This window comes from Loxodonta africana, chromosome 11 (genome assembly GCF_030014295.1).
Source record: "Loxodonta africana isolate mLoxAfr1 chromosome 11, mLoxAfr1.hap2, whole genome shotgun sequence".
NCBI classification, from domain to species: domain Eukaryota; kingdom Metazoa; phylum Chordata; class Mammalia; order Proboscidea; family Elephantidae; genus Loxodonta; species Loxodonta africana.
The window spans coordinates 22399422-22471510 of NC_087352.1; the positions used below are offsets into that span (position 1 = coordinate 22399422).

The following is a 72089-nucleotide window of genomic DNA, read 5'->3' on the forward strand; positions in this document are numbered from 1 at the left end:
AAAAAAAGAAAATCATAGACCTATATCCCTCATGAACATAGATGCAAAAATCCTCAACAAAATTCTAGCCAATAGAATCCAACAACACATCAAAAAAATAATTCACCCTGATCAAGTGGGATTTATACCAGGTATGCAAGGCTGGTTTAATATCAGAAAAACCATTAATGTAATCCATCACATAAATAAAACAAAAGACAAAAACCACATGATCTTATCAATTGATGCAGAAAAGGCATTTGACAAAGTTCAACACCCATTTATGATAAAAACTCTTACCAAAATAGGAATTGAAGGAAAATTCCTCAACAAAATAAAGGGCATCTATGCAAAGCCAACAGCCAATATCACTCTAAATGGAGAGAACCTGAAAGCATTTCCCTTGAGAACGGGAACCAGACAAGGATGCCCTTTATCACCAGTCTTATTCAACATCGTGCTGGAAGTCCTAGCCAGGGCAATTAGGCTAGACAAAGAAATAAAAGGTATCCGGATTGGCAAGGAAGAAGTAAAGTTATCACTATTTGCAGATGACATGATTATATACACAGAAAACCCTAAGGAATCCTCCAGAAAACTACTGAAACTAATAGAAGAGTTTGGCAGAGTCTCAGGTTATAAAATAAACATACAAAAATCACTTGGATTCCTCTACATCAACAAAAAGAACACCGAAGAGGAAATAACCAAATCAATACCATTCACAGTAGCCCCCAAGAAGATAAGATACTTAGGAATAAATCTTACCAAGGACGTAAAAGACCTATACAAAGAAACCTACAAAGCTCTACTACAAGAAATTCAAAAGGACATACTTAAGTGGAAAAACATACCTTGCTCATGGATAGGAAGACTTAACATAGTAAAAATGTCTATTCTACCAAAAGCCATCTATACATATAACGCACTTCCGATCCAAATTCCAATGTCATATTTTAAGGGGATAGAGAAACAAATCACTAATTTCATATGGAAGGGAAAGAAGCCCCAGATAAGCAAAGCACTGGGAGGCCTCACTTTACCTGACTTCAGAAGCTATTATACAGCCACAGTAGTCAAAACAGCCTGGTACTGGTACAACAACAGGCACATAGACCAATGGAACAGAATTGAGAACCCAGACATAGATCCGTCCACGTATGAGCAGCTGATATTTGACAAAGGACCAGTGTCAATTAATTGGGGAAAAGATAGCCTTTTTAACAAATGGTGCTGGCGTAACTGGATATCCATTTGCAAAAAAATGAAACAGGACCCATACCTCACACCATGCACAAAAATGAACTCCAAGTGGATCAAAGACCTAAACATAAAGACTAAAACGATAAAGATCATGGAAGAAAAAATTGGGAGAACCCTAGGAGCCCTGATACAAGGCATAAACAGAATACAAAACATTACCAAAAATGATGAAGAGAAACCCGATAACTGGGAGCTCCTAAAAATCAAACACCTATGCTCATCTAAAGACTTCTCCAAAAGAGTAAAAAGACCACCTACAGATTGGGAAAGAATTTTCAGCTATGACATCTCCGACCAGCGCCTGATCTCTAAAATCTACATGATTCTGTCAAAACTCAACCACAAAAAGACTAACGACCCAATCAAGAAGTGGGCAAAGGATATGAACACACATTTCACTAAAGAAGATATTCAGGCAGCCAACAGATACATGAGAAAATGCTCTCGATCATTAGCCATTAGAGAAATGCAAATTAAAACTACGATGAGATTCCATCTCACACCAGCAAGGCTGGCATTAATCCAAAAAACACAAAATAATAAATGTTGGAGAGGCTGCGGAGAGATTGGAACTCTCATACACTGCTGGTGGGAATGTAAAATGGTACAACCACTTTGGAAATCCATCTGGCGTTATCTTAAACAGTTAGAAATAGAACTACCATACAACTCAGAAATCCCACTCCTGGGAATATACCCTAGAGATACAAGAGCCTTCATACAAACAGATATATGCACACCCATGTTTATTGCAGGTCTGTATACAATACCAAAAAGTTGGAAGCAACCAAGGTGTCCATCAACGGATGAATGGGTAAATAAATTGTGGTATATTCACACAATGGAATACTACGCATCAATAAAGAACAGTGACGAATCTGTGAAACATTTCATAACATGGAGGAACCTGGAAGGCATTATGCTGAGCGAAATTAGTCAGAGGCAAAAGGACAAATATTGTATAAGACCACTATTATAAGATCTTGAGAAATAGTAAACCTGAGAAGAACACATACTTTTGTGGTTACGAGGGGGGGAGGGAGGGAGGGTGAGAGAGGGTTTTTTATTGATTAATCAGTAGATAAGAACTGCTTTAGGTGAAGGGAAAGACAACACTCAATACATGGAAGGTCAGCTCAATTGGACTGGACCAAAAGCAAAGAAGTTTCCGGGATAAAATGAATGCTTCAAAGGTCAGCGGAGCAAGGGCGGGGGTCTGGGGAACATGGTTTGCGGGGACTTCCAAGTCAATTGGCAAAATAATTCTATTATGAAATCATTCTGCATCCCACTTTGAAATGTGGCGTCTGGGGTCTTAAATGCTAACAAGCGGCCATCTAAGATGCCTCAGTTGGTCTCAACCCACCTGGATCAAAGGAGAATGAAGAACACCAAGGCCACACGACAACCAAGAGCCCAAGAGACAGAAAGGGCCACATGAACCAGAGACCTACATCATCCTGAGACCAGAAGAAGTAGTTGGTGCCCGGCCACAATCGATGACTGCCCTGACAGGGAGCACAGCAGAGGACCCCTGAGGGAGCAGGAGATCAGTGGGATACAGACCCCAAATTCTCATAAAAAGACCAAACTTAATGGTCTGACTGAGACTAGAGGAATCCCGGCGGCCATGGTCCCCAGACCTTCTGTTGGCACAGGACAGGAACCATCCCCGAAGACAACTCATCAGACATGAAAGGGACTGGTCAGCGAGTGGGAGAGAGACGCTGATGAAGAGTGAGCTAATTATATCAGGTGGACACTTGAGATTGTGTTGGCGACTCTTGTCTGGAGGGGGGATGGGAGGATAGAGAGAGAGGGAAGCCGGCAAAATTGTCAAGAAAGGAGAGACTGAAAGGGCTGACTCAAGAGGGGGAGAGCAAGTGGGAGTAGGGAGTGAGATGTATGTAAACTTATATGTGACAGACTGATTGGATTTGTAAACGTTCACTTGAAGCTTAATAAAAGTTATGAAAAAAAAAAGAATCATATCAGATTACTGCAAAAAAAATTGTACTCTAACAAATTGGAAAACCTAGAAGAAATGGATGAATTTCTAGAAACACACTACCTACCTAAACTAACACAAACAGAGGTAGAACAACTAAATAAGCCCATAACGAAAGAGGAGATTGAAAAGGTAATTTAAAAACTCCCAACAAAAAAAGCCCTGGCCCAGATGGCCTCACTGCAGAATTCTACCAAACTTTCAGACAAGAGTTAACACCACTACTACTAACGGTATCTCAAAGCATGGAAAAGGATGGAATATTCCCAAACTACTTATGAAGCCAGCACATCCCTGATACCAAAACCAGGTAAACACAGCAGAAAAAAAAGGAAAGTACAGACCTATATCCCTCATGAACTTAGATGCAAAAATCCTCAACAAAATCCTAGCCAATAGAATTCAACAACATATCAAAAAAATTATTCACCATGACCAAGTGGGATTCATACCAGGTATGCACGGATGGTTCAACATTAGAAAAACAATTAATGTAAAAACATCATATAAATAAAACAAGAAGGAAGAACCACATGATCTTATCAATGGATTTAGAAAAGGCATTTGACAAAGTTCATCACCCATTCATGATAAAAACTGAGCAAAAAAAGAAGGAAAAATCCTCAAAATAACAAAGGACATTTATATAAAGCCAACAGCCATCGTCCTAAATAGAGTCTAAAAGCATTCCACTTTAGATCAGAAACCAGACAAGGATGCCCTTTATCACCACTCTTATTCAACATTGTGCTGGAGGTCCTCGCCAGAGCAATAGGCTAGATAAAGAAATAAAGGGCACCCAGATTGGCAAGGAAGAAGTCAAAGTATCTCTGTTTACAGATGACATGGTCCTATACACAGAGAAGCCCAAGGAATCCTCAACTGAAACTGAGTGCAGCAGATTATCAGGACACAAGATAAACATACAAAAATCTGTTGGATCCCTCTACCCCAACAAAAAGAACACTGAAGAGGAAATCACCAAATCAATGCCATTTACAGTAGCCCCTAAGAAGATAAAATACTTAGGAATAAATCTTACAAGAGACGTAAAAGACCTATACAAAGAAAACTACAAGACACTACAGCAAGAAACCAAAAGAGACCTACATAAGTGGAAAAACATACCTTGCTCATGGAGAGGAAGACTTAACATTGTAAAAATGCCTGTTCTACCAAGAACAATCTATACATACAACGCAATTCCGATCCAAATTACGACTTTTCTTTAATGACATGGAGAGACAAATCATCAACTTCATATGAAAGAGAAAGAGGCCCAGATAAATAAAGCATTACTGAAAAAGAAGAACAAGTGGGAGGCCTTACTCTACCTGACTTTAGAACCTATTATACCGCCACAGTAGTCAAAACAACCTGGTACTGGTACAACAACAGATACACATACCAGTGGAACAGAATTGAGAATCCAGACATAAACTCATCCACATATGAGCAGCTGATATTTGACAAAGGCCCAAAGCCAGTTAAACGGAGAAAAAAGTGTCTCTTTAACAAATGGTGCTGGCATAACAGGATATCCATCTGCAAAAAAATGAAACAAAAACCATACCTCAGACTATGCACAAAAACTAACTTAAAATGTATCAAAGACCTAAATATAAAAATTAAAATGATAAAGAAAATGGAAGAAAAAAAGAGGGATAACTCTAGAAACCCTAATACGTGGCATAAACAGGATACAAAAGATTACAATGCAGAAAAGAAACTAGGTAACTGGGAGCTCCTAAAAATCAAACACCTATGCTCATCTGAAGACTTCACCAAAAGAGTAAAAAGATTACCTACAGACTGGGAAAAGTTTTCAGCTATGACATTTCTGATGAGCGCCTGATCTCTAAAATCTACATGATACTGCAAAAACTCTACAACAAAAAGACAAATAACCCAATTAAAAAATGGGCAAAGGATATGAACACGTACTTCGCTAAAAAAAGACATTCAGGTATCTAACAGATACATGAGGAAATGCTCACGATCATTAGCCATTGGAGAAATGCAAATCAAAACTACAATGAAATTCCATCCCACTCCAACAAGGCTGGCACTAATCCAAAAGACACAAAATAATACACGTTGGAGGGGTTGTGGAGAGACTGGAACACTTATACAGTGCTGGTGGGAATGTAAAATGGAACAACCGCTTTTGAAATTGATTTGCTCCTTCCTTCAAAACCTAGGAATAGAACTACCGTATGATCCAGCAATCCCACTCCTTGGAATATATCCTAGAGAAATAAGAGCCTTCACATGAACAGATATATGCACACCCATGTTCACTGCAGCATTGTTTACAGTAGCAAAAGGATGAAAGCAACCAAGGTGCCCATCAACGGATAAATGGATAAATTATGGTATATTCACTCGATGGACTATGGAATATTCACTCAATGGAATATGGAATACTACACATCAATAAAGAACAATGATGAGTCTGCAGAACATTTGATAACATGGAGGAATCTAGAAGACATTATGCTGAATGAAATTAGTTGCAAGAGGACAAATATTGTATAAGACGACTATTATAAAAACTCAAAAATAGTTTAAACAGAGAAGAAAATATTCTTTGATGGTTACGAGAGCAGGGAGGGAGAGAGAGGAGTTTTCACTAATTAGATAGTAGATAAGAACTATTTTAGATGAAGGGAAAGACAACACGCAATAAAGGAGCGATCAGCACTACTGGACTAAATCAAAAGCAAAGAAGTTTCCTGAATAGACAACACTTTGAAGGCCAGCATAGCACAGGCAGGGGTTTCAGGACCACAGTTTCATGGGACATCTAAGTCAATTGGCATAATAAAATCTATTAAGAAAACAGTCTGTATCCCACTTTGGAGAGAGCCGTCTGGGGTCCTAAATGTTAGCAAGCGGCCATCTTAGATGCATCAATTGTTCTCAACCCACCTGGAGCAAAGGAGAATGAAGAACACCAAAGACACAAGGTAATTATGAGCCCAAGACAGAGTCACAAAAACCAGAGACTACACCTGTCTGAGACTAGAAGAACTAGATGGTGCCTGGCTACAACCGATGACTCCCCTGACAGGGAACACAGCAGAGAACCTCTGAGGCAACAGCAGAGCAGTGGGATGCAGATCCCAAGTTCTCCCAAAAAGACCAGACTGATGGTCTGTCTGAGACTAGAAGGACCCCAGAGGTCATGGTCCCCAGACCTTCTGTTAGCCCAAGACTGGAACCATTCGCAAAGCCAACTCTTCAGGCAGGGATTGGACTAGACTATGGGATAAAAAATGATACTGGTGAGGAGTGGGCTTCTTGTATCAAGTAGACACATGAGGCTATGTAGGCAGCTCCTGTCTGGAGAAGAGATGAGAGGGCAGAGGGGGTCAGATGTTGGCCAAATGGACATGAAAATACAGAGTGGAGGGAAGGAGTGTGCTGTCTCATTAGAGGGAGAGCAACTAGGATTATATAGTAAGGTGTATATAAGTTTTTGTATGAGACTGACTTGGTTTGTAAACTTTCACTTAAAGCACAATAAAAATTATACATAGAAAGTTTCCTAAAAAAAAATCATTAAAGGCTTTGGGACAAATAAAACTTGTTAAGACTTCATTACAAAATTAGTATTCTGATGATCTCCCAAGGATTGAATTTTGCATGATAACGTTGGCACGCACATTCTCTTTTTAAGGTTTCAGGTATTTACTGAGACAGGGAGAGCACATGGAGAACAGAGATGAAGGAGAAAGAGGCAGAAATATATGGAGTTGAGGGACAATCAGAAAGATTGGGGAGGGAAAACGGTAAAACAAGAGAAGTGTTACAACAGAGAAAGTCTGCCAGCTGTTGGTATATCCTGGTGCTTTTAACTTGACCACTGGACCAGCCCACTGGGAGTTGCTTCAGCTAGGCCAGGCTGTTGCTAATCACGTGTATGTGGCCACCGCCATCTCCTGCCCGGGATGACAGAGCTTCCTCCGCTGTGTGGGGACACAGCACTGCTGTGAACCCCTGAGGGGATGTGCTAGCCAAAGCAGGCACTGAACAATCGTGTATTCAGACATAGATCTGAAGAAGTTGGCTGAAATACGCCAGCAAATCCCCATTTTTAGCCAGAAGCGATCAGACCTCTCTGCAGTGGAGGTGAAAAAGCTCTAAAGTTGAGTTTCCAACACATCACGCCACAAGAAGATATGACTCTGCAACATTATCAATTGCCTACTGAATTTTTTTAATGGAGATCCCCCTCCCTTTTTTATTTTCACCCTTTCCTTTTTGGGGAACTTTCTGTTGAGTTGATGGAGTATCAATCCCAAAGCCGATCGCTGTCGAGTCAGTTCTGGCTGATTGCCACCCTGTAGGAATGGCGTGGAGCTGCCCCATATGGTTTCCAAGGCTGTAATCTTTATGTGAGAATGCCACATTCTTCTCCTGCAGAATGGCTGCTGGGTTTGAACCAGTGACAATTTGGTTGGCAGCTAAGCGCTTAACCACTGTGTCACCAGGGCTTCTTTGATAGAGTATCTACACGTTATTTAAAATTATGTGGTTGACTTACAAAGAGTCAGACTGGATTTGAAGAGCCAAAGGAGGGGGGCTGCCCCTAAAGCTTCCACACTTGAGTTGCCTCAAAACACTTGGTAAAACTATCAGATCTTGGTATTCTGGTGGTTGTTTCACCTAATACAGATTAACTTTGTGTCATGAGTCTGTCACCCTAATTGCTGGGGTTGGAACCCATTTTCTGGAAAACTTGGTCTGGATGCTACTCTTTTCCAAGCAGTACCTTCAAAGCTACATTTCTGCCCAGGAGTTAACTGTGGGAACCAAGATGGCAGGTCCTTGGTGTTGGCCAGAGGAAGTGGCCGCCCTACCCTTCCTAGCAGCCCTTCCGGCTGGGTAGATTGAAGGAGCTGATTATTCAACCCCAAGCCACCTGGTCTTGAGGGAAAGACTGTCAACAATGAGCCCATGGGAGAATGCCAGTAGTGGCATTTGGGGATGGCAACTAAAGCATCAATCCCTGAAAAAGGTTTTCTGGATAGCACTGTCTGACAAAATCTTTTTCTTTTTGCTTTTCTCTCTAGTAACATTTTCTAGCTCCATAGAAAAAGGCATGTTCTTAGCCTTATTATCAATCCTCTACTTGAGCAGTTCTTAAAACTTTTTAGTTTAAGGATCCTTTTGTGCTGTTACAAGGACTTCAGTGAGCTTTTGTTTATGCAGGTTATAGCTAATGGTGGACTGGTAAATGTTTCACAGCCAGCTGTCCGAGAAAATATCCTGATTTGTAGAAGCATTTGCCAGTTTCCATGGTATAATTACATTCAGTATGGCCAAGTTCAAGTTATGGACATGCATCTCCAAACAAGGATAGGAACAGATGCACAGTCAACCCTTTTGTGCTGAGGCAACCCTGCTCTGCTGGCACACCACTGTTTATATTTGCCATATTGGAAAATAAAACAAAATTTTAAAAGAATATGAGCACGCATTCCATTAGCTTTAAGAGTGATGATGACATATGTCACTAATCTCTGGAAAACAGCACCGTGTGCTCTAAGAGAATTAGTAAAAAAGGCAAATGACTTTTTAAGTGTCGTTTGGTAAAGCTTCACATATGTATATACCAATGAAACCAGTCAAGGTAATGAACATATCTGCTACCCCCGAAAGGTGTCGTGTTTTTTTTAATAATCCCTCGGGACACTCCTTCACACCAAGCAACCACTGCTGTTTTGTCAATATAGTCTGTATTTTCTAGATTTATGTGTACACGGAATGAGACAGTATGTACACTTGTCTTGTTTCAGCATAATTACATGCAAATTCATCCGTGTGCATTGGAGCCCTGGTGGCATACTAGTTGGGCGTTCCGCTGACCAGGGGGTTGGCGGTTCCAATCCACCAGTAGCTCCTTGGAAGCCCTATGCAGCAGTTCTGCTCTGTGCTACAGGTCGCTATGAGTCAGAATCGACCCAACAGCAGTGGGTTTTTTTTTGTTTGTGTTTGTGTGCAGCAGTAATTCACGCCCTTTTTATTAGTAAGTAGTATTCCATTTTATGGAGATATCACACTTTGTTCGCCAGTTCACATTTGACTTGTTTCCACTTTTTGGCTATTACAAATAAATCTACTAGAAACAAACAAAAAAAAATTAGGCTCCCTAAAATGGTATCCTGTTCGATATCAACATGGAAAAAATGTTATAGATGCCATTCGATCCTGAAAGCCAAACAGTGTATTATTACTACTTGTTATGAACTTCCCCAGTGAGATGGGATATGCATGGGTTATAGAAGGAACATAATTCATCCAGGTTTATGAAAAACTGATTACATTTTATTAAGAGAACGATGATATTCTAATGGTACCAAAATGCAATTTCAATGGTTAAATGTAAATCCTACACACCCATATGCTGATTTATTATCTGTCCTCTGATGATTGCTCTTTCAGTTCCCAAAATGAGACTCATTAATCTGTGATACAAAACAGCTATTTCCTTTCAAAGGAGAGGGGGACCATCATTTCCCCTTGATTATTTCTATCGCATATGCAGTCTCCGGTGACCTATGATTCTGCTTCCATGAAAACGTTACACTTTAATGTCCTGGCCTGCTCTTTTTGTTTCCTGGTCAGCTGGTAGAGCAATCCTTCCGAATAATCATCAGTGGCCCTCTATCACACCAACAATCTGTAGAAGTGAGCCCTGGCTGTAGAAATGATGATTTAGGTCATACCTTGTGTTTTTTCTCCATCATTCCCCATGCTCAAAAATTTAAACAATATTCTGTCTTAAAATTAAGCATCTTTGTTTTTTTCCAGGTTGTTGTTACGTGCCATCGAGTCAATTTTGACTCACAGCAACCCTAAATACAACAGAATGAAACACAGTGCCCGGTCCTGCACCATCCCAATGATCATTCGTACGCTTCAGTCCATTGTTGCAGCCACTGTGTCAATACATCTCATTGACGGTCTTCCTCTTTTGCGCTAACCCTCTACCAAGCATGATGTCCTTCTCTAGGGACCAATTCCTTCTGATAACACGTCCAAAGTATGTGAAATGAAGTCTTACCATCCTTGCTTCTAAGGAGCATTCTGTCTGTACTTCTTCCAAGATAGATTTATTCATTCTTTTGGCAGTTCATAGTGTATTCAATATTATTCACCAACACCAGGTTACACATATATAAATGAACTACTTAATGAAGTAGGCCCTTTAATCCTACCACTCCCTTCCCTAATACCATCATGGTGACACATAAAAAGCTTGTGATAAAGCCACAACATCAACAGATTTCAAACTTTAGGTTGAAAGTCATCAAAAGTAATGTAGCTTTTTCAAAGACAACTGAAAACATTTTATAAAGTTAATTAGACCTTTCCACAGATGCCCTTGGATCCACTAACATACGAGTGTTTAATGGGTTTTTAATAATCTGTGAAATTTAACATGGGGTTAACCTTTGAAAAGGATAAGAATGAATTCTCAAATGTTCAGTCCATTGTAAGAACTAGTAGACAATTTACCACATTCATTACACTTGTTACGGTGTCTTTCCAATATGAATTCTTCAATGAACTCTGAGGTCACTGCCTTATTTAAAGGCCTTGCCCCATTCAACACATTTCTGACTCATACGAATTCTGTCATGATCACAAAGATGTGAATACCTGATCAAATATCATCATATTCATTACATTTGTTAACTTTCCCTTGAATGTGAACTCTGTGATGCACAGTAAGTTTTGAAGTTTAGATAAAAGCCTTGACACATTTTCTTTCGGGGCTTTCTCTCAAAACATACATATTCTGATGTCTAGCGAGGTTTAAGCCCTGGTTAAATACTTTGCCACAAATACTAGTTTTATATGGTTTCTCTCCATTGTGGATTTTCTGGTATCAAATAAGGTTTTAACACACTTAATCGATTAGCAGCATTCATTATATGTTTCTCTCCAGTATGAATTCTCTAATGATCCCCAAAGCTCGAGCTCTGAATAAAAGCACTCCCAAACATATTAGGTTTATGGTATTTCTTTTCAGTTATGTATTCTCTGATGTCTAGTAAGGTTTGAAAATTGGGCAAAAACTTTGCCACATTCATTACATTTGTAGGGTTTCTCCCCAGTATGGATTTTACGTTTAATAAGGTTTGAAAGCTCAGTAAAGCCTTTGCCACATTCATTACATTTGTAAAGTATGAATTCTCTCATTGTCCCAGAGATGAGAACGTTTGGTAAAAGCCTTACCACATTTAGCATATTTTTAGGATTTCTCCCTAGTATGGATTTTCTTATGTTGAGTAAGGTCTGAATTCTTGGTAAAGGCACATTCACATTCATTGCATTTGTAAGGCTTCTCTCCAGTATGAATTCTCTCATGGCACCGAAGGAGACAACGTCTCATAAATGCCTTACCACATTTGGCACATCTGTAAGGTCTTTCACCAGTATGAATTCTTTGATGTTCCACAAGACTTGCATTCTGAATAAATGCCTTGTCACATACATTGCACTTGTACGGTTTCTCTCCAGAATGTATATGCTGATGTTTGGTAAGGTTTCCCAATTGAGTAAAAGCTTTACCACATTCATTACATTTATAGGGTTTCTCTCCAGTGTGGATTTTCTTATGTTTAGTAAGGTTTGAACACTCAGTAAAGGCTTTGCCACATTCATTGCATTTGTAAGGTTTCTCTCCAGTATGAGTTCTCTCATGGTCCTGGAGATAACAACGTTTGATAAAAGCCTTACCACAGTTAGCACATTTGTAGGGTTTCTCTCCAGTATGGATTTTCTTATGTTGAGTAAGGTCTGAATTCTTGATAAAGGCTCTGCCACATTCATTGCATTTATAAGGTTTCTCTCCAGTATGAATTCTCTCATGGCGCTTGAGGTGATAATGTTCGAAAAAAGCCTTACCACATTCAGCACATCTGTAAGGTCTTTCGCCAGTATGAATTCTTTGATGTTCCACAAGACCTGAACTCTGGGTAAATGATTTGTCACATATATTACATTTGTGTGGCTTCTCTCCAGGATGTACATTCTGATGTCTAGTAAGGTTTGCAAATCGGGTAAAAGCTTTACCACATTCATCACATTTGTAGGGTTTCTCTCCAGTATGGATTCTCTTATGTTTACTAAGGTTTGAATGCTCAGTAAAGGCTTTGCCACATACATTGCATTTGTAAGGTTTCTCTCCAGTATGAATTCTCTCATGGTCCTGGAGGTAACAATGTTTGGTAAAAGCCTTACCACATTTAGCACATTTGTAAGGTTTTTCTCCAGTATCAATTTTTTGATGTTCCACAGGACTTAAACTCTGGGCAAATGCCTTGTTACATATATTACAGTTGTGTGGTTTCTCTCCAGGATGTATATTCTGATGTCTAGTGAGATTTGAGCATTGCTTAAAGGTTTTGCCATACTTATTACACTTGTAAGGCCTCTCTCTAGAATGAATTCTCTGATGATTAGTGAGGTTTGAGGATTTGCTAAAGACTTTTCCACACTCATTACATCTGTAAGGTTTTTCTCTAAGTTGTGTTCTCTGGTGTTGTGTAGGTAATGAAGGATACATAAAAATGTTTCCATATTTATTACAAATGTTGGTGACATTAGGAGGGATTCCCTGAAGTGGTAAAACTGAGGAACCACTGTTGACAGACTTCTCAGCTTCATTCCATTGATACATTTTCTCCTCAACTTGAAATCCCTGTGGTTCAGCCAAGTGTGATGGAAAGCTTAATCCAAGTCTATTTGCCAAACATTTCATATGCTTGTTATCTCCATAACCGATGTTATTTTTTACTTTTAATAAATTCCTCATAAATGGCTTCTCATTGTTGATATACTGATACATGTTTTTTCTTGCAGAAACACTCAGCTTTAGAGGAAAATTTTTCCAGGATTTGTTAGGTTGTTGGTCTTCCCTACTAGTGATATTTTTGTTCTGGGTTGTAGTTACTCCTTCATAATTTTTCTCATCATATCCCCACAGACTTACAAACTCATGCTTATTTTCCCACACTTCTCTGGAGTCAAAATCATCGATGCCGTAGCTTTCATGTCCTTTCATCATCACCATTTGGAAGAATTCTTTATTCACATCCTCTATTGGTGGTAATTCCTTGATCACACGTATAGCAGAGACACCTGAAAAATATAAAGAACCATGGGCTCCCTATTAACTACTGCTGGAAAATGGATATTTTATATTGAAATGGTAACATTATACCAAAAGTAGTATCTATAACGAATGGAGTTATGAATCGTCTCAACCACAGTCTTCAGGGGTTTAGAAAAATAAAGAGAATAGGATTTCGCAATAAAGAAAAGGTGATAACATTTAATTCAAATCATTTTCGGGGAAGCCTAATTTCAAACACCCATTATCGAGCCACTCACACTATATAAAAAAAATAAACTCACGTACATTCTGAAAGCAGTATTTCTTTTTTCCACTGCTATCAAAAAGCATACAGATGGCATAGATATACGGCTGTCTCATCTTCGAAGTCAAATATTATACTAATGTATAGTGATGCATAATTATTTTACACAAATAAGTGGTAAAGCACTAAACTCTATACTATAATAGCAAATAATCTGCAACACATTTACCTAATGAATAAGATAAATAAATGGTAATTAGCAATTCAGAACTATAAAATAAAAATGCACAGGTAAAAATCAGGATGAATTTAATAAAACACTAGATTAACAAAATATTCTTCTGAATGTCGTTCTTGTTAGTGGCTGTTGAGTCAATTCCAGCTCATGATGGCTCCACGGGATTTTCAAGGCTGTGACCTTTCAGACACAGATTACCAGGCCTGTCTGCCAAGGTGCCCCTGGATGGTTCAAACTGTCAATCTTTCAGCTAGTAATCAAGTGTTTAACTGTTTACACCATCCATGAACTCCTTCTTCCAAATAATTGTTATGAAGCCATTATATCTATATAAAATAAGCATTTTGCAACATTAACAATTGGTGTATAGCAGTTTAATCCAGAACAGACACTGAGAAACCAAAGCTGTAAATCATAATCAAAATTCATAAAGCAGTAACCTGGTATAAATCCAGCAGGTAAAGTAATTTTCCCTTAAGAACAAACGAAAAGACATATTCCAGAAGGAGCACACAACAGAAAAATTGGAAAATGTGTTGGTATCACTGGTGGCTGAAATATTAGGTCTAGATAAATACAAAATATTGTGAAGATTAAGAACTGCAGAAGGCAGTTTGAAAATCACAATTATGATTTCCTGTCTACACTTCTATCACATCAGCAACTAGCACAGCTCCCTAACTGTGGTGGAGGGGCACCCCATTGCCATGGAATCAATTCCTTTCCAACACATAGCAACACTATAGGACAGAGTGGAACTGCCCCATAGGCTTCTGAGGCTGTAATCTTTGTGGGAGTAGATCACCACATCTTTATCTCACAGAATAGCTGGGAGATTCCAACCACTGACCTTTCAGTTAGCTGCTGAGTGCTTAATCACTGCACCACCTGGGCTCATTCCCAACTATGGAGTGCCCTTGAATTATTAAGTTCTCTGGCCACAAAATATAAGTAATACAGATTATGTGTTTTGAAACTTTGTTATCTAACATAAGAGACACATTGATATGCAAGAAATTACAAAATGAAAATATTCGGCATATAAGCAAAGGACAATCTATTAATAAATATGACAGAAAGTTGACATATCTTATTAAATGAAGGAAACTACTAAGTCCTAACTACATGCCATGCCATATTCCTAGCCATCTAGTGGCATTTATTTGTTTAAATATCCCCGAGGTGAATTATTATAATGGACCCAAAGGATTTATATATCCATCCCTAATTCACAGAAAAAGGAGCCCTGGTGACTGCTCTGACAGGGATCACAATAGAAGTTCCCAGACACAGCTGGAGAAAAATGTAGAACAAAATTCTAACTCAAAAAGAAAGACCAGACTTGCTGGCCTGACAGAGACTGGAGAAACCCTGAGAGTATGGCCCCCAGACACCATTTCAACTCAGTAATGAGGCCACTCCTTAAGTTCACCCTTCAGCCAAAGATTAGTCAGGCCCATAAAACAAAATGAGAATAAGGGGGTGCACCAGCCCCGGTGCCAGGACTGGCAAGTAGAAGGGAGCAGGAAAGCTGTTGAAAGGTAACCCAGGGTTGAGAAGGTAAAGTACTGACATGTCGTGGGGTTGTTGACCAATATAATACAACAATGTGTGTATTAACTGTTTGATGCCAAACTAGTTTGTTCTCTAAACCTTGATCTACAGTTCAGTAACAAAAAAAAGAATAAAAATACAAATCTTTTCTTGAAAGGGGAAAAAAAAAATGAAAGAGCCCTGGTATCACAAATCATTAAGCACTGTGGTGAAAGGAGTTCTTTTATGTGGCCTTTTACCTTAGTTCTTTGAAAAAACCGCACGAGGTTTTCCCTCTGTGCTTTTCTACCCCAAAGAGTTTGATACTTTTGGCCAGGAGATTGGCATTTCCTAGGGTATCTGTAAACAGTTTGCGATTTGATACATTTTGTCTGATCCTGGGCTGTGTACCCTGCCCTGTGATTGCTATGCACCTTGCAGGAATTGGTCAATATACTATGCAAATGAAGTATCTGTTGCCTACCAAGATGGGATGGGATGGTCAGTTTGTGGCCCTGGCTGGAGGGCCATGGCTTGAAATTGACACAGAGTTTGTGTATGTATGCAGCCAACTCCACGTACGTTTTTCAGACAGCAAGAAGCAAAAGGAAGAAAGGAGAGAAGCACAGAGAGGCAGCAAGAAACCTAAAAAAGTTATAACACGAGTCAAGGGCTGTAATGCTGGTCAAGGGCAATAACAATGAAGACAGCAACAGGCCCAGAGCCAGTGATGACAGGCCCAAAAGAGGTCCTGTGGCAGTCATAGTTACAGGCAGCTGGGCCAAGAGAAACCTGTCTTGAGTTGGCCAAGACGAGGCCTCTCCTCTGGGGTCTGAGCGGAATCTGCATGGCCAAGAGGAGCTGAGAGAGATGTCCTGCACTGAAGAAGGGACACTTTGCCTACATGCTTTCTGATCCAGATCCCAAGCTGTACCGTTACCTCCTTAATAAACCATTTAATCGTAAATATCATCCTTTAAGTTTTGTGTGGCCACTGCAACAAATTATCAAAACCAGAAGAGAAGCAGAGAGTGTTGTGGGACGGATGACTGGTGTCAGAATTGGTAACAAGGTTGGTCAGACATACCTCCACCTCATGGGAAATAGCTTTGGGTTGATGGTAATTCTCATCAATCCCCCTTGTAAACTTAGGCAGGTTCTGAGGCTACGACTACTGACACTATTTTACAGTAGTCTGAAAGCTCCATTCAATCTGGTCAGCATCACAGCAACATGCAAGCCTCGGCTGGCATACCAGTGTTGGCTGTGCGTGAGGTACAGCAGCCAGGAATCTAATCCCAGGTCTCCTGCATGAAAGGCAAGAACCCTCCCACTGAACCACCGATGCCCTCTAGCAAGTGGCATAATACTGACGCATTCTGCGGGAACAATATTATGGGTAAAAATGGAAGAGATTAAATAGGGAGGGAGTGTGATGTAATGGGAAGAAAGCAGACTCATGTCTAAGCCAGTATCAGCTCTGAAATACTTCAAATTGCATATCCCACTGGTTCCATTTATAGACAGATACTGGAGGGAGTCCTACATATATATTCCTGGAGACAAATGCAACAATGTTATTTGTGCAACCCAAAAGCAAAACTCTGGATATGGCCATCAGGAAGAAGATGGATGAATTCATTCTGTACATCCACATGCAGATGTAATGAAACTCACCAACTGTGTAACAATGGAGGGTGACCATGGGTGGAGAATGAAGACCAGTGGGTGGGGGGAAAAGAGTTTATATAGAAATAAAAAGTTAAGAGGGGGTTTTTGCCTAGGTCTAAGCTTCTCGAGATTGGGATTACATTAGTTTAAGAAAAATTACATATGAACTAAATGATTACATCATTTTTTAAATAAAAATTACCAATTTTGGCATGTTAAACTTTTTGTGGTTGTGTCATGTTTTGTTATTATTTGTTTTTGTTTTATTTTTATAAAAATAATATTCTTTTGTTGACTCTTCTATTTGAAATCATATTTGAATTTTTTAACACAATCTTCTTCGCCATAGGAGAGACAAGGGGTATTACGGATCAAATTGAATCCCCCACAGATATGTGCTGTAAATCCTAACCCCTATAGGATTGTTATGAGTCAGAATCAAGTCAACAGCAACAGCTGTGGTTTTTCATTCAGATAGTAAGAGAGAACATTATAGATGGGCCTAGAAAAATATTTCACAAATCCATCTACTGACAGCCTCCTTCCAATTACTTAGGGAATATTTTACATACACAGATATCTAATTCTCTTCCAAAACCAGCTGAATAAGAAGCATAGGGAAACACCACGGAATAGGATATTTAGAAGTTTCTCATGAGGTTTTGTGTGTATTCACGTTCTAGAACCACCACTCATCTAGCATGTAACGTAGAGGACATCTGAAGAAATGGGAAGGTCAAAGTCCACGTGCCACATTACGAAGCTGCGCCTTTCTGAATCAACAGCTTCAATCACTGCCTTAAGAACAGGGATCGGAAACTCAGTTAAGCACAGCAGGAAATCCCAAGAGTCCATGCGATGCAAACATAATAATTCACGGAGTGAAGTTGTGCTCACCCAGGAAGACCAGGTTCCTGTAGTTCTCCAACATCACATCTCTGTACAAGGTCCTCTGAGCTGGGTTCAGACATTCCCACTCCTCCTGAGAGAATTCTATGGCCACATCCCTGAACGTCAACAGTCCCTGCAATGAAAAACACACTTTACTGAGGGGCAATGGGGAGTCCTTTCCACAAACAGTGAGAGGAGCGTCCGTTATTCTGAGGAGGACCCCTCAGACATCTGTCATGTCGAGTCGATCCCGTCTCATAGTGACCCCATGTGATGGACTAGAACTGCACCATAGGGTTTTCTGTGCTGCGATCTTCATGGGAAAAGAAGACCCAGTGGCTCAAGGGGTGAAGCGCTCAGCTGCTAACTCAAAAGTTTGGTGGTTCGAATGCACCAGCTGCTCTGCAGGAGAATGATGGGACAGTCTGTTTCTGTAAAGATTTGTAGCCTTAGAAACCCAATGGGGCATTCTACTGTGTCCTAGGAGATTGCTATCAGTCGGAATCCACTCGGCAATGGGTTCAGTGTTTTTGGTTTAATCTTTATGGGAGCAGAATGTCAGGTCTTTCTCCCTCGGGGCCACTGGGAGGGTTTGAACCATTAACCTTTTGGTTAGCAGCCAAGCACTTAAACATTGCACCACCAAGGCTCCCTGTGTGAATATTACCACAATAAAAAAAGAGAATGGATTTAAGATTGCCACATCTAAACACTTTTCTATACACACGATTTCAATTAAACACCTGCCTAACTGCAGCAAACAATCCCTGGAGAGAGATTCTTGTTATTCTTGTTGTGTGTGTGCTGTCCAGTTGATTCCGATTCATAATGACCCTATAAGACAGAGTGGAACTGCCCCGTAAGGTTTCCTAGGCTGTAATCTTCACAAAATCAGACTGCCACATCTTTCCCTCATGGAGCAGCTGGTGGGTTCGAACCGCCGACCTTCTGATTGGCAGCTGAGCACTTTAACCACTGTACCACCAGGCCTCCTGCCCCATTTTACTAACATGAAAACAAATCCAAGACACATAGGATGTAAACCTTCAAAAAAGCTGAAGAATAAAACATCACAGGAAAATATTCATTGAAGAATTTATTTTGTTAAATCATTAATAATGTATTTTAGCAAGACTTGCAGTAACTTTTGCCTTAGAACTGACCACAGTGCTTCTGGAGGGACACAGTGAGTGACAGTGGAGGATGTGACTGCCAAAAGGACATTTTATTTCTCAGTCTCTACAGTGCACTGTTTGGAGTTTTCCCACAAAACAAATACAGTGAAACCTGTGAGAACCAGAACTCGATGGGACTGCTTTGTGTTTCCAGGTCTCGAAAGTTTTCCACCTTTGACACGGTGCAGTCTTACCACTATTCTATTGCTGTCTATTAACAGAAAATATTTGAGTTTTTCCTCTCTAACAAGTTTGCCTCCCACAGCTTCTAGCTTTCGCAGGTTTTTACTGTACATCCACCATGTGATATTTAAAATAAAAGAAATATAATATGTAACAACTATCACAGCCAGAATTTGGCTCCAGCCTCTCTGATGACAAAGAGAATTCTGCCCCTACATCTTGGCTGAATTATAACCATTTTTACCTAAAACACTTGCTGCAGGACAGTCCCCAAGTGAGCATCGTGATCTCTGTGGCATGGACGTACTGTGAGGGATTTAGAGAGCCTCCTACTGTTAGACACAGGAGCCCTGGTGGCACAGTGGTTAAGGGCTCGACTGCTAACTAAAATGTCCGCAGTTCGAACCCACCAGCTGCTCCGCAGAAGAAAGATGTGGCAGTCTGCTTCTGTAAAGATTTCAGCCTTGGAAACCCTATGGGGCAGTTTGACTCTATCCTACAGGGTCGCTATGAGTCAGAAACCAACTGGATGTCAATGGTGGGGTTAAATCAAGGGAGTTGTACTGCACTGACTCAGCAGTCCCCTGATGTTGCAAACGGTCAAGTGCTGAACTACTAGCTGAAAGGCTGGTGGTTCAAACCCACCCAGAGGGGCCTCAGAGACAGGCCAGACAATCTGCTTCTGACTACCAAGATTGACTCTTTTTGTATTTGCATTATTTCATTCTATATTTTGTCGACTTATCTGTATCTGCATATTCTTGTAGATCATATATTACCATCACTATATAGGATTCCACTGTGTGAATAACAAAAAATTTCATCATTTCACTCAATAGGCATAACCTAAAAAAAAAAAAAAAGCACTTAACCACTACACCACCAGGGTTTCCTCAATAGGCATATGGGTGGTTTTTAGTTTGGAACTATTATGAATGATACTCATAGGCACATTCTAGAAACTTGTGTTTTTGTAACACCTGTATGAATTTCTGTGTATGGTGCGAGAAAGATGTGGTAGCCTGCTTTTGTAAAAATTAAAAAAAAAAAAATTACAGCCTTGGAAATCCTATAGGGCGGTTCAACTCTGTCCAACAGGGTCCCGATGACTCGGAATTGACTCAACAGCAACAGCTTTGGTTTGGGTTGCTTTTACTGTTACACAATTAGGTGGGCTCCATATTTTAAAACCAATAAATCCCAAATGTCTCTTTCTAAACTATTTCACTTCAAACCGTTAATACTGTGGAGCTAGAAACACAACAATTCGCTTACTTAGTTTCAAACGTCTTATAAAACCAGGCAGATTGGTCTCCTTTCTAGAGTACTCAGCGGTTCCATATATTCACGTGGCACAGAAGTGTGCAGCTGCTTTAATGTTGTCCCACATCTAGCTGACAGAGCATCCAGATGTGGCCCCAAACCCTCCCTGCTGCTCACCCTCACTGCCCCTGTGGGGCTCACTTCCTGTCTCCCACCCAGGCCTGATGTGAAGCCCTTCCCACCACACTCCCCAAATGCAGTCTCTTCACAAGTCCTATGTCACTGGGTCACCATGAGGTGGCATCTGTGTGGAGGTGAGAGGGGACTGGGCGAGGGCTAGAGAATGTGTCAGGGAGAACACATCAGGGTCAGACGAGATGAGCAAATTGTCACAACAGCATTTCAGGAAGGAGAGGACAGAGCCACCAACTGGGAATATGACTGTTACCCGGGAAAGAGCCATTCTGGACGCCTCCTTTTTTCTTCTTCCTCTCAGCTTCATTCTCAGGCAAGATCACTCTTAAGAAGTTAATCCTGAGTGGGGAAAACATGCTGGTAAATGCTTAGAATGAACACAGCCCCCTCCTGTGCCACAACCACATACACACAGAGGACCTCACTTGGGGAATGACGCTCCCTGCCGCCCACTGTCCCACGAGGGACTCAGAGATGATCATCTCCTACACAGAGAACAACAGGTGAGTTTACAGCCCACCACTCCTGGTGAAGCCCACTCTCCACTGCAGCAGGGGGATCTAGGCTGCACAGACCCTCCCTTCCAGGTCACAGACCAACCCTGACACCACACCTCATACAGACCAGAGCCCCCTAAGCTCCGCCTAGAAGTGGTCTGGTCTCATCCTCAGAAATGGATGACCCAGAGTCTTGGTGCTAAATGCTGGCTGGAGATTAGAAATACCACAAGTATTTTAACCACTCTGGAAGCCAGGCCCCACTTGACTATTTCAGAGAAACCTCTTGGGAAAACCTAAAAAAAAAAAAAACTAGTTACCATCAAGTCGATTCAGACACACAGAGACCCTATAGGACAGAGAAGAGCTGCCCCATATGGTAACCTCTTTGAAACCAGACTGCCACATCTTTCTCCCTTGAAGAAGCAGGTGGGGTTGAATAGCTGAGTGCTTAACCACTGTACCATCAAGGCTCCTTATCTCTTGGGGAGAGAGGGAGAATACGGATGCAGTTATAAAATGCCTCAGAAAGCCAGCGTGCAGCCAGGCCTGAGGCTGCTCAGAGGAGCCAGGCCCAGCACATCTCCCACCTGTGGCTCTGCTCTCCCCTGGGACCATACTGTCACCTGGATCAGGACAGTGGAAGGGGCAGGACCAAAGAGAAACATGCAGAGCAGGCATTATGGACCAGAGGTGGGGGTGATGGTGTGGCTGGAATGTTAAATGGGGGTCAGAGAAGGCTCAACTGAGAAGGTGGTATCAGAACAAAGATGGGAGGAAAGAAGGGTGTCTGCTGGATGTATCTGAGAGACCAGAGAGTTACTTCTCCCTTATGCTTCTTTTTTCCCTCAGTCTTTCTCCTCTTTCGGTGTTTCTGTCTCTGCCCCACATCCCTCCCAGCCCCCTCTGATCCAAGCTTGCTTGGCATGCCCCATACCATTACATTAGAATCCTGGTTCCTTTGCTTGACATACAGATGTCCTGTATACCAAATGAAGACGCCCTGGTGGTGCAGTGGTTAACCACTTGGCTGCTAACAGAAATGTTGGCGTTTCAAACCCACTAGCCACTCTGCAGGAGGAAAATGTGACAATCTGCTTCTGTACAGGTTACAGCCTTGGAAACCCTATGAGGCAGTTCTACTCTGCCATATAGGGTTGCTTTGAGTCAGAATAGACTGGATGGCAAGGGGTTTGGGTTTTTTTGTTTTGCATGCCAAGGAAGAAGGCCTGGTGGTGCAGTAGTTAAGCACTAGGCTGCTAAGGGCATAAGGTCAGCAGTTCAAACCCACCAGCAGCTCAGCTTCTGTAACGATTACAGCCTTGGCAACCCTATGGGGCAGTTCTACTCAGTCCTACAGGGTCGCTATGAGTCGGAACTGACTCACCGGGAAGGGGTTTGGTTTTTGGGTTTAGTATCCCAAGGATCATGAAGATGCCACAGGACCGGGAAATGTTATAGTCCGTTACTATACATAAGGTCACCAGGGTCCAGGGCTGACCCTAAGGCAACAACTGCCCAGAAAGAACACTTTCCAGTAGGGCATTAGCAATGTAGATGCACCAGGACAAGCACAGCCAGTGGAAAATTTGTGCAGAAGAAACAGGGAATGACTACAAATATGTGCAAGTCACCTTCCCCAGTCCAGGATGGGATGTGGGTGAAGGGTTTTAGGGCCTTCCCCAAGGTGGTCACCCTAAAGGGGAGGATTGTGGGAGAGTGGGGAGGGGAAGAACAGGGCAACTTGAGAGGACCTGTTGATGAAGGTGGGGTGCTGGAGAACCCCATGGCAGGGAGTGGTTGATGGAGCTAAGATGAAGTCCCCAGGATGCGGAAAATTCCACTGCCTCAAGAAATTTTTCTTGGCACGCCCAGTAGCATTAGTTTAATATCCTGGTTCCTTTGTTTGGCATTCCCCATAACTTCACCTTAAAATCCCAGTTCCCCTTTCCTTAACTGCTGCCCTAAAACTAGAGGAAACTGGCGAAAAGTTTAGGGGCCACGTTGATATTCAAGAGAACCTTCTACCTCATTCAGTACCGCATGCGTAGTAACCTCCCCCGCCTCTGCCTGGAGTTTAGCCGCCATTTTCTGAACATGAGGCCCAGGAAATTATAAAGTCCACTGCGCTTGCCCAGTATGATTAAGAAAGTTGCTGATGTAACTCTGAAAACTTCCAACTTGTAAATGCCTTAAAAGTAAACTTTCCCGCAGACTTCGCGGAGCAGCCTTGGTGGCGGTAGCCCCAACTGCTCCTTTCCTTTTCAAATGCAATAAAGGCGCCTTTCTACGCTCCCCCCCTAGGTCTCTCTTTTACTGGCTGAAAGGATTTGTGCCAAGCAGAATATGGAGTCTCTACCCGACAACAGGGCGAAACTGTGGCGGGGGCGCAAAGGAGTTGGACCCATCTCCTGGCGAGGTTGGGAGAGATGCGAGGATCAGTGAAGGGTTTTAAGCAGGAAAACGACCCAGCAGGCCGTGCCTACAAGGCCCGAAGGCAGAATGGCCAGGGACCGGCCTCATCGCGATTTTGACCAGGATGAGGCCCAGGGACGCGCGAGCTAAACAACTGGACTTGGGAACGTCTCCGGTAGACACGGGGATTCACCTTGAGACACGTGGATATAGGGGCTTTAACGACCGGAGCGGCCATGAGACCCCCAGTATACAGGACCGGGGCCTGAGGGAACGCGAGGCTCACAGCTGAGCCAAAAACAACGGAAAGTCACTCACCGAGTACGCCCCTCGCTTCCTTCGATTCGCTTCTGGGTGTGCGCCGAGGGCCCTGGCGGACGAGGGGTAGGACTTAGCGGGGCGAGGGGTGGAGCCTGGGCGGTCGAAGGTGGGGCTTGGGAGGGCGAGGGGTGGGGCTTGAGAGAAGGAGGAGTGGGGCCTGGGTAGGCGAGGGGCGGGCCTGGGACAGGACCAGGACTGCTCTCTTTCCCTTACGCAGACAACCTCCACTCTTGCTTCATTAAATAAATTCTAACTACTCGAGCTGAGACATTCCCTGATCCCACCCCCACCCCACAGCGACACCCCTCACCAAGGTTCCAGCCCCCAGTTTCTCGCGCCCACTCACTCGCTGGACCCACGTCTGCTCCCGCTGGCAAAACGGGCTTTGACTTGAACGATTTCACTTTAAGAGGAAAACATCTGAGCTTCCAACATGTGACCTTCACCACTCTAATCTTTTATCTTAAATTGTTTGAAACACTAACTTAAAATCGGAAGGAGACAGTCGAGCTGCATAGGACACCACAGAGGTTCAAAAGAATGCACAAGCAGAAAATCGCTGTCTTGACATACAGACGAGGAAACGCCGAGAGGCGGGGCGCCGGAAACTCGGCCCCCGCCCAGGGCCCGCCCCTTCACCAGCCCCGCCCCACCTCCTGACGTTCCCTGCCCATGAATGGCCAGTCTCCTCCCCCTGCATTGGCCATTCGCGCGCCCCACTCAGGCCCCGCCCCTTTACCATTCCCTTACCACCTTACTGCGGTTCCTACGGAGGCCTAGCCAAGCTACACGCGCTCCACTGTCGGTTGGCCTCGTCCAGGCCCCGCCCAACGCTGCCTCGTCTCTTTCCGCCGGGCGCCTGCGCAGTTTACTGAGCACGCGGTCGCGGATTGCGCGGGGCGAAGGTCCTACGTAGGTAGGTTGTCGTCTTTCTATTTTAAAACTTTCTCTTGGCGGTCCCGGTCCTCCACACCTGGGGCCAGGGGCTGCTCCTGATCTGAAAGTACCCGCCCCTGCCCTTCCCACCCCCGGAGATCACGGCGCGGCCGTGAGACGTTCCGAGCCCTGGTCGCTTCGCCGCCGGCAGGAGATTCCCCTCCATTGAGGTGTAAAGTCGGCCACAAGCGAGACCCCTCCCTGGCGTTTCTAATCCAGGGCAGTGCAGACGCTGCCTGCCTCGTCGTTTCGCCGCTTCACAGACCTCTCCGACCACCGCTCGCCCTGCGCGGATTAAGCCCTCACCAGGAGGTGGATTCGCAGCGTTCTTGCCCCCCCCCCCCGTCTCTTCCCTCGATGCCAGCCCAAGCCACCGCGTCCTCAACTTATGGGACTCTCCAGTCCCCACCTCTCCTGAGACCCCAGGCACCAACACCTTGCGTCCTCCTCAGACCGACTCCTGCTGCCCTCCCTTCTGCGACATCCCTTATCCCCATGTTGCGAGGGTGCATCCGGGCCTGTCTGTCGACAGGCTGCGTCTTCTCCCCGGTCTTGGGACTCTGAGACCCCACCTCTCCTGAGACCTAGTTCTCGTGTCTTCTTGCGGCTGGGTCCTGCCTCCCTTTCGCGGTCACTGCTTCCTCCCTGACTCACGTGTTGGAAAGGGGATCCAGTCCCACCCCCTGGAAGTTGTGCTCTTCCTCATCAGCGGGCATCACATTCCATCCCTGTGCATGTGTGGGATCCCCCAGAGGAAGAGAGAGAACAACTGCCAGAGAAAGTGAAATACTGAGAGAAAAGAAGACTGAGGGAGAGCCATAAACAGATGGTACAGTAGAGGGTGGGAGGGGATTTGCAAAAACAGTTTGAAAGATAATAAGCCGGGAAAGTTGCAAAGAGAAAAGAAAATATATCAATGTAGAGAAAAGGGAGATCGTCAGAGAGTGAGGGGGAACAATATACGGAGGGGGCCTTTAGTCGGCAGGTAGGAGTGGGGGCGACAGGGGGATGGGAAGCACTTCAAACAGTTGGGGGAGAGGATGAAAGAGTTGGAGTCATGGCAGACAGAGCAAATTGATGCAGGGACAGAAAGGGGTGCAAGGGATGATGGAGATCAGAGAAAGAAATGAGGGAGGGAACTCAGCAAGCTGGGGGTGCCAAAGAGTGAGAGTGGGGGGGAACAGAAGTGGGGGCAGAGAGGAGCATAAATATATAGCGATGGCATCAATGAAAGACTGGGGGAAAGAGCACAGAGAGGTGAAACGGGCAGGAGTGGAGCTGAACAGGCCTAGGAAAAGTAGAGAGAAGGGGAGAAACAGCAGGAGAGGAGGTAGTGTAGAACAAGAGGGAAAGAAACTGAGGGGGAAAGGAACAGGAGTAGAGGAAAAAAAAGAAATCTAAAAGACATACAGAGTGAGAGAAAGACACATAGACATGCAGAAAGAGGAGGACTTAGACCCAGAGGAGTGGGCAGTTGATGGGATATGGATGGTTAAGCTGTGATATATTGATTTATGAGTTTATATTCTAATCAACTGAAAATTTCTTTGAAATATACAGATGGGAATGAGAATTGCAAAACCCCCTATCTATAAGGCTTGTGCATTTTATGGTTGGTAGTCTCAGAAGATAACTTCCATCACAACCCCTATTCAGCCGGAGGGCAGTGACTTGTCAGTTTTGGGTCACCTTCTGCCCTTTTCCTGGGATAGGTGGGTGGGAGGAAGAAATGGGATAAGAAATTACTGACTCTTTTAGTCTCCTAGTGCTGCTGTAACAGAAATAGCAAGGGGGCTCTGCTCTGCATGGAGTATGATGTCAGGGCCGGGTCTGGGATCTGAAGGGGAGGGTCAGTCAGGCCCTGATACCCCTGCTACAGGGGAATGTGTGCTTCAGCAGGAGCGGAGGGTAATAAACTCACCTGTTGGTCTCCATGTAGGAGGTTATTGTCCCTGAGCCCTTCCTGGGACAGTGGACAGCAGGGACCATCTTTCCCCATGGCGAGTTCCTCCCTGTGGGTATGGTTGTGGCACAGGGAGGGGATGTGCTGACTGTAAGCTTTTACCAGCGTATTTTCCATACTCACCATTGACTTCTCAAGACTTATGTTGCCTGAGAATGAAGCCTGGAGGAAGAGGGGAAAAAAGAGGCATCCAGAATGGCTGTTTCCCAGGTAACTGTCATATTCTTGGTTGGTGGCTCTGTCCCTATCCTTCCTGAAATGCTGTCCTAAGAATTTGTCTCCTCTGACTCTGACGTATTCTGCCTGACACATTGGCTTGCACTCACCCTCTTACCTCTATGCAGATTCCATCTCACAGTCACCGAGGGACATGGAACTTGTAAAGAGGCTCTATTTGGAGGGCATCATGGGAAGGGCTTCACACCAGGCCAGGGTGGGAGACAAGGAGTGGGCCCCGTGGGGGCAGTGAGTGCACAACAGGGAAAGTTTAGGGGCTACATCTGGATGCCCTGTCAGTTCTTTGTGGACAATCATGGAAGAAGCTGCATGTGGAAAGGATGTGTTACTGTGCACAGATGCTGGAAAATTCTGGAAAGGGAGACTGATAAGGGGAACCTGTTCTGCCTGATTTTATAATGCATTCAAAGCTAAACAAGTAAATCAGTGTGTTTCTGGCTCCAAAATATTAATGATCTGGAATGGGATGAGCAGTTCAGAAACAGATTGTCAGTGGAAGAGGATACCTTATTCTATAAAGTAGTTGGTTTTTAAATATGAAATGAACCTAGATGTCTAAATGTAGGAGTGTCTTTAAATCACTCACAGCACATCCGTCCTATTGAGACTGTGTCGGTTTGTTTCAGGCATAAAACCAAAATCAAACCAAATGCATTGCCGTTGAATCGATTCGACTGACAGCAACCATATAGGACAGAATAGAACTGCCGCATAGAGTTTCCAAGGAGTGCCTGGTGGATTCAAACTGCTGACATTTTGGTTAGTAAACGGAGTTCTTAATCACTACAATACCATGGTTTCCAGCCAAAGCATAGGAGCAGAATTTTCTTTGTCATCAGAGAGGAAGGAGCCAAATTCTGGTTTTACCACTGTTAAATATTTTATTTTAAACGTCACATGATGGATATATTTGATTTGTGGCCACACCCCACATAGTAGGGCCTAAGAAATAAAACATCCCCTTCCCATCTTGTCGTTCACCGTCACTCACCCACTCCCACCTCCATCTGCAACCACAGTTGTAGTTCTATGTCAGGAGTCAGTGCGGATCTTGGTAAAATGCATTTAAGCATTGTTACGTAGTTTTAGAAAAATTTGTGCACGGAATGTTTTGCTGCAATATTTTATTTGTCACCTTTTGAAAATTTACACTATGTCTTGGAGTTGTTTTCATGCTAGTAAACAAAGAGCTAGCTTGGTCTCTTACATCCTCATTAGGCTCAGGCATCCTGTGCAGTGGTGAATGGCTTGAGCCCGGGCCAGTCCCCTTGTCTCAGCCTTTCCGTTAGTGGAAATGCTTCCAGTGTTTTCTGCTGATAATGATGTTTGTCTTAGTTTTCTTGCTGAATGGCAGTTTTGTCTTCCATATTTCCTATTCAGAATGACTTTATTATCCAATAATTTCTTCAAAGAGTTACTCCTTAAATCTTTTTTGTATTTTAATCTGTTAAATTAATGCATACAATTAATAAATTTTCTAATCTTGAATCACTGTTTTATTAGTGGAATAAATTCAGCTTGTCTTTTGTGAATGGCTAGCTATTTAAATGGGTAAAATTGTGTTTATATTTTTACATATATGTATTTCATGGAGATTAGAGTTAAAGTTTTTGATATTTTTTTCTTTTTTGTGTAGTTTTTTTTAACTAACTCAATATAGTATAGTGATGACCAGACTAAATAGTATAATTTAGACATTTTCATTATACCAGAAATGCTGAAATGCACATGAGCAAAAATAAAAGATAATGAAAACTTATTGCAAAAATACATCATTCAGAGATAACTAGGCATATTTCATTTAACTTAAATGTGTTAAATGTGTATGTATGTGGGTGTGCAAATATTTACAAGCCCGTGAATTTTATGAAATGTATATCAGCATTTCATAAATTCGTTTTATATTTTTTTAACTGTTGAAAATATATTATTTTCCATGGTCTTAATTTTTGTCTACACTATAATGCCAATGCGGTAGTAGAAGTAAGTAACGGATAGGAGTAGTAAGAATAGTGACAAATTACATGCATGTGTCTGTGCATACATAATGACATTTTATCCAGTTCCATGTTGTTGGGCTTGAACTTATTTTAAGTTTTCTCAGTTTGAAAATAATCTGCAACCTATTTTTAATGTTGCGTCTGTTATTTAACTGGTTTTTTAAGGTTCAGTTCTGAAACTTGACCACCTGGGTTCAAGTTCTAGTTCTGTGACTTATTAGCTGTTTGAGTGTCTTACAGTGTCTATGACACTGTCGTCTCCTGTGTACAGTGGAAACAGGTGTTTCTCTATTGAGCTATTATGTCACATGATTTAATATATACAAAGCATTTAAAGTTTAGAACCTTACTGCTCAAAAAATGTTAGTCGTTTCTGTTATTAGCATCAGCACCATTTTTTGATTCTGACATTTCTTTAAAGCCGTGGTGGACTTTGTCATCCCTGAAGACACCATTCTTGCTCTAGCTCATTTGAGAAACTCATTGTCACTTGTAGTACAGAACTAACATCTAACAGGTCTATACAGGTGACACAGTGTTGAGTGTTTTTTTGTATATTTGTTTTATTGTCAATAAATATGTGAAGTCCACAATGATTAGTGGGCTTCACACCCTCTCTTGGAAAAGTATAATAAAACAAAATCAGAGACACATAACTTGCTCAGAATTATCTTACGTGGCTCTGTCAGAATGCTTACATCTGGCGAGTTGATCCGTATGCCTCTGTCTTCTCATTTTGCATGAAAATTAGAACTCTCTATATTCACTTGATTAGATGTCTTTTTCATTACAGGGACTGTTGACATTCAAGGATGTGGCCATAGAATTCTCTCAGGAGGATTAGGAATCCCTGGTCCCTGCTCAGAAGGCTTTGTACGGGGACGTGATACTGGAAAACTACGGGAACCTGATCTCCCTGAGTGAGCATAACTTCCCTCCAGAAGTCGGGATCTGCCCTTGAGTATCTTTGCATCTTCCTTTGAGAGTCTCTTGGCAGCCCCTGCCTTGCTAGCTGGAGTTTCAAATCGCTGTTCTTAATAGAGAGACTGAAGTTCATTCAGAAATGAAAAGCTTTGTAATGAATCATCTGGACTTTGACCTTTCTCTTTATTCAGATGATCTGCCCTCTTCACACTACATCATCAGTGGTAGTTCCAAAGCTTGAGTATCACAAAACTTACAGCAAACATTTAAAATGTCTGATTTCCTGGTTTTACCCCTGTGCTTTTGATTCAGTAGGTCTTGGAAGAGAGCTAGGTATGTACACAGGCATTTAGAAGGATGCAGTCCATGGACAAATCTGTGAACTAGTTTTCTAGACTCATCTGTAATGTCCTGTTTTCTCAGCTGAACGGAGGGTTTGGATTCTACCTGGAAAAGTCACCGCACATCACATTTCTTTTTTCTTATAATCAAGAATCTCTCTTTCTGACCTGAATAATCTCCATTTTGGAGACAAAGGGAAGAGCCCTGGGCTGTGGAGAGGGGGAAAAAAAAACCCATATGGGTAGGAATGTATCAAAGGTATAAACACAGGCTAAAACACACATGGGCAGAGAGGAAACAGATCCATTAAATAATCTTTGGGAAACTCTCCAAATGGAAAAGATCTGCAGGAAAGCAAAAGTTTATTTCTTGTAAGCTCTCAAAGGAAATTTTTCTTCTGCTTATCACTCAGTTCTTCAGACATGTAACATTCAACTTTAGTAGTGTCCCAGCTCAAACACAGATAAAGGCAAAGTGTTTATTGTGTCTTACAGCACGCTATGATACGGTTCCTGTGACCTCACCTAATTCAACATGCGTAGGGAACGATGACACATCCAAGAAGAAATCACTGATTAATACTATTAGTGACATAAGGAGCCCTGTGGCACAATGGTTAAGTGCTTGCTGCTAACCAAAAGGTTGGTGGTTCAAACACACCCAGCAGTCAGCTGGAGAAAAGACCTGGCAATCTGCTTCTGTAAAGACTAGAGCCTAAAAAACCCTACGGGGCAGTTCCACTCTGTCACATGGGGCTGCTATGAGTTATAATCAACTCAACAGCAGTGGGTTTGGATTGATACAGCTCAAGTCTTGTATCTCCTTTGAAGTATTTCTTCCTGTGACCAAGGATTTACTGTGACCTGTTGGCATCTGCACCACCTGAGTAGGCAGTGGTGTCTATTGCTTCAGGATGGTTCAAACCCTGGCTGTAGAATTTACTTTCCTTGCTAATTAGCATTCTGTACATAATCTATGGGCCTATGCTTTTCATCTGAAAAATTATGCCTGCAACTTTATGGAAATGTGATTTTGGTAGGGTAGTTGTCTGAATTCTAGTCCTACTGTAACAGAAATATCAAAGTCTGTGGCTTCAACAAACAAATTTATTTTCTCACATTTTAGGAGGTAGAAGTCCAAATTCAGGGCACCAGCTCTAGGAGAAGGCTTTCTGTCTCTGTTGGCTCTGGGGAAGATCCTTGCTCATTGGTATGTTGGTGGTCTTCATGTGGCATGGTATCTTATTTTCCCCCATCTCTTCTGTACTTCCTTGTTTAATCTGCTCTTTTACATCTCAAAAGAGATTGGCTCAAGATATGCCTTAATCTAATACTGCCTCATTAACATAACTAAGAAAGCCCATTCCCAAATGTGATTATACAACACGAATTTTGGGGGGACACCGTTCAGTCCGTAACAGTAGTTAAAATCTTGGCATTGGAAGAAGAGAGAAACTGATAATTGACTTGTGCTTTGAAGTGGTAGTAAAAGACCCCTTCCTTCAGGACTTAACCTTTTATTGTGTGAGTGATTTAGTCATAGAGTATTTGAAACTAGGCTTCCTTGTAAGCAATTTGAATTACATGTAATCAGCCTTTCTTTACTGAGGAATCCTATTGCCTTTTTGCATTCCTAAACATTTGAGCACCATGACTGATAGGTTTCATAACTGTTCATGATAGGTATTACTTCTGATGTAATAATACTTTTCTCAATATCAGGTACTCATTTTCCAACTATAGTTAATAGTAAGCCTATGGTTCTCTGTATCTTACAGATATCTCTTCTAAATGTATGCTCCAGGAATTATCACCAGATGAGAGCATTATTAAAGGAGAATTATTCCAAACAGCAGTGTTGGAAGGATATGCAAGTCATAGTCTAGAGAATTTTGACCTCAGAGAAGCCCTGGAAAATATGCATGAATTTGAGAGTCATTGGGGATATAACGAAAGAAATAACAGAGGAGTAACTACCTTGCATAACAACAGTCCCACTGGTAGAGAAGACCAACAGCATGACATATCCTGGAATAATTTTCTACTAAAGCAGAGTGTTTCTGTAAGAAAAAGTGTGTGTCAGTATTATAAACATGAGAATCCATTTGTGAGGGATTTATTAAAACTCAAAAATAACAAGATATGGAGAAAACAAGAATATGAAATGTTTTGAAAATAAGATTAAGCTTTCAGTCAGATCTGGCTGAACTGCAGAGATTTCCAACTGAAAAGAAAATTTATGGATGCAATCAAGTTGAGAAGTCTATCAACAATGGTTGCCCAGCTTCATCACATCAAAGAATTCCTCCTGGTGTCAATTTCAACATATGTAATAAATGTGGGAAGGTGTTTAAGGATCCCTCATTGCTTACACGACACCAGAAAACACATATTACGGGAAAACTTTATGAATGTAATGAAGATGGGAAGACTTTCAACCAAAGCTCAACCCTCAGTAAACATCAGAAAGAGCTCACAAATGCAATGAGTGTGGCAAAGCCTTTAATTACTTCTCAAACTTCATTAAACATAAGAGAATCCATACTGGAGAGAAACCATATAAGTGTGAGGTATGTGGCAAGGCCTTTATTTAAAATTCAAACCTTAGGATTCACCAGAGAATTCATATTGGAGAAAGACCTTCTAAATGTAACGAGTGTGGTAAGGCTTTTATCAGACATTCACAAGTTCTGGGTCATCAGAGAATTCGTACTGGAGAGAAACCTTACAAATGTAGTGAATGTGACAAACCCTTTACTGTGCATTCATGCCTTACTCAACATCAGAGACTCCATAATGAAGAGAATCTTTATAAATGTAATGAATGTGGTAGGGCTTTTATCTGTTGTTCATACCTCTGGGATCATGAGAAAATTCACACTGGTGAGAAACCATACAAATGCAGTGAATGTGGCAAGGCTTTTAGGCAACAGTCTGACCTCAGGATTCACCAAAGAATTCACACTGGAGAGAAACCTTACAAATGCAATGAGTGTGACAGAGCCTTTTCTGTGTATTCACACCTTACTAATCATAGGAGAATTCATACTGGAGAGGAACCTCACAAATGTATTGAATGTGGCAAAGCCTTTACCCATTTTTCAAACCTTATTAGACATCGGAAAATACATACTAAAAAGGAGCTTCGTAAATCTAATATATCTCTGAATGCTTTCATCCAAAGTCCAAACCTCGGGGATCATCAGATAACTCATAGTAAAGAGAAAACTTACAAATGTAACGAGTGTGGCAAATCCTTCACCACGCACTCAAGCCTTTCTAATCATAAGAGAAGCCCCAGTGGAGAGAGACCTTACAAATGTAATGAGTGTGGCAAATCCTTTACCGTGCTTTCAAGCCTTACTAATCATAAGAGAAGCCATACTGGAGAAAAACCTTACAAATGTAATGAATGTAGCAAAACCTTTACACGTTTTGCAAATCTTACTAGACACCGGAAAATACATGCTGAAAATGAACGATATAAATCAAATACATGTGTCAATGCTTTTATCCAAAACTCAAGCCTTGGGCATCATAACAAAATTCATACTGGAGAGAAACGTTACAAATGAATGTGATTTTTTTTTTTTTAATCAAATGTTCACAGCATTAGATGCATGAGAGAATAAATACTGGAGAGGAAGTCTTCAAATGTAATGATGTCATAAATCATTTAGTCGGTTTTCACAATGGAATACATGTCAGATGTCATACTACAGGGAACTAAGCTTCTGGTCCTTATTAAAAATTAAAAACCTTTTTGTTGTCATTAAAAAAAAAAATTTGTTGTCATTAGGTGCTGTCAATTTCTAATGTGACAGAAGTAATGGAGGAGAAATGACGGTCTCCCTCTCCTTCATAAGGAATAATATTTATCCCCCTGCTTAGAGTCCTCACTGGAATCATTTGAAGAGATGAGTATATATTAATTTACCATAAGAATGAGCGTAGTCAACGTGGGGTAAACTAGGACCTTCATATGTTCACTCCTCCAAAACTTTTAATTTGCACTTGTGACCACTCCACAGAGACAGGATGGACCTCCATCCACAGTTTGCTTTGGATGTTAAGAATGGTGATGCCACATACTAAAGGGGTATGAGAATGCTTATTACATAACAAGAGCTGGGCAGGCTTTATAGGCTGCTATGAAATGGCTGGAGAGATCAGGGATAAGAGACTGGCTTATGTTTCCATGGTAGCTAGGAGGTAGGGCTGGGTAAGAGTACCTGTATGTGGTTTGAACTTCCCACTAGCACCAAAAGGGCAGGAGCACTTCCTCGCTTTTTTATCAGCTTATCACCTGTCAGTAGTTGTCTTAGTCACCTAATGCTATTAATAAATTCCACAGGTTGGTGGCTTTAACACAGAAGTTTATTTCCTCACAGTAAAGTAAGCTGAAAGTCCAAATTCAGGGCATCAGCTCCAGGGGAAGGCTTACTCTCTGTCAGCCTTCTCGTCAATCTTCCCCTGGACTAGGAGCTTCTCCACGCAGGGACCCCAGGTCCAAAGAACAAGCTCTGCTCCTGGCACTGCTTTCTTGGTGTCTGAGGTCCCCCAGCTCTCTGCTTGGTTCCCATTCCTTTTATCTCTTGTAAGATAAAAGGTGGTGCAGGCCACATCCCCTGGGAAACTCCCTTTACATTGGATCAGGGATGTCACCTGAGTAAGGGTGTTACAATCCCACCCTAATCCTCTTCAACATAAAATTACAATCACAGAATGGAGGACCACACAATACTGTGAATCATGGCCCGACCAAACTGATAGACACATTTTGGGGAGTACATAATTCAATCCATGACAGTAGTTAAACATGAAAAAGTGGAGTCAGATTCTCCAATACTGAATATTTGCTCTTGAAGCTGCACAGTTTCCTTCATGCTGGTACCTTGCTAGGAATCCCTGGGTGACAAATGTTTAAGCACTTGACTACTATCTGAAAGGTCAGTGTTTCGAATCCACCCAGAGGCACCTTGGAAGAGAGACCTGGTGATCTACTTTCAAAAGGTTACAGTCATCGTGGAGCACAGTTCTACTGTGAAACACATGGAGTCACCATGCTGGTTTGGTTTTTAGTATCTTCCTACCTGCCCTTTCATACTGGAAACATAGGACCCTTTACACAGTATGGTTTTTCAAAGTGCTTGTGAAATCTATTTAGATAACATGCCTAATATTTTTACATTAATTTCACGAAACTGTGGAAGTGCTTATCAGGCAATAAATATGATTTAATAATCTTGAGAAAATTTTCTAAGGCTTTAAAAATAGCAATTTGAGATTATGGTGTTAAGCAAAATGTTAACATGAGTCTTTTTCAATTATAGAAAAAAGTGTTCTTAAATTTGTCCCTACAGTTTTTTTCTTCCACACATTTTAACCCAATTTATGTTTAATTTGCATTTCTTCCACGTGTTACTCTGGTGAAAATATTGGTGGGTACATAAATCTAAACGCTTTTCTGAAGCTTTTGGGATGTGAAAATACACATAGGGCAATGACGGGTACAAAGTAGGTCCCGTATAGACATGAAGAATGGTGTCCCTTTAACTAATTCAGTGAAAGAACTGGCATGGTACAAGGTGATGCACTGAAATCCAATATGGAGGCAGGAGACCTGTTGCTACCCTCCGAATCTCATACTGGAATCTTGGGAACAAACCTGGGGGTGGGGAGGGTACAAGGCAATGGACTTGAACACGTGTGCCACGTGAGGACTTTACCTGGCATGGTTGGGATAGGGCAGCGGGAGGGTATGAGAATCCGTGAAGGGTTCTAAGCAGGCGGTGTCTGCAGGGATCCAAGGCAGAAAGGTTGGGGAAGGGAGGGCCTCAGCAATTTTAACTAGAATTGGATGCAGACCCAGCTTCTGAGCAATGATTGGAACATCTCAAGGTGACACCATGACAGACAAGCAGGTATTGGGACTTTGTCGACCAGAGTGGCCCTCAGATGCCTAGTGTGGAGGACAAGTGCCTGGGGGACCAGAAAGCTCAAGTTTGGATGAGACAAACAGAATCTCAGTCACTGAATGTACCCAGTCCTCTACGGGTGTTTGGGAAACTGCCAGTGCTGGGGGACAAGGTGGGACAAGGGGCTGGGGCTGCCAACGGACGAGGCTGGGTTAGAGGCCAGGATGGCACAGGGGGCTAGGTGGGGTACGCATGGAGTCAAGGTAGGAGTGGGCCCTGAAGGGTGCACGTCCTGGGACACCCCCAACCCTCCTCCCCTGGGCATTGTCAGGTTGGTCTGTCCTGACAGTATGTGATTCTTCGCTTTGGGATCTTTTTCCATCTCTGTGGTGTTCGGTTTAGCACAACTGATTCCTCTCTACTTTAAGTTAATTTTTCAAACAATTTAAGGTAAGAGCTTAGAGTGTGCTAAGGTTTGAAAGGATCCTGGTAGTAGAGAACACATTTCTCCTTTCTTAGTGCAGGACAGATTCTGACCAGGACAGCTCCCTCAGCTGCTCTCTGCCATCAGGCCTCTCTGCTCTTGGCCTCTCTGCAGCTATAGGCCCAGCTCATAGTCATTGTTGCAGCACACTCAGCCCTCTCAGCTGCTGCTCTCTTAGCAACAGCTCTCTGCCAGAGCCTCTCTGCTGTCGGGTTCTTCACCACTGGCTGCTCTGCTGCTAACTAGCCCAATTCATAGTGTAGTTTTGGGACCACTCTGCTCCCACAGGTCTCAGCTTCTCTGCCAGCCCACATCTTATCTGGCAGGTCTCTCAGCTGCAGCTTTGTGTTTTTTTTTTTTTTGCCAGCCTGGGAGGGGCCGCTGTTTCCCAAAGGACATACTCCCCTCCTAGCTTCCGTCAACCAGAAGGCCTTCAGAACCTCTGCATTTAAGCCGTTTATATACATATCCCAGTCCTCAACAGTTATGAGGCGGGACCTCCATCACCAGATCAGAGTTCAACCAATCAGCAATTAACCGTAAGATGTCAACTAAGGTCTTGTACAAAAGTATGTTTTCTGCTGGCACAGACTGGCTGCTACCCTGGCAAAAGTAACTGCCTATGGTAGAAAACACCCTAGGAGGTCCCCCAACTTGTCCAAAGGACTAGGGCAAAGGTAACAACTCAGCATTTAGGGAAAAATCTCCTAAGCTGTCTTTCTCAAGAACCAAGGCCAAAGGCCACATAAAGGAGCTCATTGCACCACAGTAATATTTCTTTGGTAAAATTCAGCAGTGAAAACATCTTGGTCTGGAGTTTCCTCTACTGGAAGGTTTGTAACTATGAGTTCTGCCTCCTTAATAGATAAAGGCCTGTTCAGGTTACGTTACTATTTCTTCATGAGTGACCATTGTTTTCGAGGAATTTGTCCCATTTCATCTAAGTTGTCCAATTTAAGAGCGTCAGGTTGTTCATAATATTCTCTTAGTATTCTTTTTATGTGTGTGGTGGGCGGGGGGAACTGGTGATGCTGCTGCTTTCTTTCCTGATAATGGTAATTTGTGTCATCTTTCTTGGTCACTCTGATGAGAGTTTACTTTTTCATGAAACCATTTTTGGTTTCATTGATTTTTCTTCTTTTTCCAATTTCAATAAGTTCTGCTCTTCAATATTTCCTTTCTTCAGTTGCCAGAGATTTAATTTGCTCCTTTTTTGTTTCATACAATGGAATCTTAGGTTACCTAGGTAACTTAGGTTACCTTTTGTCATGGATTGAATTGTGTCCCCGCAAAAATATGTGTCAACTTGGTTAGGCCATGATTACCAGTATTGTGTGGTTGTCCTCCATTTTGTGATTGTAATTTTATGTTAAGAGGATTAGGGTGGGATTGTAACACCATCTTTACTCAGGTCGCCTCCCTGATCCAGTGTAAAGGGAGTTTCCCTAGGGTGTGGCCCACATCACTTTTTATCTCATGAGATAAAAGGAAAGGGAAGCAAGCAGAGAGTTGAGGACCTCATACTACCAAGAAGGCAGCACCAGAAGCAGAGCGCATCCTTTGGACATGGGGTCCCTGTGCCTGAGAAGCTCCTTGACCAGGGAAGGCTTCCTCCAGAGCCCATAGAGAGAGAAAGCCTTTCCCTAGAGCCGACACCCTGATTTGGACTTACACCTTACTGGACTGTGAGGAAATATTTTCTCTTCATTAAAGCCATCCACTTGTGGTATTTCTGTTATGGCAGCACTAGATAACTTAGACACCTTTCTTCTTTTCTAATATATGCGTTTATTGCTACAAATTTCTCTCTGCACCACTTTGGCTACATCCCACAAGTTTTATGTTATATTTTCATTTAATTAAAAAAATTCTGTCATTTGCCTTGAGACTTCTTCTTTGATCTGTGGTTTACATAGAAGTAGATTGTTTGGTTTCCACATATTTGGGTATTTTCCAGATATCTGTTATTGATTTCTATTTTAATTTCTATATTGTCAGAAAACATACTCAAATAGATTTTTAGGATATTTTGTTACCATTACATCTGTGTGCTATTGTGTTTTCCTTGACTTTTTGATGCTCTTCTTGTTTTGTAAATCTAAATTGTTGCTTAGTTAGGTTATTCATTAGCTGTTTGTTGAGGAAGGTTTATTTGGAGTATAAAGTGCAATATTTTGGCAATCGTGTTTTTATACAGTAATTTTCCTGTAAATGTGTTAAGGTACGAATTTCGTCAAACATAAGACACATATATCACTACAAATTGGTGTTTTTTATGTACCTGTGAAAAATCCCTTCTCTGCCTTGGTTCATATTGTAAATATACATTACATGAATGATCTGGTGATAGGGAATTTGAAACTCTGTAGTTGGGTTACCGTGAAAATAGTTTCTATTGCATGTAATGCATAATCGCCCTCTCTTTGTTGAGGATCCCATTACCTTTGTTACTGCAATATATCTTTGGTTTGAAGGTAATGATTGAGAAGTTTCATAACTCTGTGCTCATGACATGTATAACATTTGGTATAACATGAGCTTTCCAATATGCAATATTTATTTTTCCAAGAATACCTACTATAAGGCCTAATTTTCTTTTTATGTATATATTTCAAATATCTCAAATACATTCAAGGCCAAGAAGTTATCCCCTTTTGAGGGCACAGATGAGAGAAGCATTTCAATCAATGAGCTTGTAAAGACACCAAGGTCTTACTTCAGTAATATTTATTTCAGGGAAGAATGAGGCAATAAAAGTCAGTTTGAGAAGCGGCAGGGCCATGTTGAAAGAGACTACCAATAGTGCCCTATAACAAAATTCTCACTAGGAGGAAAAATCCAGAACATAAAAAATTCTCAAATAATTTCCACCTGAGGTCAGTTTCTTTTACACAACAGTGTTCTGTAAGGGAAAGAGCAAATCAAGAGTACAAACAGATGACAATTCTTAGACCTTTGATAAAACTCAAAATCAGCATTATCTATGAAGGAAGAAATGTATGGAATTATTTGAAAATAGGACTGCACTAAGCTTTCAGTCACATCTGTCTGAACTGTAAAGATTTCAAGCTGAAGATGCAGTCTATTAAATGTAACCAAGTGAAGAAATCTATCAGGATGCTTCCTCGGTTTCACAATTTGAGACAAGCCCTTCTAGTATCAACAATTAACATTTGCAATAGATATGGGAGAATTTGGACCCATTTTTTATTGATTAAAAAAAAGAGAGAACCTATATTAGGGAACACATATTAGTGTGATGAATAGGGAAAGTCTTTAGACAGACTGAATCCACATTGATCTTTAGAAAGTTCTACTGGGGGAGAACTTAAAATTATATTGAGTGGGGCAATGTACTTGCAGAGTGATGCATCACTTTTATATGGCCTTTCTTGCCATGGTCTTATAACCCCATCAAATGGCTGGGTGGGACTATGCAAATGGGGTGTTTCTGGCCCAGGAAGGGGATTGGATAGCTTGCTAAAGATGTAAATAAGGTGCATGGCACCCTTGTGGTGGTGGGACCATGCAAATAAGGTGTACAGAACCCTAATGAGGGGATTCCTGAGCTTTGCCATCCTGCTAGGCATAAAGGGAGACAGACAGAGGGAGGAGCTATAACACCAGAGGCAGTGAGAACCGGTTAGAAGCAGCAGCACAGAAACAGCAGCAAAGGCAGCAGAACCAGCAGACTGGCAGGAGGCGGCACGGTGGGCTTCCCAGCTCACAGAGGGTGAGAGCTGAGCATCTTCAAGCAGGAGACTTGCTGGTTGAGTCAGATGCCTCCAGGCACTTGTCAGTGGAGCTGGGCTTGCCCACCCATGAGTGAGGCAGCTGAGCACCTTCAGGCTAAGGCTTATTGGCAGTGAGGTACCTCCACACAGTTATTGGTGGAGCTAAAGAGCTTTGTAATACTTGCCAGAGCAGGGCAGAGGCCAAACCGACGGCCAGAGAGAAGCCTACCTGCAGACATGGCTGAAAAGAGGCTGTCCTGATTGAAGAACTGTATACTGAGTCGTCCCTCATCCTGAATTATAAACTGTTACTTCCCTAATAAACCCCATAACTGTGAGTATGGTCTGTGAGTTCTGTGTGGCCACAGCAATGAATTATCAAACCCAGCAGAGTACAGCGCCGTGGGAGGAACAGCTGGTGTCAGAAATGGTAAAAAGTTTGAAGAGTGGAGAGGCATGTTTGATTTCCACCTCATAGAAATCGGTCTTGGGCTGATCTTGATTCTTCTTCCACCTTGTGAAGTTAGAGAAGGTCAGATGCTGCTGCCATGCCATTTTTACAGTTGGCATCATTTTTACAGTATTTAAACAACAGTCAGGCTTTACTGAACATCAGAAAGTAAATACTTGAGAGAAACCTTAAAAATATGTATGGCAAGGTTATCATCCAAAATTCAATCCTTGGAGATCATCAGAATACTAATTCTGGAATTAAATCTTACAAATTTTATGATTGTGGCAAAGCTTTTAGCAATGCTCAAGCCTTACTAAAAAAATAAACCAAACCCATTGCCATCAAGTTGATTCTGACTCATAGGGACCCTATAGGACAGAGTAGAACTGCCAGATGTGGTTTGCAAGGAGCGGCTGGTCGATTCGAACTGCCAACCTTTTGGTTAATAACCAAGTTCTTAATCACTGCACGCCACCAGGGCTCCCTACTAATATCACATAACTCCGATGTGATGAACATCACAAAGACTGCAACCAATGCTTTAAGCTTATGTAACATCCTAAAATGTACACTGCAGTGAGACCTTAAAAGTGTAATACGTGTGAATAGGCTTTTTTATCCAAAAGTCTCCTCAAATAATTCTAACTGGAGAGAAATCTCCCACATATAGGGATCTGACAGACACAAATACTTCATAGTAGATGGGCACTCACAGATGATGCCTTAAAAATTATGGAGGGTAGTCCTCCAGGCAGCACACCCAAGGTCTTGTCCTAGGAAAGTCTTAGGAACTGAGCACAAGGCGAGTGTCGCCTCCCAGTTGCATGAGAGACAGAAATGGAAACAATGCACTGATGGGGCAACAGGATGAAACTGCAGCTTTGCATTTCACACATCTCACATTTCAGTTTGCATCTCCTACACAGACAGCACCAGTGCTTTCTTAATTAAACGGCTTACATCAAATTTAACTGCAGCTCCTAGATCCAGCCACTTCCACGCTTGGACCCACCACCGAGGTCTCAGCGCCCCCAACGGTGCCTCACTCATTACTCACCAGTCTCCACCTGCTCGCAAAAAGTTTCGATTGAAAATGTTTTCAATCTGTTAAGAGGGAAACATCGCAGCTTCCAACATCACTGGCCCACACAACTCTAAGCTTTTACCTTAAACTGTAAGAAATATTAAGTCAAAACAGGAAGAGAGCCACTCTTCTCCACACGACACTAATGGGACTCAAAGGTTTCCAAACCCGAAAAATAAAGACACCCGGGAGGGCGACTTAGGGAGGCGCAGGTCCAGCCCCGCCCCCCGGGCCACCCCGCTTTCTTCTCCATCCAGACGTGGCCCATCTCCTCACCCCGCCCCCTGCCGGTTGGCCCCGCCCAGGCCCCGCCCCTGCCGGTGGGCTCTCTCCGCCGGGCGCCTGCGCAGTTTACTGCAAACGCAGACGCGGTTTTCGCAGGTGAAGGTCACCCTGAGGTAAATTTCTTTATTTCTGGTTTAAACCTCCTCTTTGCGGTCTCCGTTCTCCACAACCGGCCCAGGGGTCTCTCCGGACGTTAAAGTCCCCGCACCTGCCGTTCTCACGGCCTGAGACGTGTCGGCCTTCCGGCGGCCAGGCATCCCCTTCGGTTTCGGTTTAAAATCTCGGCCGTTCTACCTAGAGCGGTGAGGACACCGCCTGCTGAGTTGTTTTCCTGCTTAAAACCCTTCCTGACCCGCGCCCGTCCTGCGCCGGGTAAAGTCCTCATCGGGAGATGGATATGCGACTGTTGTGCCCCACCCCACACACTAATATCGCCCCTGAAGTGTGGCGCCAGCCCTGCGTCTTCCAGGTCTTGGGGCTCTGAGACCCCCACCCTTTCCGAGACCCCGTCCTCGCGTTTCCTCAGGCCGATCCCGCCACCTCCCCTTCGCAGTAATCGCTTCCTCCCTGACTTCCGTGTGGGAGCGGGGTTACGGGTGTGTCTTGGGACATCCCATGTTCTTCCGTCCCCAGTCCCACCCCCTGGAAGGTGTGCTCTTCCCAGGCAGCGGGCATCTCATTCCATCCTTGTGAAAGCAACTGGGAGAGAAGTAGAAGTAGAGAGAAAAAAAGAATGAAGGAGAGCCATAAACAGATGGCAACATAGAGACATTGGGTTTTTTTGGGAACATGGAGATTGGGGGAGGGACTTGCTAAGAGACAGTAAAAGTGAAGGAGAATAAATAAGCCAAGAAAATAGAAACCTAAAAAAAAAAGAGGGGGAGGGATCTTCAGAGAGATGAAGGAGAGAAAAATAGGAGGGGGAAGGGGGCCCTTGGCCTACAGTAGGAGTGGAGGTTGACTGGTGGGGGGTGACATTTCAGACAGAGTAAAGGGGAGAGGAAGGAGGAGTTGGAGCCAAAACAGACAGAGTGACTTGGTAATGCGACAAAAAGAGGTGTAAGGTTGACACAGATCAGGGGCGCTGGAGGAACAGCAGAAAGGGAACTCAGCAAGCTGGGGGTACTAGAGAGTGGGGGCAGAACGGGTGTGTAACAAGGAGAGCAGAGGGGAAACAGATGCGGGTCCATCAGAGAGGTTGGGGGAAAGAGCAACAAGAGGTGAAACAGGGCAGGGAAGGGGAGAAGTAGGGGAGGAGAGAGTAGGGAAGGAAATGAGAAACTAAGAGAAGAAAGAGAAAGACACGGTGAGGGAGGGAGACACATGTAGAGAGGGACACCCAACCGAATGAGTCGGGAGTTGATGGTTTACAGATGATTACATTGTGATGTATAGACTGGTCCCTTTATAATCTAATTTAAAATTTGCTTAAATTATACAGATGAGAATTACAGAACTCCTGTCTACAAGAATTGGGCATTTTATCATTATTTGCATCAGAAGGTGACTTCCATCACAACTGCTATTAAGCCAGAGGACAGTGACTTGTGTCAATTTTGGGTCATCCCTGCCCTTTTCCTGGGATGGAGTGGGGATGGAGGGGTGAAATGGGGCAAGAAATTACTGATTTTCTATCACTACATGATGCCTTTTAAAAGGAACATTATAAATTTGAGGTTTATTTTGTGTGTGTGGATTTACTTTTAATTCAGTATTCTTTTTCAGGCTTATTGAGATAAATCTTAATTTACTGAATTTCAGCTTTATTCTGTAAATAATCATCAACTTCTGAAATCAGCTTTGGTAGCATCCTGTATTCAGATGCTCATGCCATTCTTTTCTAAATATGATATATTTTCAGGTTTTTTTTTAATATTGACCCCTGGATTTGTTAGATTTTAATTTCCCAGTGGGTTTCCTTTTTAAGTTTAGTGTGTCCGGTTCCTATTATGAGGCCTGTATGCTTTCTGTTCTTTCTCATATTAGAAACATTGTTTGATACCTAGTAAATAAATTTAGACTCTTTCAATGTACATTTGGGAAGGATGTCAATATTTTTTATATTAACAGTAATATTTTTGTATTAACCAGTTGGTCTGATATTTGATTTTCTTCCTTTATGTTATCTGTTAAAACAGTGAGCTACTGAGTAGATGTCCCCCTCAAGTCCCTGTGGTCCTTTCCATACAAATGTTGCAGGGTGGCCCAAATTGACTAGGAACCTTGTTCCAATGGAGCCCATCTATTCACGATGAAGAAATTTGCTCAGAGCGTATCTTCATAGCTAACCCTGTTTTAATGTTTAACACCAGTAACTATGTGTTTGTAATTTTTTATTTTTCTTTTTTATATATTTTATTGTGATTTTTTAGAAATGAGGAATTAGTTGCTTGGGATAATGTGATTAAAACCATGAAAGGGAAATTACTCTTACTCAGGTATGTGAAAAGTGGCCCTGGAATTTTTTTTTTGTTTGTTATTCTGAAAATATATATACCAAAACATATGCCAGCCCAACCAGGTCCTGGAATTTTTAAGGGTAAGGGTGATAGTGACCACTTTGCCTACTGCTTCATCCAGGCCACCATTTCAAAATTCATTTACAGCCACTCTGCTCACTCAGACTTCCTGAGGATAACTTGGTGAAGTGACCCACACTTTGGGCTTCAGTCTGCCTAAATACAACATGGAGGTGTGGAGTACACCAGGAATTCTGAATCTGAGCAATAGTGCTTCCCAAAATGATGGGAAACATTGGGTGTGTTTGTGTGTGGCAGTTCTGAGTGACCAGTCATAATAGAGCCTTAATTGGATCCCAACCCAAAACACGCAGACCAAACGTGTAGCCCTTGAGTTGATTCTCACTCATGGTGGCCTCATGTGTATCACACCAGAACTGCCCCATAGGATTTTCATGGGTGACCTTTTAGAAGCATATTGCCATGCCTTTCTTTCAAGATGCCTCTGGGTGAGCTTCAACCACCAGCCTTTTGGTTAGCAGCTGACCACTTAACTGTTTGTACCATCCAGGTGCCCTAAGTGAGTCTCAGTCCTCCAAAAATGGGAGAAAAAAACAAAACAGTAGGATGGAGGTGGGGGACATTGGTTCAGAAATAGACCATCTCTCAGAGGTGTCTTTATTCATCAGAGGTGAATCTGAAGTAAGATCACATCACTCCCTGGCGGGGAACCCTCCATGGCTTCTCAACACCCTCAGGACAAAATCCAGACTCCTCACTGAGGCCTGTATACGGGGGGCTCTGCCCATGTGTCCATCATCCTGGGAGCTTACCCTCTTCGCATTACTCACTCTGCCCCAGTCACATTACCCCTTCTCTGCTCCCAGACACAAAAACCTGTTCCGTGTCAGATCTCCGTCCTTGCTCTTACCTGTGTCCCTAAGTCATCCTGGCTCTGGCTCTTTATCCTCCTTCCGGTCTAGACTCAGAGATGACCATTCCTTCCCCTGCACATACTATCTAAAGTTCCTTCACCACGCAGTTTCTATCAGATTTCCCAGGTTTTATTGTCTCCGTTCCATTATCTTTACCAGAAATGGTCTTTTCCATTGGTTATTTTAAGTTTATTTTTCTGTTTTCTCTCCGTTGGAAGAGGTACAGTCTCCATCTTCAGGTCTATGACCTGAAGGGAAAGGTCATTCCAGCCCAGATGCCCCTGCTGCAGTGGATTGTGGGCTCCAGCAGGACGAGAGGGCAATAAACTCACCCATTGGTCTTCATATAGGAGATTACTGTCCCTGAGTCCATTGTGGGATGGTGGGCAACAAGGATTTCCCCATGATGAGGACCTTCGTGTGTGTGCGGTTATGGCACAATAAGTTGGCTATATTGATTCTAACCCTTTACCAGCATATTTTCCACACTCAGGATTGACTTCTCAAAGACTGATCTTGCCTGAGAGTGAAGCCAGGAGGAAGAGGAGAAAAGGAAGAGGCATCTGTAATGGCTTTTTCCCAGGTAACAGTCATATTCCCAGTTTGTGGCTCTGTCCTGTCCTTCCTGAAATGCTGTCCAGACAATTTGCTCGTCTCCTCTGACTCCGTCGTGTCCTGCCTGATACGTTCGCTCACACCACCCAGGGCTTTTCCTCAGTCCCCTCTCACCGCCACACAGATTTCATCTCACCATGAACCAGGAGCATGGGACTTGTGAAGAGGTTCCATCTGGGCAGCATCATGGGAAGGGCTTAGCACCAGGCCTTTGGGGGAGATGGGAAGTGGGCCCTGTGGCGACACAGAGGGTGACAGCAGGGAGACTTTAGGGGCCGCGTCTGGGTGTCTTGTGTGGTGTAGTGAATTACTTAATATGGCGTTTCTAGCCATCGTGTTTGTAACTCCCACCAAATGACTGAGGGAGACTATGCAAATGAGGTGATTATGGCCCACCATGAGAGTTGGATATCTTGCTAATAATGTAAATAAGGTGCATGGCACTCTTGTCGAAGTGGAACCATGCAAATATAGTATATGGAATCCTAACAAGGGGACTGGTCAGTTTTGCCATCCTGCTAGGCTTAAAATGAGCCATTCCAGAGGCAAGAAAGGGAGACCTCATGGCTGTCAAGAAGGAAGAGCCAGGAGTGGAGCGTGTTCTTTGGACCCAGGATCCCTGTACTGAGAACTTCCTAGATCCAGGAAATAGAGGAGCTGTAACGTGGAGACAGCTGAAGACAAACAGCACAAGATGGCTGCAGTGGGGGTTGCCAGCCCACAGAGCTGAGAGGTATAACACTTGCCCAAGATGGCCCTCAGCAGAGCCTGGCAGAGGGCGAGAAGAAGCTGACCTTATCAAGGAACTGTGCCCTAAGTTGTTCCTGTTACTTCCAAACTGGTCCCGATCCTGAGTTCCACCCTATTACTTCCCTAATAAACCGCTTAACTGTTATTACAGTTCGTGAGTTCTGTGAGATATTGCAGTGAATTATGGAACCCAAAGATGGGAGGGAGGGTATTGAGGGGAGGAGGGGCAGTAGATGGTAGAGATGGTGGAATGGTACAGCAGTTTGGAACAGTTGGACTTTTGGGACGCCTCTAACCTCTGCCTCATAGAAACCTGCTTTGTGCCGATCCTTATAAATTATTCATTTATTTTGTCAGCTGTCCGTGGACCAGCATTAAAGAAGCCCTACATTTATGTGCTATATTAATCTACAGGAACAGCTGAAAATTCTGGAAGAGAAGACTTATAATGGGAAACCTGCTTTACCTGATTTTATAATACATCCAAATCTAAACAAATGAATCAGTGTGTCTCCTGCCCCAAAATATTATTAATTTGGAATATAATGGGAAGTTCAAAAACAGACATCAGTCATAGAGGGTGTTTAATCCATAATTGGTTTTAAAATATTAAGTGAACCTAACTGTCTAAAAGTAGGAGCTTCTTTAAATCCTTGATAGCACATCTATCGCACAGAGACTGGTGTTTGTGCAGGGACATTGTCGGTAAAAATGTTTTTAATTTAGCCGAGACCTAGGAACAGAACTTTCTTTGTCATCAGAGAGGGCGGAACCATATTCTGGTTCCACCATTGTTAAATATTTTAAGCATCGCATGAAAGATATATTTATTTTATCATAAAACTCCATATAGTAGGGACTGAGAAGTAAAACACTCTTCCCTGTCATATGCACCACCATCACTCACCACCTCCATCCAGAACCGCTGATGTCAGTTATGCATCAATAGTGTAAGTCTTGTTAAATGCGTTTGTACGTTGTATAATTTTAGGGGGAAAAAAAAACTATAGTGAATGTTTTGTTGTGATATTTTGTTCTGCAGTTTTTTTTAAATGTTCACACCTTGTGCCTTGGAGTTGCTTTCACATGAATAAACTAGCTTGCTCTTTTACTTTTAGGTCCTCAGTAGAGCATTCTCTTAATGAAGACACATGGGACCTATCTTAGTTGTCTAGTGCTGCTATACCAGAAATACCACCACCAAGTGGGTGGCTTTAATGAACAGAAATTTATTTTTCACAGTTTAGGAGGCTGGAAGTCCAAATTCAGGGCACCAGCTCTAGGAGAAGGCTTCCTTCCTCTCTCTATTGGCTCTGAAGGAAGGTCCTTGTCTCTTCTCAGCTTCTGTTCCTTCGTGATCTTCATGTGGCCTGGCATCTGTCTCCCCTCATCTGTGCTCACTTGCAGCTTGCTTATTCTGCTCTTTTATAGCTCAAAAGAGATTGATTTAAGACACATGCTGTACTAATACTACCTTATTAACATAACGAAGAAAACACTCCCCAAATGGGATTATAACCACAGGTATAGGGGTTAGGATTTACAGTGCACATTTTAGGGGGACAGAACTCAATCCATAACAAGGCCTTTACCGTTTTTGGCTGTTATAAAGAACGTTGCAGTGGCTGCCTCCTGCCTTTGATACACTGACTTCTCTGCAGATGTCTGAGGGTTCCTTGGGGATGTGCAAATTTATTGTGACTTCAAGTATGATGCATTTCATATTTTGATAGATTTTGGCAAGCTGTTCCTCTCCCTCACCCAAAACCAAATACCAAACCTAAAACCCATTGCCACTGAGTGGATTCCAGCTCATGGCAACCCTATAGGACAGAGTAGAACTGAACTGCCCCGTAGGGTTTCCATTGGATTCAAACTGTTGACCTTTTGGTTAGCAGCCGTAGCTCTTAACCACTGCGCAAACAGGGCTTCAGATTGCCTGTGATTTAAGCAAATCTTGGTATTAATCTTCATCCTATGTTCTTTGCAGATTTTTTTAAAAATCTGAGGAAAATGGCAACTCTTTGTATTTCCATATTCCAACTACTTGTGAGTCTGAGTAAGTTACTACTTTGTGGACATGTATATATAAAATGGGTTTTCATACTTTGCTTGGTTTTCTTTTAATGCATTTTGGAAGCTGTTCTGTAATCTGTAGTTTAATTTTTAAGTGTATGTCCTGGTATCTGTTTTAGCAGCCTTAGTGGCACAGTGGTTAAAGCGAGGGACTGCTAACCAAAAGGTCTGCAGTTCAAAACAACCAGCTGCTCCACGGGAGAAAGATGTGGCAGTCTGTTTCCATAGATATACAGCCTTGGAAACCCAGTGGGGCATTTCAGCTCGGTCCTCTTGGGTCACTATGAGTCAGAGTTGACTCAGTGGCAGTGGGTTTGGGGTTTGATATCTATTTTAACTGAATGATGAAACAAATATTTCCTTCATACCATCTGTTTTTTTAATCTTGCTTTGGAAGGTCTCACCTATTACATGATTACAAAATATTGTGCTATGCTTAGATGTAATGTTTTATTTAAAATTATGTTTACATCTCCCATAAATTCAGATTTTTGTATATACTTTTTGTAGCTGTTTTATTTCATTCATTTTAAGTTTTTAGATAATATATAAATAGATTCATATGTAGTTTGAAAAGCACCTCCATTTTGTTTTTCTTTTCAAAAGTGGATACAGTTGTATTTACCTTTTTGCATACAGGTAGTCCTCAACTTAATCCCCGACTTAGGACATATTTGAATTATGACGAACTGCATTTGCCACCATATTTGTTTACGTTTTATCATTAGTAATATGTATGTATGTATGTATTAAAATATATCCATTAGTTTATATGTAATGTTTCCAACCCCCAAAGACAAAAAAATGAGGTGTTTGACTTACATCTGAGCCAACTTATGATGGAGTTGTTGGAACGGAACCCTGTCATAAGTCAGGGACTACCTGTATATATATATTTAATAGAGATTGGAATTAAAGTTTTCAGTATGTTTTTCATTTTTGCATAGCTTTTTTTTTTCTGACCTTATATATAATAGTGATGACATTCTAAATCCAGTATGATGTATGCATTTTCATTGTATCAAAAGTGCTGAAATGCACTTGATCAAAGGTAAAAAATGAAACATTATCCAAAAAATACGTTATTCAGAGATAATGCCTCTTATTTCGATTAACTTTTTGTGTATATGTGTGTGTGCAATCCTGTGAGATTTACAAAAGACACCTCAGCATTTCATAGATTAGTTTTACATTTTTTAATTATTGAAATAAGTTTTTCTTGATATTCATTTTTGTGTAAGGTGCTCTGGTGGTACAAACGGTTAAGCACTCAGCTGCTAATCACAAAAGGTTGGTGGTTTGAGGCCATCCAGAGTTGCACAGGGCAGAGGCTTGGCAGTCTGGTCCCATTGGGGTTGCAGCCAAGAAGATCCTGTGGGGCGATTCTACTCTCTTAAAAGGGGTCGCTGAGTCAAAGTGACTTGACAGCACCAAACAACAATTTTTGTCCACACTGTAATGGCAATGAGTTAATAGTGTTAAGAATAGTAACAAATTGTGTGTATTTATTTATATGTGAATATATAATGACCTTTTTCTCCAGTTTTATGTTCTTGGCTTAAACTTGTTTTAAGCATACTTTAAATGCTGTATCCATTACTTAAATGTTTGATTTTTCAGACTCAGTTCTAAAACCTGACCACATGGATTCAGGTATTGGGTTTGTCACTTATTAGCTGTTTGAGTGTCTTACAATGTCTGTAACGCAGTCGTCTCCTGTGTAAGGTGGGAACAGATCTTTCTCTGTTGGTCTATTCTGTCATCATATGATTTAATACGTATAAAGCATTTAGAGTAAAGCTTTGCACATTAGTGTTCAAAAATTTTAGTCATCGATGTTATTAACATCATCACAATTTTTTTATTCCGACCTTTCTTTAAAACACAGTGGACTTTGTCATCCCTGAAGACATCACTCTTCCTCTAGCCCATTTGAGAAACTCAGTGTCACTTGCTATACAGAACATAACATCTAACACTACTATATAGATGACTCTGTGTTGAATTTTTTTATTTGTATATTTATTGTCCACAAAAGTATGAAATCCACAACAATTTAGTGGATTTCATATCCTTTATTGGAAAAGTATAATAAAACACAATTAGGGACGTATAACTTTTTGCTCAGAATTTTCTTAGGCAGATGTGTCAAAACGCTAAATCACGTTGATCCTTATACCCCTGCCCTTCTTTCATTTTGCAGGAAAATAAAAACACTACTCCTGTCCACTTAGTGAAATGTGTCTTTCATTACAGGGACTGTTGACATTCAGAGATGTGACCATAGAATTCTCTCAAGAGGAGTGGGCATGCCTGGACCCTGCTCAGAGGGCTTTGTATAAGGACGTGATGTTGGAGAACTACAGGAACCTGGTCTCCCTTGGTGAGGATAACTGCCCCCTATAAGTTGATATCTACCCTTGTGTATCTTTGTATTTTCATTTGGGAGTCTCTGTCTTGCTTGATGTAGTTTCACATCTCTGTTCTTAAGGCAGAGACTGAAATTGAGTCAGAAATAAAAAGCTTCGTAACCCGGCATCTGAACTTTGGCCTTCCTCTTTCTTTAGATGTTCTGCCTGCTTCACAGTAAACCAGAGCTTGAGTAAGCACAGACCTTATGGCAAACTGTTAACTGTCTGATTTCTTGATTTTACCCCTGTGCTTTTGATTGTTGAGAAAGAGCCAAATACCTGCATGCTTAAAATATTTCTTAAAAGCATTTAGAAGGAGGCAGTAGACAAATTTGTGAAATAGTTTTATAGATCTGTCAGCTGAACAGGCAGAGAGGAAGCAGACCCATTAAATAATCTTTGGGAAACTCCCTAAATGGGAGACATATATGGGAAAGCAAAAGTTTATTTCTTATGAGCTCTCAAAGGAAAATTTTTTTCCCTTCCACTTATCACTCTCTTCTTCAGACATGTAACTTTCAGCTCCAGTGGCGTGCCAGCTCAAGCAGATATGAAGGCAAAAAGTGATTATTGAGACCTAAACTATATCTGTCCTATAGGGTCGCTATGAGTCCGAATCGATGCAACGGCACTGGGTGGGCTCGGTATATGCTGTGATCTGGCCCCTGTGACCGCCCTTCCTTGGCTTTGAGAGGAATGGGAAGAGCTGTTTCAAAGGTGTCCTCTTGCCCCTTGGTTTCTCTTTCTGTACTTGATTCCATCTGACCCTCACTTCTCAATTCATAGAGCTCAGGATGAGGCCTCCATAGTCCTGACCCCAGGGCATATCCGAGTCTCATTCCCATTTCACATACTTCAGAGAACTTCTCAGAAGAGGGAGAACATTAACTGTTCTTCTGTTGCATCCAGGTCCCCAGGAATTGCAGGGGACTGTCTCAGACACTCTTCATCTCAGACACTCTTCGTCTCAAACACTCTGTCTGCTGCCTCAGCCTTTTCTTCATTTCTGCCATTCCAAACTTCAAGAATGTGTGTAACAGGAGAGTGAGTTGGATTATCTGAGATTGTTACTCAGCATTACTGTAAAGACAGTGAACACAGAGATCCTCTCTTTGAACCGCAGTTCTACATGGAGACCATATCCCATATCTCAGTCTTTCATTGGCAGAGCAAGAACCCCACAAAATCTTACCCTCTTACTTTACTCCCGCATGTTGTATTTTTCTCCCTCTCCTAGCTCTCTACCTGGCCTGGGAATGTAAAAAAAAAACTCTTGGTTCGTCCTTATTTTACATTCTCCTAAATTTTTATGATTTTTGCCTCTGAAACTTGGTTTTGAAATATGCATTTCTAGAGAGAAAGCAGTGTAACAATGTTGATCAAATACACTGACAATCGCCCCCTTTGAGCCAGCAGTCACAGCTGTAAGAATTGAACATTTTCCAGTTTACAGCCTCATGTCTGTGAGACCGTTGACCAAACTACTCTTCGTGCCACACTCTTCATTCCATGTGGGCACCATTGTTCACTCTCCTTCAACAAATACAATCTTAAGATATGTGCTGCTACAGCGAGCACAACAAATACGATTTTGATGCATCAGATTGAGGGAGCTTGTAAAGCTGAGTGATGTGTATGTTTTTTAACTCTACCCCGATTTATTTAGTTTAACCCACTGCTACTTGCAAATTTTCATGTTTCATAAATGAACCTGTACTTTAATCATTACTTACATATTTTTGATGACATTCAATGTTTTTGTTTCTTATCTACAATTTGTGGGACTGTAGGATCAAGGAGTGAATATTTTATACATTTTAAAAGATTTCCCTTTTGAGTATTCAGTGTTATGTCTCAGCAGTAGATTTCTTGAAACCTGTAGAACCTCCAAAATTTTGTGAAAAGGTAGTCTTGGTTATTCCTTTTACTTCTATTTTTGCCTGCCTTAACGAAACCCATTGCTGTTGAGTCAATTCTGACTCCTAACTACCCTATAGGACAGAGTAGAGCTGCCCCATAAGGTTTCTAAGGAGCAGCTGGTGGATTCGAACTGCCAGCCTTTTGATTAGCAGCTGCACACTTAACCACAGTGTCACCAGGGCTCCTCACCTGTCTTAGGACCTACTATTAAAGTATACTTTTCTCAATTAAATAGATGGGAATTTTTAAGTTGGGAAGTTTGAATATCTTGAGAAGATAATTTTTTTATGTTTACTTAGTCCAGAAATACTTTTAACTTGATTTCATATAATTTGAAGGAGGGGAATCAGGTTTTTTAACTGTAGTGAAAATATACATAAAATCTACCATCTCAACAATTTCTAAATGTACAAATCAGTGACACTGATTGCATTGAATTTGTGCATACATAAATACGCCCATATTGTTTTCACTTGAAAAGTTATGCTTTCACATATATGGGAATATGATTGTAGTACCAAAAAAAAAAAACCAAACCCTTTACCGCCGGGTTGATTTTAACTCATAGCGATCCCACAGGACAGAGTAGAACTGCTGCATAGGGTTTCCAAGGGGTGCCCAGTGGATTCCAGCTGTCGACCTTTTGGTTAGCAGCCATAGCTCTTATCCACTATGCTACCAGGGTTTCCAGGATTGTGGTAGGATAGTTGAAATCTTGGCCTTGAAAACAGAGAGAAACTGATAAATTATTCTTTAAATATGGGATTGTCATATTTCTGCTGCCAGTCAGTGTGTACTTTGGAGTGGCGGTAGAAGAGATATCTCTTTCAGTACTTAAGTTTACATACTGTTAAGTGGTTTGATTATAGAGTGTTTGAAATTAGTCTTCCCTGTAAATCATTTGAATGATGTATAATCACCCTTACTTTATTGAGGAATCAGTTTGCCTTTGCATTCCTAAATATTTGAACACCATGACTGGTAAGTTTCATAACTGTTCATTATAAAAATTACTTTTGGTGTAATATGTCTTTTAATACAAAATATTCATCCTCCAATTCTAATTAGTAGGAAGCTTATGGTTCTCTATATCTTTCAGATATCTCTTCTAGATGTATGCTCCAGGAATTATCACCAAATGAGAACATTAATAAAGAAGATTTTTTCCAGGCAGTGATGTTTGAGGGGCATGAAAGTCATAGTGTAGAGAATTTTGATTGTGGTGAAGCTCTAGAATATATGCATGAGTTTGAGAGTCAATGGGGATATAAAGAAATAAAGTATGAAGGAGTGACTATATCGCATAACAACAATGTCACTGGTAGAGAAGACCAACAACATAACAAATCTTGGAAGAATTTTCCTCTAAAGCAGAATGTACCTCTAAGAAAAAGTGCGTGTCAGTATTACAGATACAGAAATCAATTTATGAGAAATTTATTAAAACTAAAAAATACCATAGGCCATAGAGAAAAGTACATGAAATATTTTGAAAGTAAAATTGGGTTAAGCTTTCAGTCAGATCGGGCTGAACCACAGAGAATTCAAACTGAAGAGAAAATTTATGGATGCAGTCAAGTTGAGAAGTCTATCAACAATGGTTGCCCAGTTTTGTCAGTTCAAAGAATTTCTCCTGGTATTGAATTCAATATTTGCGATAAGTGTGGAGAGGTTTTTAAGGATCCTTCAGTGCTTATACAACACCAGAATATACACATTAGAGAAAAGCCTTACAAGTGTAATGAACACGGGAAGTCTTTCAATCAAAGCTCAAATCTCACTAAGCATCGGAGAGTTCCTTCTGGGCTAAGACCTCATGTATGTAATGAGTGTGGCAAAGCCTTTAATTCCTTCTCAAGCTTAATTAAACATAAGAAAACTCATACTGGAGAGAAACCATATACATGTAATGTATGTGGCAAGGCCTTTAGGCTCAGGTCTGACCTGAGGATTCACCAAAGAATTCATACTGGAGAAAAACCTTATAAATGTAATGTATGTGATAAGGCTTTTATCAGACGCTCACAACTTCTGGGTCATGAGAGAATTCATACTGGAGAGAAACCATACAAATGTAATGAGTGTGGCAAAGCCTTTACTCTGCATTATTCCCTTACTCGACATCAGAGACTCCATAATGAAGTGAGTCTTTACAAATGTAATGAATGTGGTAGGGCTTTTGTCACTCCTTCATACCTTTGGTATCATGAGAAAATTCACACTGGTGAGAAACCATACAAATGCATTGAATGTGACAAGGCGTTTAGGCAATGGTATGACCTCAGAATGCACCAAAGAATTCATACTGGTGAGAAACCATATAAATGTGTTGTGTGTACCAAGGCTTTTAGGCAACGGTATGATCTCAGGATTCATCAAAGAATTCACACTGGAGAGAAACCTTACAAATGTAATGAATGTGGCACAGCCTTTACCTATTTTTCACACCTTACTAGACATAAGAAAATATTTACTGAAACGGGGCATTGTAAATATAAATCTGTCAATGCTTTTATCCATACTTCAAACCTTAGGGGTCATGAAATAAATCATAATGAAGAGAAAACTCACAAATGTAACGAGTGTGACAAAAACTTTAATTCCTTCTCAAACTTCATTAAACAGAAGAGAATTCATACTGGAGAGAAACCATATACATGTAATGTATGTGGCAGGGCTTTTAGGTGCCTGTCTGAAATCAGGACTCACCAAAGAATTCATACTGGAGAAAAGCCTTACAAATGTAACAAGTGTGGTAAGGCTTTTATCAGACATTCTCATCTTTGGAGCCATGAGAGAATTCATACTGGAGAGAAGCCTTACAAATGTAATCAGTGTGGCAAAGCCTTTAGCCATCTTTCAAACCTTACTAGACATCAGAAAATACATTCTGAAAAGGAACATTGTAAATCTATCTGTCAGTGCTTTTACCCAGAGTTCAAACACTGAGTATCATCAGATAATTCATAGTGAGGAGAAACTTCACAAGTGTAATGAGTGCGGCAGAGACTTTAGTTCCTTCTCAAACTTCATTAAACATAAGAGAATCCATACCAGAGAGATACGATGTATGTGTAATGTATGTGGCAAGGTATTTACTGGAAATTCACACCCCGAGATTCACCAGAGAATTCATACTGGAGAAAAACCTTACAGATGTAACGTGTGCTAAGGCTTTTATCACATGCTCACATCTTTTGGGTCATGAGAGAATTCATACTGGAGAGAAGCCTTACAAATGTAATGAGTGTGGCAAAAGCTTTAGCCATCTTTCAAGCCTTACTAGACATCAGAAAATACACACTGAAATGGAAATTTGTAAATCTAATATACCTGTCAATGCTTTTATCCAAAGCCAAAACATTGGGGATCATCAGATATTATAGCAAGGAGAAACCTTACAGATGTAATGAGTGTGACAAATCTTGCACCATACATTCAAATCTTTCTAGTCATAAGAGAAGCCATACTGGAGAGAAACCTTACAAATTCAATAAGTGTGGCAAAACCTTTACACATCTTGCAAACCTTACTAAACATCACAAAATGCATAATGAAAAAGGAACATTGTCAATTGTGTGTATCTATGCTTTTACCTAAAACTCAAGCCTTAGGAATCATAATTCATACTAGGGAGGGACCTTACAAATGGATGTGATTTTATCTAATCAAGTGTTCACACCGTTGAATGCATACTGGAGAGAACCCTTTCAGCTGATGACACTCATCAGCGTGTCATAAATCATTTAGCTGGTTTTCACAATGGACTACACATCAGAGAATTCATAGTGCAAGGAATTAAGCATCTAGTCCTTGAGGATTAATCAACTCAAGGTTTTAAATTCAGCAGTGTAATTAAAAGTCAATGTTATTTAAAATCTATGAGATGATAGGTGACAAAACTCACAAGGACATCTGTAGAAAGGTCCAAATATTTTCAGTTTAGACAGTATTTTTGTTCAACTATTTCAGAGTTCTTGAAATGATTTATTACTTTTGTTGACTTTCAGCCTGATGTACAGAATATTTATCAGAAGTCTTTTATGTGTCAGCGTGATGGTCTCTAGGAAGGGATCAGTAAGGACACTGAATTTAAGATATGGTGTAAATTTGAATGAGAAAATGGGAAGAGCTGAAGGATAGACATAAGACTGTGTTCAGGTCCCTCTTCAGATTTGCTGGTGTAAGAAAGGGTCGCTATGAATTACAGAAAAAGATTGCTGTACCAGGTGACCAAGAAACAAAGCAGGTTAAGAGAATTGAGAGACTGAGATTTTCTTGAGAACACAATGAGAGTTTACTAGGCACTACTAATGTGGTAGAAATAATGGAGGAGAAATGATATTCTCCCTCTCCTTTGAAAGCAGTAATATTTTTCCCCTCCTTGGCACCCCCACAGGAATCATTTGAAAAGATGACTATTTGTGAATTTGCCTTAAGAATGAGCATACACAATGTAGATAAACTAGGAACTTTATATCTTTACTTCCCCAAACATTTTCCTTTAAATTCAGTTGTGATCACTCCAGGGACAAAGTTTGGTTTGGATGTTCAGAATGATGATGTCACATACCAAACGGGTATGAGAATGCTTATTCCATATGAGTGGGGCAGGCTTCACAAGCTGGTGTGAAGTGGCTGGAGGGATCAGCAATACAAGACTGGCTTGTATTTTTTTGGTGGTTAGGAGGTAGAGTTGGGGTGAGAGTACATGTATGTGGTTTGAACTTCCCACTAGCACCAGAATGTAGGGAACATTTCGGCTTTTTTATCAGCTTGCCCCAATTGGGGCAGAAGGAGAAGAGGAAGGGGCTGAGCCTTAAAAGCTGTCGGTAGTGAAACACCAAAAAGTGGAGTCAGATTCTCTAGTACAATACAGAATGTTTTCTCTTGAAGCTCCACAATTTCCTTCATGCTAATAGCTTGCTAGGAGTCCCTGTGTAGCACAAATGTTTAAGCACTTGACTACTAACTGAAAGGATGGCAATTTGTATACACCCAGAGGTACCTTGGAAGAAAGGCCTGGCACTCTACTTTCAAAACGGCACAGCCATTGAAAATCCTGTGGAGCACAGTTTTACTCTGAAACACGGAGTTACCATGAGTGGGAAGACTCACTGGCAATTGGTTTGTTTTTTAATATCTTCCTATGTGCCCTTTCCTGCTGCAAACATAGAATCCTTGTACAATATGATTTTTGAAAGTGATTGTGGAATCTACTTTGATAAAATGCCTAATGTTTTTACATTAGCTTCATGAAAATGTGTGGAAGTGCTTATAAGGCAAATATGATTTTACCTAAACAGCCAATTTTCAAAGGCTTAAAAATGTCAACTTGAGATTACAGTATTAAGCAGTATGTTACATGATGCTTTTTCAATCGTAGTAAAATTCCTTTTCCTAATATAAAATTTGTCCTGTTATTTTTAACACACATTTAACACAATTTACATGTTTAATTTACATTTCTTTCCTGTGTGTTACTCCAGTGAAAAATTTAGAGGCTACATAAATTGGCGGGCTTTTCAGAGGCTTTTGTGATATGAAAATGCACATAGGGCAATGACAGGTACAAAGTAGGTTCTGTATAAACATGAGGAAGAGTGTCCCTTTGACTACTTCAGTGAGAACTAGAGTGGTACAAGGTGATGTACTGAAATTGAATGTGGAGGTAGGAGACCTGTTGCTACCTTGCAGATCTCATACAGAGATCTGGGGAACAGAATGTTTATTTTGTATCTGTTAAAAAAAAAATCTGTATTCTCCTTTTTATCATTTTTATTGCCATAATCATCATCTCTTCTATTACTGCAACTGGGCCACTCTCTCGTTCAGTGCCTGGCAACCAAGCTACTTTTTATTTACACGAATTTGGCTATTCTGGAAATTTAAAGTACTAGTAACTCATCATACAATATGTGGTCTTTTGCATAGTGTGTATCAGTACTTCATTCCTTTTTATGACTGAATAATCCATTTTATAGATAACACCACATTCTGTTTATTCATTCTTAAGCTGATAAACTCATTTGGATCCTCCCATCTTTAACCCACATTCCAAGCAATCCATCACAAAAGAAATTAGAAAATATTTTCAGCTGAATGATAATAAAGATACAGTAACTCAAAGTGTTTAGAATGTAAGGGAGAATTTTATAGCATGTGTACATTTATCAGAAAATAATCAGTGAATAGGCTTCCCTTTAAGACATTTCATTTCTCATGTCATTTTTTCTTGTTCTTTCAATTTCTCTTTGTTCCTTTATATCCTTGCTACATCTTAAGCCTCCTCTCTGCTTACACCCTGTCTACACTGCTCCTAGATTCTGTTGGCTCCATCTACTTTTTCCTTTTTGATTCTCCTCACCTTTCCAGTTTCCCTGTTGCCAGCTTTTCAGTGTTTCCCTCACTTTTTTTCTTTTAGTTTTTGTCCTTCTCCCTGTGTGGTTCTCCTTTCTCCTTTAGTCACCTGTCTTTCTCCATCCTCTTTTTACTTCTCTCTGATTCTGTATCATTTTGCATCTCTAACTCCCCAGCTTTTTTCTTTCAACTTTACCTTCCTGTTTTCCCCCTTTCTTAGTTCACCCTCCAATCCTCTATTCACTGTCTCTCCTGCTCTGTTTGCTACCCTCTTTCTTTGCATCTTCGTTTTATTTACATTCCTTTTTGATTCCCTCTCCAGCCAAATCCCTGCTTCCATGTCTCAGGTCCGTGTGTCACCTGCAAACATCTTTTTATCCCCTTTCTCTTTTCCTCTGTTTTCCCTTTCTCTTTTTTCCTTCAGTGTTTCTTCCCCTTTTGCTATTTTTTCTCTCACTGCCTATCATTTTTTCCCTCTCTAACTGCTTTTTCACTCTCATATATTCTCTTACTCTGTGTCTTTGTATTTTCCTTCTCATTTCTCCTCCCCTTTCTACTTTGTATCTTTCTGTGTCCTCCCTGATTCTTTTCTCTGATTACCCTTGTTTATTCCTCTCATTGTGTACCCTTCCTTCTTTGAGTCATTTCTATATGTTCTCTCTGAGGCCCTTTCTTCCTTATTCCTCTTTTTGACACTCTTTCAAATCCCATGATCCCAGCTTCTTCTCCTTTACCTTCTATATTTCCTCCTCTCTATTTCCCTACCCCTCTTCTGTTTTATCCCTTCTCTTTGTATAATTCTCTCATTATATAACCCCCCTTTCTCTTGTCTGTTTTCTCACCTCTCAGTTAAGCTCTTAAATATTTTCTCATTGTCCTGAAAAGTTTTCAAAAGTATGTACACAGTTTAAATTTCTAAACACACTCCTTCAAATTACAAAATACTAAACAAAAATTCAAATAAATACACACAAGTAGATAAACTGTTTTCATTCAGACTTTTTTCAGGCTCAGTTATCTCTTCAGATAGAAATGGTTCATGTGCCTCCCATGTGAGCAACAGAAGATCCATGTGGGCAGAGAGGTCAATGAACATCCGTGCATGCACAGGACACATACATAAATATGCATGTACACACAACCAGACAATGCAGTACATTAGCAACTATTCTTAACATACACAAGTCAAAAAATGCAGTTTTAAAATCTGAATACTATAATGAGGATTATATCCTGATAAAATTATAATTTATAATAAAGACAGTCAACATAAGGAAACCACAAAATACTGTAAGTTGAATACTTTCTAACACTTATGTAAAAGAAGCTGATTTATAACTAGAATGAGATTTTATATTACAATTCTTTCAATATATGCATTTTATTAAAATGTAAATGCATGAGTTAAATGTTCTGAGCAGCTGGATGAAAAATATACAATTTTTGCAGCTCACGTATATGTAAATCATGGGTAATTTTTACGTTCAGGAAACTTTACAACCAAATCTGCAATACTAGCAAATTCTGTACATTGTGTAAGATGTATAGCATATTTATATTTTCATTATGCTCAAACAACAGTAAATAAAAGGAAAAACATACTTGAATAACTTCACAAAAGAAAAGTGCATTAAAAGTAATAGGAATTAGCAAATTAAAAACTTGAAATACAAATAATGTAAAAAAAAATTATAAACAAAAGTTTGGTTTTAAGAAAGATAAAGAGGCCAGCTCTGACATGCCTGGGTTCATTGCTCCTTCCTACATGCCTGCTTTATCCCACCTGCCTCTTTTCGGGTTCCTGTCCCTGTCCTGCTGGGCGTCCTGGGAAACTCACACCCCTCTCTCCTTGAGACAAGTCCTGGAAAAGCAGGAAAACTCAGGAAACATCCACCTTGGAGAGGAATGAGGTTCCTCAGAGAAGCTGAGCAAGGGGAAGTGTTGATTTGGAAATCTAGTTGGCTTGGGCACTGTTACAGATTGAATTGTGTCCCCCCAAAATACGTGTCAACTGGGCTAGGCCATGATTCCTAGTAATGTGTGATTGTCCATCATTTTGTCATCTGATATGATTTTCCTATGTGTTGTAAATCCTACCTCTGTGATGTTAATGAGGCAGGATTAGAGGCGGTTACGTTAATAATGCAGTACTCAATTTACAAGATTAGGTATCTGGAGTCAATCACTTCTGAGATATAAAAGAGAAGTGAGCAGAGAGATGGGGCTGCATACCACCAAGAACGCAGCACCGAGAACAGAGCACATCCTTTGGACCTGGGGCTCTTGCACTGAGACGCTGCTAGACCAGGGGAAGATTTATGACAAGACCGTCCTCCAGAGCCAACAGAGAAAGCAAGCCTTCACCTGGAGCTGGCACCCTGAATTCAGACTTCTGGCCTACCAGACTCTGAAAGAATACATGTCTGTTTGTTAAAGTCATCCGCTTGTGGTACTTCTGTTATAGCAGCACTAGATAACTAGGAGAGGCACCATCTGCCAGAGACAGCGTTTGAGAGATTGGGCCATGTACACGGAGAAAGCACGGACGCCAAGGAGAAACGTACAGAAATACCACAGCTCCACCAAATTAGGGGAAGGGAGCTTCTATGCATAGAGAACCCCCAATACCACCTCCCGGAATTTATCTTTGCAATGTTAAAAGGCAAAAGCCCACAACTGTACGTGGTTCAAGAGCCCTGGTGGCGCAGTGGCTTAGCGCTCATCTTTCTCATAGGATAAAGATGTGTTCCTCATTTCATCTGTATTCAGAGGTAATGCATATATAGGAGCATTTTACCAGGAGCTTCAGGAAAGTCTGTGAGACATAGGCCAAATGCCTAAGGAGGCAGTCACAACTCAGCTACAGAATTATGAAAACTGTCACCACACCAAATCCTTATAATGGAGGAGGGTTTAGGGGGTTGCTGGACAGTAATGTCCGGTGTGCTATGACTTCCAGTTCTTGCCCTAACAGAGTCAGATGGAGCTTCTTAGGTCAGAGTTTAAAAAAACACACAAACTCAGTGCTTTCAAGTCAATTCTCACTCATGGAGACTCCATGTGCCTCAGAGTAAAATTGTGCTCCACAGGGTTTCCAATGGCTGATTTTTCAGAAGTATATCTCCAGGCTTTTCTTCCATGCACCCCTGTTTGCATCGGCCACAAACTCCCAAGTCAGGAAGGGGAGATTTTAACTCTTTAGTCACTATTGGTTTAACGTATACCAGACACTTTTTATGCCTCTGGACCTTGTAGGTAGTATGTTTTGCCAGCGTCTGGGTGGGTCCCTTTTGAAATGCGTGAAGTTCAGCAGACCGAAGTTGGAGCCTGGTTGTTGGGTAGGTTGAGCATTCTTTTAGGTGATGTTTCCTGGTTGTGTTAGTTTTGTAAATTCTGGTAAATTTTTGCCTTTTTTCCTTTATTTCTCTGAGATAAGGTTTACAAACACAATTATGGTGTTCCTGTGTAATAGGGAGCCCTGATGGGTTTGTTTGGCTTTTTTGTGTCACATTTGGAAAACTAGAGGATTCCTGTGTAACCTAATGGAAAGGAGTCTGCAAAAAATTCTCTATTTAATTCTTGTTGGTATATCGTCATACCACACACAGACCGGTGGCGCCAGAGTGCCACTCCCCTTGTTGGTGCCTTGTATTACCAGATCATATTTCTCAAGTTCCATATTCCCAAACAAAAATTTGAACAAACAATTAGTGAGTATGCATTCCCATACTGGAAACACACACCATCAAAATATGTTTAAAAAATAAAAATTTGGAGCCAGGCCGAGAATTGAACATGCCTCCCTTGCATGTTGGAAGAAGGTGTCGGGGGCATCTTACCCTCCCTGAGAAATTTTAAGGGCAAGAGGCGTCCTGAAGCAGCTCTGAGTGCAGAGTAGGGGGAAGTGACTGCAGTCCCAGGGTTTTGCAGGAAAGTGAATGTGCAGCCGTGTCCCGTGGAACAGGGGTGGACCATCCTGGAGAGAGCATGGGGGGTACATCTTAGATGCTGTCCAAGTTGCCCAGCTGGAGGGTTGAGTTGGCAGTGGTTTTCTCTCTTAGAAGCTCTGGCCATCGTTTGCCTGTGAGCTGTGAGACCCATGGCCAGCGTTGGGTATTTCACAGACCCCCAGCCTACTGGACTTTGGGCAGCTTCAGACACAAGGAGGCACTGGCAGAGACTATAGGGAGGATAAAAGGCCAGAGTGTTTGTCCCTCTCCTGCTGTGCCTCAGGAAGCCTCTGTGTCTGGGGCTTTGTCTTCCCTCCTGCTGGTGGCCCCAGCTACTGGGCTGCAGTAACTTCATCTTCCCTCACTATCCCTTCAGCCCTGGGGGTGGAACAGCTTCCAGCTGGGGCCAATCTTTGATTTGTTTCAACACTCCCAGAGTGAAACAGCGAGAAGGAATGGCACATTAAGTAAGTATGTGTCTGTCTTGGTCATCTAGTGCTGCCATAACAGAATTACCACAAGTGGATGGCTTTAACAAAGAGAAGTTTATTCTCTCACGGTCCAGTAGGCTACAAGTCCAAATTCAGGGCACCAGCTAGCTCCAGGGAAAGGCTATCTCTCTCTGTCAGCTCTGGAGGAAGATCCTTGTCATCAGTCTTCCCTTGGTCCGGGAGCATCTCAGCGTAGGAACCTCAGGCCCAAAGGACACGCTTTGCTCCCGGGGCTGCTTTCGTGGTGGTATGAGGTCCTCATGTCTCTCTGCTCACTTTTTTATAACTCAAAAAGGGTTGGCTTAAGACACTAATCTTGTAGACCTCAATAATATAACTGCCACTAATCCATCTCTTTACATCATAGTGATAGGATTTACAAGACATTGGGAAATCACATCAGATGACAAAATTGTAGACAATCATACAATACTAGGAATCATGACCTAGCCAAGTTGACAGATATTTTTGGGGGGACACAATTCAATCCATGACAGTACCTTATAAATAATGGCATCTTAAATTTAATGAATTAGGCTAAGTACAAATTCTGTGAAAGAAGATGCTGCTTATTATTATTGTGGACTATTGCAACTGTCTTATTTCTATATCATTTAATTCAATTGGATATAATTCTAAGTGTTCTTGTTGGGTGCTGTCGAGTCAGTTTCCAACTGTAGCGACCCCATGTGACAGAGTAGGTTTGCCCCATAGGGCTTTCTAGGTTGTGATGTTTACAGAAGCAGATCATCAGGTTTCTCTCCCCTGGAGCCGCTGGGTGGGTTCAAATCGCCAGTCTTTCAGTTATCAGCCAAATGTTTAACCGTTGTGACACCAGGGCTCCTTAATTCTAATTACGATAACAGATTTTATTTAAGTATGTCTTTTTTTTTTACTGAGGTATAATTTACATAAAATGAAATTCACATTTTTTAGATGTTCAGTTCTATGAGTTTTGAACTGTGCATACCATCTGCCATGAATTGAATTGTGTTCCAAAAAAATGTTTGTAAATCCTAACCCCTAACAAAGAGTGAGTTTTCTTTGTTATGTTAATCAGACAGTGTAGGTTGTGTCTTAGTCAATCTCTTTTGAGATGTACCTGTTAAAAAAACCAATGTGACCCATACGACCCTATGGGACAGACTAAAACTGTCGCATAGAGTTTCCAAGACTGTAATCTTTAAGGGAGCAGATTGCCAGGTCTTTCTCCTATGGAGCTGCTAGTGAGTTCGATTAGCAGCTGAGTGCTTAACGACTGTACCACCAGGGCTCCTTCCTTTTGAGACATAAAAGAGATTGAACAAGCAAGCAGAGAGGGGGGAAGACAGATGCCAACCCACATGAAGATCACCCAGGAGCAGAAGCTCAGAAGAGAAAAGGACTTTTCCATAGAGCAGACAGAGAGAGAAAGCCTTTCCCTGTAGCTGGCATCCTGAATTCCAACTTCTAGCCTCCTGAACTATGAGAAAATAAATTTCTGTACATTAAAGCCACTCACTTGTGGTATTTTTGTTATAGCAGCACTAAATAACTAAGACACTGTCATGTCATCACCGCTAACAATCTAGGTATAGAGGTTTCCCATCATCCCACCTCACACTGTGGGAAACATCTTATTTCTGTCTCTATGTATTCTATGTTTTTTGGAATGACCTAGAAATGGATTCATATGGTATGTAACTTTTAAAACTGGTTTCTTTCCTTTAGCATAATGCTATTGATACTTGTTCATGTAATGTATACCGATAGTTTGTTCCCTTTTGTTGCTGAGTGGCTGTCCATTGTATGGATGTAGCACAATTTTTTATCCATCCATCAGTTGTTAGGCAAGTGGTTCATTTCCACCTTTGGAGATGGTGCTACAATGCAGTAAACATTCCATAGAGATCTTTCTTCAGTGATGTAAAAGTTTTATTTTTAAATGTAAATGCTTGAGATACTCTGAAAATTGTACATTTTGCAACAATTTACTCTTTTTTATTAAATACTTTAGATGAAGGTTTCCAGGGCAAACTAGCTTCTCATCAAACAATTAGTACACGTATTGTATTATGACATTGGTTACCAACCCTACAACATGTCAACACTCTTCCTTCTCAACCTTGGGTTCCCCATTACCAGCTTTTCTGTCTCCTCGTGCCTTCTAGTCCTTGCCCCTGGGCTGGTGTGCCCCTTTAGTCTCGTTTTGTTTTATGGGCCTGTCTAATCTTTGGCTGAAGGGTGAACCTCAGGAGTGACTTCAGTACTGAACTAAAAGGGTGTCCAGGGGCCATATGCAATAATTTACTCTTTAGGCTTAAATTTATATTCCATCTGAAATGAGATTTTACACAATTCTTTAAAAGGTTAAAAAAAAAAATTGAGGACCACTGATATATCACCTCGGTCCCTGGGTGACACAAATGGTTTATGTTCACCTTCTAATCTAAACATTGGCAGTTTGAACCCACCCATTAGCTCCACAGAAGAAAAGCCTGGTGATCCAATTCCTTAAAGATTACAGCCAAGAAAGCCCTATGGAGCAGTTCTACACTGTAACACATGGGGTTGCCATTACGTTAGGAATCGACTTGACTGCATGGGCTTCGTTTGGTTTGGATATATCGCCAAACTCCAAAATTCTCTCGTGAGAGAAAATAACATCTGCCAAAACCAAAGAAGGGTGATCCTATTTAAGTTGTCTCGTATGAACTTTCTGGATTCCTGTTCTCAATCCTGATGCAACGATCCTGGCAGGGATAGAAACCTTGGATTAATAAGGAGGAGGAGAGGGAATGTTCTTTGTTACCCCCTGAAGCAGAGCTCAACTTGGGGGTGGGGGTAATGTGAATATAAAAAAAAATGGCATGAGAATATCGATTAGCGCTTAAGCTGACAAAACAAATAAACAAACCCATTGCCTTCTATTCTGACTCATAGCAACCCTATAGGACAGAGTAGAACTGCCCCATAGGGTTTCCAAGGCTGTGATCTTTATGGAAGCAGACCGTCACATCTTTCTCTCTGTGGAGTGACCAACCTTTTGGTTAGCAGCCAAGTGCTTAACATCTGCACCACCAGGGCTCCTTAAATTGCCAAATAAGCCAGGGAATTTATGATCCCCTCTGGAGATTTTTATCACACGAAGTGGAATTTAAAGGTAAAGGGGAAAAATTTAATTTGTTTTCTCGACGTACCTCTAAATTCTCCTTGTCCAGCATTAATTACACAGATGTCTAGCAACTAAGAACAACATCTTTATTGTCAATAGTTATTATCTTTCTGAAGCTTTATGAGAAGAACAAAATGCAGCTATTATGAAGATGCAGGACCTTTCAAAGGTATGCAAAGTCATAATACTTAATAAAAAAAACAAATAAGTATAGATAAGCATAGGGGAAGCCTAGAATGAACCCTGTGGAACTGGATTAGAGTTGAAGACATCAGTATAGACGCAAACTTAGCTATATAAAGGTTTACATAAAGATGTAGGTATAAATGCAGAAATAATTATAGATACCTGTGTAAACATATATTTCCTAGTTCTGTATGATCAGAGGGCCCAACAGCTGTGACACCCCATTAGCAATGAATACACCTAGCACCCAAATATTGGTTTCTAATACCATTCATTATCTTTAAAAGGCTTCTTGGAGAAATAGCTGATTCTAAGGCTGGGATGGGGAAAATATAAGATGAGCCTGGAGAATCTTATACAGGCAGAAAGTAAAGAACTGCTCAAAATGCAAAAGTTTGGGGACATATCAAAGGGACACAGAAGCCGACCTGAAAGAATTTCCAATAGCCAAAGCTGAAACAATTTGAACAACAGAATGGCATAAGATTGAATTATAACCCAAAGTATAAAACAAATACACACAAATTCATACTGATATGAAAGAAATAATTGAGTAAAAAATAAATTGGGTGATATTACCAAATTGTACTCATGAAAAATGTTGAATTGGCAAATGTTGTGTTATATGTATTTTCACAAGAATAAAAAGGAGAAAAAAAAAACGTAGTGAATGGTATCTTACTGTGCCATACATGTCTAATAATATTTTTCTTTCATTTAATATTATTTAATATATTTCCTAAATAATAACATTTGTAATATATATTTCCCACTCGCCAATTTTTTAAAAATACTCCCACCTGAGGAAATAAAATTCTGACCATTCAACTGTGAAAGGTAAATTAGGAAGAAGAGTCAAATATTCCATTCAGAAGAATGCCAAATAATATATGTAAATATTTATCCTTCCAAGAAAAAAAAAAAAAAAACCTGTTGGTGTTGAGTCGATTCTGACTCATAGCAATCCTATAGGACTGAAAGGAGCTGCCCTGTAGGGTTCCCAAGGAGTAGATGGTGGATTCAAATTGCCAACCTTTTGGTGTCCTTCCAAGAGGGAGGCCTTAATTCTCCTACCACCACCCCCTCCATGACTATCCAAACCAAACTCACTGCAGTCAAGTTAATTCCAACTGGTATTGACCCTATAGGACAGAGTAGAACTGCACTACTCCCAAGGTTGTAATCTTTATGGAAGCAGACTACCACATCTTTCTCCTGTGGAGCAGTTGGTGGGCTCCAACTGCCGAACTTTCGGTGCACTGCCCGGTGCTTTAACCATTGCCCACCAGGGCTCCCATCCATGAATATAGAATGGACTTAATGATTTCCTTTCAAAGAATAGAATATGCAAAGAAACACGTGGCAACTTTACAGTGAAGAAACATGGCAGATACCTTGAACAAGTGATTGTGGTTAACATTAACAGTGATAAATTGTGAATTTCTCTAACCCTGTGTGATCTGTTATAATGAGATGTGATATTCTTCCCCACAACTCATAAACTCAATCTAAACGTCAGAGAAACCAAGACTTAGGGATTTTCTAAAAAGTACCTGACCAATACTCCTAAAACCTGTCAAGGTCATTAAAAAAAAAAAAAAAGGAAAGACTGGGAAACTGCCACAGAGCAGAAGAAATTGGGTAGACATGATGACTGAATATACTCTGGCATCCTGGAAGAGACCAAAAAATAAAAAGAAATGGTGTTAAAATGGATGAAACGAGAATAAAATCTAGAGTTTATTTAATACTAACCCACCAATGTTGGTTTCTTTGTTTTGGCAAGTGTACCACACTAAAGAATGATGTTGACATCAGGGGAAACTCGGTCAGAAGATTATGTAAACTCTCTGTATTATCTTTGAAACTTTCCAGTAAATCTAAAATTATCCCCAAATAAAGACATTTACTTTAAAAATTTGTAATTTTTTATAATTTATATAGAGAGATTTATTGTGTGTTCTGATTTAGCCCAGGATGTTTAACTCAAGGACTTCTCAGGCAGTCCATCTGAAGGACAATGTCTTTTTTTTGTGTGTGTGTGCTTTAAGTGAAAGTTTACAAATCAAGTCAGTCTCTGATTTATACACCTTGCTATATACTCCTAGTTGCTCTCCCCCTAATGAGACAGCACACGCCTCTCCACCCTCTATTTTCACATCCATTCAGCCAACTTCTGACCCCCTCTGCCTTCTCATCTCCCCCCCAGAGAGGAGCTGCCCACATAGTCTCATGTGTCTACTTGATCCAAGAAGCTTACCCCTCGCCAGTATCATTTTCTATCCTATAGTCCAGTCCAATCCCTGTCTGAAGAGCTGGCTTTGGGAATGGTTCCTGTCTTGGGCTAATAGAAGGTCTGGGGACCATGAGCTCTGGGGTCCTTCTAGTCTCAGTCAGACCACTAAGTCTGGTCTTTTTAGGAGAATTTGAGGTTTGCATCCCACAACTCTCCTGCTTTTCAGGGGTTCTCTGTTGTGTTCCCTGTCAGGGCAGTCATTGGTTGTACCTGGGCACCATCTAGTCCTTCTGGTCTCAGGCTGATGTAGTCTCTGGTTTATGTGGGACAATGTCCTGTTAACGTGTAAGATCTGACATAACTCAGGGTGGTTAGGGTCAGAGGGAAAGAACACCATTTGGTTGGCCGGCAACAAGGAAATAGATGTGTGAAGGTAAAGACAGGATCCATTTCCTGGTGGGGATTGGATTCATGCTGATCTGTACCACACAGTTAGCAATAAAGGTGGGATTTGCCAGCCTTTCCGCTCATTTAGTGCAGTTATCACAATTACATTAAAATATTTCCCATGTATGAGGTTATATCTTTTTCTCTGTCTCTCCTCCTGTCTCTCTGCTTCTGCCTCCGTCTGTCTCTCTTCCTTTTCCCTCTCTCTCACTGTCTGTCTGTCTTTCTCTGTGTTGCTCTGTCTGTCCCCGTCTGTCTGTCTCTGTGTCTCTATCTCTGTCTCTCCCTGTGTCTCTCTGTCTCTCCCTCTCAGGTGTCCATTTTGATCCCTTGGTGATTTCCAATGCAATAAAACTCCTCATTAAGCAAAATAGATTCCTGCCTATGACCTCCTCTACTGCTCCACACTTGAGGAAAGGCTCCTCCATAAACTTGTTTCCTCAAGTTGGAAACCTAAGTGTCTGTCTTGAAACCTTGTTTTTGTCAACAAGGCCAATGGGCATCCAGGCTTAATACAGAACACAATTTCCAACAGATGCTAAAAATCCATTCATCTTTTCCTAGACACTGTCTTTTTGTTGCTTCCACCCTGCAATCTTTGAAAATTTCAGCTGATAAACCTTCCCGTTTCTTCTTTGCACCCCTGCATTTCATTCTTTCAGTGTTTACTGGAGAGTATTTTTAATACTCTAATCTATGTCCAGATGAGCCCTGGTGGCACAGTGGTTAAGTGCTTGGTTGCTAACTAAAGGGTCAGTGGGTTCTAACCCACCAGCTGCTCCTTGGGAGAAAGATGAAGCAGTTTGTTTCCGTAAAGATAACAGCCTTGGAAACCCTATGGGGTAGTTCTACTCTGTCCTATAGGGTGCCTGTGAGTCTAAAACAACTCAAAAACAAGGGTTTTGGGTTTGAATCTACGTCTATAAGCATAATGTCAAATTACAACTTCGTCTCTCATGATGTAAAGTGCAGATTTGAAAAGCTGGCCTCCAATTCCTGTAATATCTAAAAACTAATTTTTTCTCCAGCTTCACCCCAGGATACTTGCATGACAGACAATACAGGGCCACTTCTCGCTGTCACCCCCCGCACCTCCAGTTTCTTGAAGGACCATCCCACTTGCTATTCCCTTTTTATGAAATGTCCTAACATTCCCATATTCGCTTAAATCTTGATAAAATTTAATATCTCACATTGAAAGACATTCTCAGGGTCTCACATTACTTCAGGATTAACTGTTTTATTATTGTATGGACTTTGAAATTCATTACAACCCTTGGTAAATGTTTCTACAACTATACCATATATATATAAATGGTTATATATATATATAGTTGGTGGAGCCCTGGTGGCGCAGTGATTAAGCATTGGGCTGCTAACCAAAATATTGGCAGTTCCAAACCTCTGGTCACTCATCGGAAACACTATGGGGCAATTCTACTCTGTCCTATAGGGTTGCTATGAGTTGGAATCGACTTGATGGCAACAAGTTTGGTTTTTTGGTTTATATAGTTTGTGTTTCCCTGGGTGCTGCAAATGGTTTGCACTCAACTACTAACATAAAGGTTGGCAGTTTGAACCCACCCAGTGGCACCATGGAAGAAAGTCCTGGAAATCTGCTTCCATAAAGACTACAGCCAAGAAAGCCCTATGGGGCCGTTCTACTACGAGGTCACCGTGAGTTGAATGAAATTGACCCAGCAGCAATGG

The 72089-nt window shown here is 41.4% G+C and overlaps 3 protein-coding genes across 4 annotated transcripts; 2 read left to right on the forward strand and 1 right to left on the reverse strand.

Annotated features, from left to right (window-relative positions):
• Positions 1–11039: 11039 nt before the first annotated feature.
• Positions 11040–21748, reverse strand: LOC100658468 (zinc finger protein 501-like). Its single transcript, XM_023543474.2, has 5 exons — positions 21050–21748; positions 17987–18113; positions 17885–17887; positions 11547–12787; positions 11040–11392 (listed from the first exon to the last, which is right to left on the reverse strand). Exons 1-5 carry the CDS (start codon positions 21101–21103, stop codon positions 11291–11293), a joined length of 1527 nt encoding a protein of 508 aa, XP_023399242.1. The 5' UTR covers positions 21104–21748; the 3' UTR covers positions 11040–11290.
• LOC111749560 (zinc finger protein 436-like) lies at positions 21229–34005 on the forward strand. The gene is given in 5 exon segments (XM_064293178.1): positions 21229–21299; positions 23598–23712; positions 24605–24830; positions 25185–25514; positions 32897–34005. Coding segments are annotated over 5 exon segments (1851 nt in total).
• Positions 34006–42405: 8400 nt separating this feature from the next.
• On the forward strand, positions 42406–58980 carry LOC104845404 (zinc finger protein 883-like). Of its 2 annotated transcripts, XM_064294214.1 has the most exons (5): positions 42481–42502; positions 46277–46366; positions 46904–49207; positions 51481–51607; positions 54655–58980. In XM_064294214.1, the coding sequence occupies exons 4-5, from the start codon at positions 51574–51576 to the stop codon at positions 56502–56504; spliced, it is 1884 nt and encodes a 627-aa protein (XP_064150284.1). In that variant the 5' UTR covers positions 42481–42502; positions 46277–46366; positions 46904–49207; positions 51481–51573; the 3' UTR covers positions 56505–58980. The 2 variants fall into 2 exon arrangements, with proteins under 2 accessions (XP_064150283.1, XP_064150284.1); XM_064294213.1 differs by lacking the exon at positions 46904–49207 and having other exon boundaries at positions 42406–42502.
• The last annotated feature ends 13109 nt before the right edge of the window (positions 58981–72089 follow it).

Coding starts and splice junctions, on each gene's coding strand:
- LOC100658468 (XM_023543474.2), bottom strand. CDS start 21,103: ATGAAGCTGAGAGGAAGAAGAAAAAAGGAGGCGTCCAGAATGGCTCTT. Junction 18,114..21,049: donor CCAGAATGGCTCTTTCCCGG/GTAACAGTCATA, acceptor TTTTCATTGCAG/GGACTGTTGACGTTCAGGGA. Junction 11,393..11,546: donor ATTCAGACCTTACTCAACAT/AAGAAAATCCAT, acceptor AACCTTATTAAA/CGTAAAATCCATACTGGGGA.
- LOC104845404 (XM_064294213.1), top strand. Junction 51,608..54,654: donor CAGGAACCTGGTCTCCCTTG/GTGAGGATAACT, acceptor TATATCTTTCAG/ATATCTCTTCTAGATGTATG.